The sequence below is a fragment of the Schistosoma haematobium genome, chromosome 6 (assembly GCF_000699445.3).
Source record: "Schistosoma haematobium chromosome 6, whole genome shotgun sequence".
NCBI classification, from domain to species: domain Eukaryota; kingdom Metazoa; phylum Platyhelminthes; class Trematoda; order Strigeidida; family Schistosomatidae; genus Schistosoma; species Schistosoma haematobium.
This window is the reverse complement of record NC_067201.1, coordinates 22,018,137-22,090,225: the sequence shown is the minus strand read 5'-3', so window position 1 is coordinate 22,090,225 and position 72,089 is coordinate 22,018,137. Positions and strand designations below refer to the sequence as shown.

At 37.6% G+C, this 72,089-nt stretch overlaps 3 protein-coding genes across 3 annotated transcripts in view; 1 reads left to right on the top strand and 2 right to left on the bottom strand.

Moving 5' to 3' along the window:
* The window catches only part of MS3_00008794 (uncharacterized protein), a gene marked incomplete at its 5' end in the record, with an annotated part of 21,020 nt that extends 12,509 nt beyond the window's left edge, over positions 1–8,511 (bottom strand). The window contains one exon of the mRNA XM_035733036.2: positions 8,217–8,511. Coding sequence (XP_035589854.1) covers positions 8,217–8,511 — 295 coding nt within the window. The remainder of the gene's footprint in view (positions 1–8,216) is intronic.
* Positions 8,512–14,744: 6,233 nt separating this feature from the next.
* MRPL1 (mitochondrial 54S ribosomal protein mrpl1) lies at positions 14,745–27,129 on the bottom strand (the record flags this gene model as incomplete). The annotated part of the gene is made up of 6 exons (XM_012937658.3): positions 14,745–15,528; positions 17,580–17,664; positions 18,606–18,724; positions 22,338–22,530; positions 23,689–23,808; positions 26,746–27,129. 6 exons carry the CDS (start codon positions 27,127–27,129, stop codon positions 15,305–15,307), a joined length of 1,125 nt encoding a protein of 374 aa, XP_012793112.1. The 3' UTR covers positions 14,745–15,304.
* Positions 27,130–34,626: 7,497 nt separating this feature from the next.
* INTS4 (Integrator complex subunit 4) lies at positions 34,627–69,831 on the top strand. The gene is made up of 12 exons (XM_051217141.1): positions 34,627–35,679; positions 35,734–36,081; positions 37,657–37,896; positions 39,790–40,039; positions 41,946–42,103; positions 44,336–44,526; positions 46,544–46,748; positions 48,358–48,450; positions 49,847–50,040; positions 52,960–53,350; positions 55,527–56,185; positions 60,538–69,831. The coding sequence occupies exons 3-12, from the start codon at positions 37,879–37,881 to the stop codon at positions 61,001–61,003; spliced, it is 2,625 nt and encodes an 874-aa protein (XP_051065775.1). The 5' UTR covers positions 34,627–35,679; positions 35,734–36,081; positions 37,657–37,878; the 3' UTR covers positions 61,004–69,831.
* The last annotated feature ends 2,258 nt before the right edge of the window (positions 69,832–72,089 follow it).

Sequence of the window (72,089 nt, the reverse complement as noted above, 5' to 3'; positions counted from 1 at the left end):
CCGGATAAAGGAGGAGGGTTGGGCATGGGGGTTAGCGACCTCATCCCATAGAAAACTAACTCGCCAGAAAAAAAAACGCCAACCAGAACTACACAAAACACATGAATGTATGTAAGGTAAACAAAACCCTCAACATTTATTCAATATTGTTATTATTATTATTTGTGTACTAGATAACTGACAAAGACAGTTATTTTCAATACCATACATACATACACACATATATACCTTATATTACTGTCCTCTATTTATACTACTTAATATTTCGATTAAATATCCATTTAGTACACATTTCAATAGAAACCAATCATTGTTAATATTTTCAAATCACCTTTGAAAATATGAATTCAGAAACAAATTACCTGTTTATGTTTATAAATTATTGATTTTAAGCAAAATCACTAGTCCATCACTATACCAACCTCAGTTCCCATTGTATGGTTCGAATATATGATTCATAATAATGCTTAATTGAAAGAATTAATTCATATTGTTTCTGAAAATCCCTGGCCCCCAAATGCCCTGGTACGGCCGAGAGTGGGGAGAGTTCGCTCTCCCTCTCGAAATGCTCTCACATGGCCACGCGTATATAGCCTCTGTCAGGGAAGTCCTACTCACTGCCTTCTCTCACCGGGGGTGTTGTTCATGAAAATGAGAGGACGAAAAGCGAATGTCCGGCGCTTTAACCGTATCCCTAACCAATGGTGCATATGGGCTCCAATATCCTGCGGGGACAAATGGCGTATGAACCAATCGTTGGTCACCGGCTTCCATGGGACTGCATCTCCTCACAATGCTCCACTGCCTTGTGGATCAGACCTTCAGGTCGGAGGCTCGGGGAGTGGCCCCTAAGCAAACCACCTGCTTCGGTTTGGGCACCCGGGTAGTATCACAGCCCTCACACTATCGAATGAGATTTGTGTGGCGCATATGTATTTGGTGCCTCCTTGTACCAATACTTGTGTTAAGGTAATAAATAAGAAAATCCCTGTGTTCGAATCCCGCAAGGTGAGATCGTGGATGCTCACTGCTGAAGAGTCCCACAATACGACAAAACGGCCGTACAACACTCCCATGTTTTCCATCTTGGTCTAGCTTCAATTGACTCATCAATTCAACTATAAAATTATTAAAATCTCCACTAAACCACCTTCTGATAATAAATGAATCATTTATTTGCCTATATTATTCATATATACAATAATGAATTTATGAAAAATCATCAGTCGACTATTACATCAACCTTACTTCTCATTGTATCGTTCACATAAACGATTCATAATAAAGCTTAATTGAGAGAATCAGTAGTTCGTGTTGATTGTGTAAATCAATACAAATTATGTTGTGGAAACACAGTTACAATGAAAAATATAAATGTGATATATTGAATATTAAGAATTTCGTCAGTCAAATGAAGGAATATTTGGAGTGATTTGAATTGTGATATAATTGAAATATTTTCCTCTCTCCGTGGTATACTACGCTAATACAATAATATGATAAGACTAGTCTGAGTGATAAAGTTTATAGTACCGCTAAATTGAATACTCGAAAGATCCGCTAAATAAAGACCAGATTTACGACCAGGAATACGAAATATCGTATAGCAAAGTGTAAGTTGCGTTGTCACACGGAGTATTAGGTTATTACATAACAACTGACGGAACACAATTATATGATCAACAGAATAAAAATTCAAACAGATTCATCAATAGAAGCGACTCATCAGATCCTGGCTTTTGTATCTGTGGTTTTTTTTATATATAATGTCAGCTCAAGTTCCATCTGTGGTTCGAATAAAACAGATAAGTCGACTCGTACGACGTAACCGTTAGATGCCCTTGATAAATTTCAGTTCACTGGATGCAATAAATCTATCGTCTGGATACAAAACGAATATGAGACAAGTGAACATCCTTCTACATGATATTGGAGTGGATGACAAACGATTTCTGACCTTGTTAGGTAGTTATAGGCAGTCGGCAGGAAATGTCAGACCTAGGTTCCGTGTTATATGTCACTCGTCAACAAGGTGTACCAGTAATCCTGAGACTAATGCTTCGTGGGGGATCCGATCCCGCACCATCCAGCTTCACAGTATGGAATATCACCATTGAGCTATTCGGCTCACGACTGATCTTCAGTTGGACTGAGGTATTTAAAACTAATTGATGATACGATGTGATGATATTTGATAAATCAAAACATAAGTGACATTACTTGATTACATTTTTTAAATTGACTTCACTGATCTATACTACTTATAAACGTAAAACCACTATTATATGTAGATTAATTGAGAATTTTGAGCGATTCCATAATGTAGGATCATTAAAAACGAGTAAGTTTAGATTAGTTCATTACATGAATTACTATCAGTGTTTTTGTGGATATTATAGTAATTTCAATGGTTGAGATCATGAAACAATTGAAGCTAGACCAGCATGAAAAACCTGGAAGCATTGAACGGCCGTTTCTTCCTAGTATGGAACTCCCCAGAAGTGCGCATCCACGATCCCGCCTCAAGAGATTCCAACCCAGAACCTATCAGTCTCGCGTGAAAGCGCTTAACCTCTAAACCACTGAGCTGGCCGGCATATAACGGTGTTAATGTTTAACTTCAATCAATCCACGAAATTGACAGATACATCCACCATTGTCTCCAGAGAGTTACTATCTCACAACAATAGAGTCCCACAATAAAACGAAACGGCAATCCAGTGTTTCCAGGTTTTCCATTGAAACTGTAGAACGACATAGATTTAAGAATTGAATAAAAATGTTCTTGTCAACAGTAGTCAAAATAAATACATAGTCTTCTTCTTCCCTATAAAATATCACAATTCAAATCACTCCAAATATTCCTTCATTTGACTGACGAAATTCTTAATATTCAATATATCACCATTATCATCAGTGAGTTACTATCTCACAACACACCCGGTTGAACTCCACTGATCACTGCTTCTCACTAGAACTCCAAGAAATATCTCTTGAAATCAATCACTAGTGAGCATATGATGATTATAACCAGAAAGGGGTTTTATGTATATGGAAACGATCAATATTAATTAGTCACTTCCATACATGTAAAATAACCTGTAAATTGAGGATAATGGTGACTAATTCAACTATCATAATATGAATTTAACATTTGGTAAATTTTTCAACTTGTATAAACATGTTTCATAAAAGTTCAAAAGAATGACATTTAATGAAAGTACTTATTTCCTCTAAAGGTAGATGGTAATATTAAGATATTAATTCTTAAATGATGAAACTACTTTATTACTAATAAAAGAAGTCGAATTGTTCCATGTCAATATCTCAATTACCATATTAACGTTGGAAGTGGATAGGACATACATTACGGAAATCACCAAACTGAATCACGAGACAAACACTAACTTGGAATCCTGAAGGGAAGAGGGAAAGAGGAAGACCAAAGAACACATTACGTTGAGAAATAGAAGCAGATATGAAAAGGATGAATAACAACTGTAAAGAGCTGGAAACGATTGCCCAGGACAGGGTTGGATGGCGAGTGCTTGTAGGCGGCCTATGATCCTCCACAAGGAGTAACTTCCCTAGGGGAGTTGGAAAACCCTCATTCCAAACCAATAGTGCACATGGGCTCCAGTATCCTGCGGGAACAAATGGCGTATGAACCAATCGTTGGTCACCGGCTACCATGGGACTGCATCTCCTTACGATGCTCCACTGCTTTGTGGATCAGACCTTCAGGTCGAAGGCTCCGGGTGTGGCCCCCTAAGGAAACCACCTGCTTCGGTTTGGGCAGCCGGGCAGTATCACAACCCTCACACATATCAAATGAGATTTGTGTGACGCATATGTATATGGTGCTTCCGTGTACCAATATCTATGTATTAAAATAATAACAAGGAGTAACAGGCGTAAGTAAGTAAGTACGCAATATCAACATAAATACATTTGGGATAACTATGGAAATTTATTGATTAAAGTCAATATTTAACAATTCCCAATCGTACAAAAGGCGATTAAATGATATTTAAACTATATTTAAACTTCAACCCATTGCACAAGCAAGTGGCTATCAGGACTCAGTAGCTAAGTGGATCACACGATGGTGTTTGAAGCGAACGGTACTGAGTTCGAGTCCCAGAGTGAACATCAACTCTGAGATGCAGGTACATCCAGCTGACGAGTCCCAAACAGGACGAAACGCGCGTCCTGGATTCCACTGCTAGCCACTATCCATATTTGCTTATAATGCTTGTAAATTAAGGCAATATCGAGGCATACGCACAGTATGCACATATGCCAATAAGAGACTGATCAATTTCAGTCCAAAAACATCAATGGGAAGATTCAAGTAAAGCAATATCAAGTGAATTTCATTTTCACCCCATTGGACAAGCAGGTGGCTATCACGACTCATTAGTTAAGTGTATAACACGAGAGCGTTTGAAGCGTACAGTACTGTACTGGGTTCGAGTCCCAGAGTGAGCATCAACTTTGGGATATAAGTACATCCAGTGGACGAGTTCCAAATAGGACGAAGTGCGCATCCTGAATTCCACTGCTAGTCATAATCCATCATATTCACTAATTGTAATTTTAAAATGATGATTATATCTTCATTTGGATTGATTAATGAGGTCATCGTAAAGAAGCCTACCACAAATTTAATCTTGATAACTATTTTACAGCTGAATCTTAATTAAGAAGTAGATAATATCACTACTCCATACTTGGGTTCAACACATAATCAGTTTCAATAGTTCTGAAGAAGTTTACTATGAAATATTAAGCATTAGCTACGATTAATGAAGATGAATTTGTATATGTATCCGTAAATCTAAAATGATTTGAAAGCTGGTGAACACATTATCATATACATGTGACTCAATAATCATTTGTTGCTAACTTATATTATGTTTTATAATACATGGGAAAAAATTCTTAGGTTGTTCATTACATATTAACAGCTAGTTATCAACAATAAAATATTGAAGAAAATAGCTTTCAACAAGGATTATCAAAAATTTGAGGTTAACACAAAGGTAAGATGACTGATGACTTCCGGTGTTGATGAAAACATCGAATGTATGCGGTCTTTGATTTATTGTTTTGTAATGATAGGTAAACAACCGAATTTGAAACATAACAAATGATAATTCAGCTGAAGAATCTGGATTTCAATTACTTTCATGAATAGTTTAAACATTGTAAATGATAAGACAAATACCTTTCCAAAAAACGGATTTTAAAAAGTATACTACTGATGTACTGCAAATTTTATAAAACAACATTTTTATAACCACCGTTTGCGTTTTTATTAAACTGATTATGTATATTGCCATCTTAAGCAATTGTGTTTAAGTGAGCTTTCGATTTGCAAGTTAAGATGAGCATCAGAACCGACAAACGCTGCAAGAGAACGAAACATGAGACAATTGTATGATACAACAAAGAAACTCTATGGAAATTATCGTAAACCAGAATGTCCAGTGAAAAGCAAGGAAAGCAAAGTAATTACCAACATTGAAGAACAACGAAACAGGTGGGTAGAACACTTCAAAGAACTTTTGAATAGACCAGCCCCACTGAACCTACCCATCATCGAAGCAACACCCACGGACCTCCCAGTCGATGTTGGCCCACCAACAATTGAAGAAATAAGCATGGCCATCAGACAAATCAAGAGTGGAAAAGCAGCAGGACCAGACAACATTCCAGCAGAGGCACTGAAGGCAAACGTAGCGGTAACTGCAAAGATACTCCACATTCTCTTCAATAAGATTTGGGATGAAGAACAAGTACCAACAAACTGGAAAGAAGGACACCTCATCAAAATAACAAAGAAAGGCGATCTTAGCAAGTGTGAGAACTACAGGGGCATCACTCTTCTCAAAATACCAGGAAAAGTATTCAACAACGTATTGTTAAACAGAATGAAGGACTCCGTAGACGCCCAACTTCGAGAACAACAGGCTGGATTCCGTAAAGATCAGTCGTGTACAGACCAAATCGTAACACTACGGATCACTGTGGAACAATCAAATGAATGGAATTCATCACTTTACATCGACTGCATTGACTACGAAAAAGCATTTGATAGCGTGGACAGGACAACACTATGGAGGCTTCTTCGGCACTACGGCGTGCCTGAGAAAATAGTCAATATCATACAGAATTCCTATGATGGATTAAACCGCAAAACTGTTTATGGAGGACAGTTCATAGACTTGTTCAAAACAGAGTCAGGCAAGGTTGCTTACTCTCAACCTCACCCTTTCTCTTTCTCCTGGTGATCGACTGGGTTATGGAGACGTCAACATCTGGGGAGAAGCATGGGATACAGTGGACATCTAGGATGCAGCTGAACGATCTAGACTTCGCAGATGATCTGGCTCCTATGTCGCACACGCAACAACACATGCAGGAGAAGACGATCAGTGTAGCTACAGCCTCAGCAGCAGTAGGTCTCAAGATACACAAAGAGAAATCCTAGATTCTCCGATACCACACAGCATGCACCAATCGAATCACAATTGACGGAGAAGATTTGGAAGATGTAAAAACCTGTACATAACTGGGCAACATCATTGATGGACAAGGTGGATCTGATGCAGATGTGAAGGCGCGGATCGGCAAAGCAAGAGCAGAATATCTACAATTGCAGAATATCTGGGACTAAAAACAACTGTCAACCAACACCAAGGTCAGGATTTTCAATACAAATTTCATGACAGTTCTACTGTATGGGGTAGAAACTTGAACAACTACAAAAGGCATCATCCAAAAGATACAAGTATTTATTGACAGTTGTCTACGCAAAATACTTCGGATTCGTTGGCCAGACACTATCAGCAGCAACCGACTGTGGGAGAGAACAAACCAGATTCCAGTAGAGGAAGAAATCAGGAAGAAGTGCTGGAAGTGGATAGGACACAGATTGAGGAAATCACCCAACTGCAACACAAGGCAAGCCCTCACACTTAGTCCTGAAGGTCAAATGAGGGGAGGAAGACCAAAGAACATATTACGCCGAGAAATGGAAACAGATATGAGAAGAATGAACAACAGCTGGATAGAACAAGAAAGGAATGCCCAGTACAGAGTGGGTTTGAGAATGCTGGTCGGCGGCCTATGCTCCATTGAGAGTAACAGAAGTAAGACCTTTCAATTTGACTCTTCGTTATCAATATTCAGAATGTATATGACTTCTTGTTCCGGAATCTACTCAAGCACTACAAAATTCAAAAGTCTGATAGCAATAGAAGATACTTTGGAATATACAAAATATTCCAAAGTAATTCTTCAGTTCACGTCATGGTTACTATTTTACAAACTAGTCAATTAGTTTATTGCAAGGTAGTGAATTCAAACTAATCATTGCTAGTAAAATGATTGAGTGAATGAATTCTCAGTCAACCCAATTAGTTAACCACAGTCAGTCATAATCAACGTAAAACCTGTCACAAAATATACGTTAGCCTGAATTACTACACCACTTTAATACGACGACATGAAATTACTAATTTATTTGTTTAAACACATAAACGTTGGTACATGGAGGCACCGAATACATATGCGCCACATAAATCATTTGATTTATGTGAGGGCTGACGTACTGTCCGAGTGCCCATCTGATTGATTCACTTGGTATTGTTTTACTTGGATCTTCCCATTGATGTTCTAGGACTGAAATTGATCAGTCTCTTATTGGCATATGTGCATACTGTGCGTATGCCTCGATATTGCCTTAATTTACAAGCATTATAAGCAAATATGGATAGTGGCTAGCAGTGGAATCCAGGACGCGCGTTTCGTCCTGTTTGGGACTCGTCAGCTGGATGTACCTGCATCTCAGAGTTGATGTTCACTCTGGGACTCGAACTCAGTACCGTTCGCTTCAAACACCATCGTGTGATCCACTTAGCTACTGAGTCCTGATAGCCACTTGCTTGTGCAATAAGTTGAAGTTTAATTCACTTGATATTGCTTTACTTGAATCTTCCCATTGATGTTCTAGGACTGAAATTGATCAGTCTCTTATTGGCATATGTGCATACTGTGCGCATGCTTCGATATTGCCTGACGAATCCCAAACAGGACGAAACGCGCATCCTGGATTCCACTGCTAGCCACTATCCATCTTTACTTATATCTGATTGGTTCATCCATAAATGATAGAATAATCTCACCAAAAAAAAAATAAATAAACTTACCATTTATTTCAAGATTTTCAGATAAAATTGATTTTTCCATTGATAACCATGTAATATGTGTACTCATTGAAAATAAACCAATTGGTATATGTAAATGATGAAATTTCGCTGGATTACGATGATCATAAATATAAATATGAAATAATCTTTGTGTTGTTAATCCAATAATTGTAAGAATAATTCCAATCAATATTAATCCTAAACTAATATGATATATAATTAAAGTACATCGTTTAGGATGTTTCCTTCGAGAATTCGAATGATTATGATGTAGGCCCGACTTATGCTTCATCATAAGGACTAATCCTAGAAACTGTGCTTAGTTTACCCGTCCATTTCAATTTATTCATTCTTTTAATTCTCTTTCACCACATGTGATTGGTGAATTGATAAGTAACCAATAAGGGATTAATAAACAAACATTTTGATTACTGTGACCTTGAAAGATCAATGATTTGTAACCAATAGGATGTTTTGTTTTGAAGGTCATAAGAAACCTATTAAAATATGAATATATATGTTATTGAATAGTACAAATCAACTATGGCTATTAAAATTGACAAGAATAAGTTAGTTAATCAGTCAGCTACAATGTAGGTTCAAGTTGCCATGCCTCATTAGCACAACAAGATCAATAGCGAATTCATAGACAAGGCTACTTCAGTGGTGGTAATACATAAAAAAAAGATTGTATATAAGGATATTGTTATAACTTGTGGGTTTCCAACTTTTCACACGTATGGGATGTTAATTTACATTAGACAAATATCTACGCTAGATTCCCTCCCCGTGTCTATTCTGTAGGACTTTAACACAACTCAGATGATCAAGAACACATGATTAGCCTGACCACAATGTAAATACATTTCCATACCAAAAAAACCCGACACAATCCAACAACAATGAACAATCAATAATAAGTGAGTAATAATAATAATAAGGATAGGGGAATATATAACTCATCTGACACTTGTCAGACTATCTACATGTCTGACTAAGCAGACAACCAATTAGTATCATTCTCGCCCACACATCAGACATAGTACAAGAAGAAAGAATTAGTTGATAGAAAGAAAGATATGTAGCGATATTAATCTCATAGTTTAAGAGAAGACAAAGAGTGTATACACCTACGCTATTGTGATCGATTCTGAGCCATGTCACCCAGAGTCTTCACGTGGACCCCAACCAGGTAGTCTATATCTACCAACATGGCTCAGACTAGAAGTTAGTGACTTTGTGGACTGATGCCACGTTTTGGTTTGGCCGTCCCTAACTTTCTTCCAACCGTCCCTAACACTGGTCAGCATTGCATGTCTTAGTAATCGGTGTTCAGGAATACGTAACACCGTCGTCTAACCATCTCAGTCTATGAAGATGTACAACCTCATCAACTGACTGACCATCATTCCTTAATACCTTGTGTCAAACCTTACTATTACCCGGTGATCCCATCAGATGCGAGCAATATTTCTAAGACATCTGTCATCAAATAGGAGTAGCTTACGAGTATCTTCTACTCTTAATGGTCACGTTTCGCAGCCATAAAGTAGAACAGAATGAACTGCTACACAATAGATTCGTCCTTTAATTGATAGATGGATATTTCACCTTCGCCATAGGTGACGTAAATTAGCAAAAACCAAACAAGATTTTTGAATCCGTGCACAGATTTCGTCAGACACCAACCCATTGGGGTTGATCAGACTTTCAAAATAAGTGAATTTATCGATGTGTTCAACTACTTCATTTTCTATCCTTAGTTCAGATGTTGACACAAGCCTGTCCTACAGCAACAACTTGCATTTTAAATGGAAAGAAACACAATAATAAAATGACATTAAAAGTTTAATTGTATAAAACGTCTTGTAAATCGTGCATATATATTCTAAGTAAACAAATGAGATAAAGTAAAACTATCACAAATGAACGGAACAGATGACTTTCTTATATTAAATTCAGTTATTGATGAGTCTTGATGATAAAAGTTGTTCAAGATTGTATTTTTCGATAATGTAACTATGTATGTAACTGTTATGCTTAAAATGTGGTAAACATTCAATAACAGTTTAAGGGGTATTTTTTGTGAAATAGCACTGATTATCTACCAGTGATCACCCTGAAAGACAAGTTACTATGGTGTATGAACATAATTTTATGAACGATCTTTGAGCAGTGTTTAAGTAATCTTGAGGATGTCCAGCTGTTTATTATAACTAAATGAGGGTTATAAATTAGTGTCGACAATTAAGATTAGGACTTACAATTGAACATTAGGGTTAAGCATTAGAGTTAGAGTTTTCATCACAAATTGATACCAGCAATAGTGCCAAAATGTTATTTAGTCATATGGATAGGTGAATTTTGCTCTAAAATCAAAATTCGGATATCTTAAACCTGATTGCCTTGTTCACAAACTATAATCTCATAGTATTTAGCCTCAGAAAAACATGTAGATTTCAACAACTTCCAATGAATACATGTAGTATTTGTACGAACTAATGATTACTTTGTACATGATTACTCGCTGATTACGAATTCCAAATATAATACGTCCGTTTGTGCTTATGTAGTTCCACTAGTCATACTTACTTACTTACGCATGTTACTCCTTTTCGAGGATCATAGGCCGCTCACCAGTACTCACCATCCAACCCTGTTCTGGGCAATCCTTTCCAGTTCTTTGCAGTTGTTATTCATCCTTTCCATATCTGCTTCTATTTCCCAATGTAACGTGTTCTTTGGTCTTCGTCTTCTCTGTTTCTATTCAAGATTCCAAGTTAGTGTTTGTCTCGTGATGCAGTTTGGTGATTTCCGTAATGTATGTCTTATCCATTTTCATCGTCTTTTCCTAATTTCTTCTTCAGCTGGAAGCTGGTTTGTTCTCTTCCACAGTAGGCTGTTGCTGATGGTATCCGGCCGATGGATCTTGCGTAGACAACAATTCTGCTCTTCTAGAGGTACTGCCGGTCCCAAGCCCGGGTAAAGGAACAGGGTTGAGCGTGGGGAAAACTAACTCGCTAAAAAAACGCTAACCAGAAAAAATAATTCAAACCATTTCACTTGTTGCATTATATCGGGAATTCTTAGCTGTCGGATTAATTCAAATACTTCTAATTATCATAATTTATTACAATAAAAACTTGAAAGTAGTCTTCTGAAAATATCTGATAGGATTATTAGTAACTAATGTGAAGAAAAGTGAGCTGACTAAACCAAAGTCCCATCGATTGCATCCAATAATTGCATATTGATTGATGAAATTCGATAATCGCTAAGAACTAGATAAGAATACCGTTGGCTATTAAACGGTGATCAATTGGTGTAAACACCTTAGTCTTACAACAGGTCTGTCGTGACCTGAATAGTTTAGTTGCAATATGTCTGACTGTTGTATTAGGTGACATAAGTTTGGATCCGACAAGGAGTATCGATTTTTTCAAGCCTTTAGAAACACCTTTCTGCCGAATCCTAACTAGTACGGAAGATAGTTTCAGAGATTCCAGTCGATTGTCTCTAATTACATAAGATCCGTATCAATCCTCAAAACTGTAAAACATTGGTTTGGAATGCAAGAAGATTAACTTAAAAGCTGAGTTGGAAACTCAAATTTTAGTACTTCAGAATATTTTGTATGGTGTGGTTAAAGGTAATAGGCAGAACATTCGACTTCTTACAACCAATTAACGTCAAAATATGGTGCTCAAGACATTCAGTCACTTAGACTAGTGGTTAGGTTACAAATTAATCGATAAGATTCAGTCAGAACCAAGGACTCAACTACTTAGTAATCAATGAACATAAACATTGAAATTTCTATTATAAGTAAACTTACTGAAAGCTACAAAGCTACACAAAATTGGAATACATCAGTTTCGAAAAGCTGACAGAGTTGATAAGAAAGTAACCGTCAGAAAACTGGTTTACTTAGGACAATCAGTTAATTATAGATGGGTTACTCAATTTCCTAATGAAATCTATCCTATTTTTAAGCTTGTGAATATTCCCATTGTTGCTATTAAGGTCTACAGTTAATCAGTCTATTTTAGCATATCGAAAGGGGTTTTGTGGAGATTTTAGTAATTTTAATAGTTGAGATCATGAGTGAGTTGAAGCTAGACCACCGTGGAAAACTCGAAGCCAGTACCTTTCGGTTCAAACACCTATCACATCATTCACTGATCTATTGAGTTCAGATAACCACTGTTTTGTGCAACAGATATGTATTTTATTTGTAACTGTATGAATCTTGAAACAAAAGGTACTATGTTCAAATCGCCGAGTGTACATAAAAACGGGAATATGGGTACATTCCATTCAAGACTCCCGACTAAGATGAAGCGCATATTCTGTTGGATGCTAACCAATCTTGACAAAAAAACACTCACTTATAAATGTATTTACTAAGATTTGTGAAATATAATACGTTGTGAAAGATGGATAGCGGCTAGCAGTGGAATCCAGGACGCGTGTTTCGTCCTATTTAAGGCTCGTCAGTTGGAGGTGCCTGCGCATATGCCAACATGAGGCTGATCAATTTCAGTCTTAAATAACAATGGAAAGATACAAGTAAAAAAACACCAAGTGAATATAATACGTTGTTGTTTGGTATTTTAATAATATAATCACGAGAGTAATTATCTGGTCTTCTGTTGTTCAAATTGAAGGTTTGGAAATTTCTATAACCTAATGATCGTACGACAAGTCATGATAGAAGTATAGAGCATATAACACTCAAAATACTAACGATCGTGAATGTATATTCAGATTAAGTATCAAGTAAAATCATCATTCAAGCCTATCTTTCTCTGAAATCTAGTTAAGAAAGAATAATGTAGAACATGAATGTACTAATCCATTTATTTCATCACAATTGAAATCAAAGCACATACTGTAAAATCTGTGATATGACAAAATCAAACAAGAGGGATTAGTTAGTCACTATGCATAGTCGATCAGTAAATATGCATTCAAATGGTAAGTTATTGATTAACTAATGTTAAATACCATTCAATTTATATGATACAGAAATCTAAATGCTAATCTGATCGCAAAACTAATTAATCATATAAATTTTGATGTATCCATGTTGTCACAATTGATTGGTCACTGGGTGGTGATCAATATCATGTGTGTCAAGTTCTTATTTAGTGCAGATCGAATGCTATCGACCAACACGGGATCGAATCCGCCAAGGAACACCAGTTCCCTCAAGATTACAGGTACATCTTGCTGACGAGTGCCAAGTAGCACGAAACCCGGGTATAGGGTTTCCTGTCGACTACCACCAACCACCATCGTATCCATGTAGTGTTTTGATTTATTTTCTAAGTCAAATAAATTCATAACAGTAGTTTTTTGTGTTTTCACTAAGCACGACAGATATAACAACAGGTTACTAAGATATATATGGAAACCAGTCACAAAACTAGTGTTCCCCCACCCCGTTTATAATTTAGTTCTATTTTATAGGTAGTAACTGTTGGGATATTCAAGGAAATATCCCAAGAAATTATTCTGTTAAGTTTAATGCTATTCTTGGACTTGAGATGGTATCATTTTCCTATTGGTCAATATTTGTTTCACGTGTCATTTTCCTACTGGTCAATACTTATTTCACGTGTCAAATGTTGTTTTCTGTTTTATGGTACGATGTGGTCTGCTTGATTGGTATATAAACAGAGTATGCTTGAAATACAATGATTCATATCTTAGAGGCTGAGACTTGCGTTCTGGACTCAACTGGTTGGGCTAGACAGGGAAGCGGGATCAATCAGGACTCTAGATCGTTCGTACGTGTCATTGATCCGATCGATAATACGCTGCACTCTAATCTGCAGTCCACAAGTCACAACAGTAACTGGAGTTGAAACATCAATCCAAACTTCTAAATCCTTTCATAAAATCTTCTTACTTCAAATATACCATTTTATCGCATTATTGAGCAGTAGCTTAGTGTATGTAACACATGAATTAGCTTGCTTTATTTTCCAATTAACTTAGATTGTTTGCCTTGTACTTAACAACTCATCTTAATAGTTCCTCTTTTGATAATGATACTAAAATAAAAATGTTTTGGTTTGAAACGATCTTTAGTTGTATGCTCTAAGCATAAAGACTGTTGATTATGATCTCAAATTTCTATATGATAATGAAGAATGATAAGACTGATAAGCAAAATATATAATTTTCAATTAGTGAACTAACAGTTTACACCTGTATACACTTACTTTGAACAATTGGATAATACTACCAGTATTCATATAGACAATTATGATTGAAACAACCGAATACATAAATCATTATTATACACTGGATTATTCTTTGGTACATTCTATGATTTCCGCTTTTGATATTTCCCACTTGCCCCTAAATGCCATGGTACGGCCGAGAGTGGGGAGAGTCAGCTCTTTCTCTTTCTCTCTCTCTCTCTCTCTCTCTCTCTCTCTCTCTCTCGAAATGCTCTGACATGGCCACGTGCATACAACCACTGACAGGCAAGTCCTACTCACTGCCTTCTCACGGTGAGCGTGTTGTTTACGAAATTGAGAGGACGAAAAGCGAATGTCCGGCGCTTTAACCAGCTTGGTGGATATGAAGGATTCACCTAGGAGGACTGGAAAACACTTATTCTAAACTAATGGTTCACATGGGCTTCATGATCCTGATGGAACGAATAGTGTATGAACCAAGTGTTGGTCACCAGCTACCATGAGAATGCATCATCTGACGTTGCTCCACTATCTTGTGGATCAGACCTTCAGGTTGAAGGCTCCGGATGTGACCCCTAAAAGAAAACCACCTGCTTCAGTTTGGGAGTTCGAGCAGTATCACACCTTACACACTTGTGTGGTTCATATGTATCCGATGCCCCTTTGTATCAATATTTATGTGTTCAAATAAATAAATAAATAAATAAAATAACCATCTGTAGAAAATTTCCAGATGATGAAATAAACTTGATAACATCATATTGGTTCTTTAAATAGTCTTTAAGATAAAGAAACCGAATAGAATTGGGAAATCAGTGTATTTTAATAATAATATGTACATGTACATTAGGTGTTAATTAGTTAATAACAAGAGGTTCAAATATCAAGTTCATTTGTATTTTGTTGTTTTTCTATTTGTATACTCATCATATCAATTATATCATCATGATCATGATCATCATCTTCTTCTTCTTCTTCACCTTCATCAACAAGTTGATTTGCTTTAGATTTGTTACCAAGAGAACAATATTGTGAAATATCTAAAATAAAACGTTCACCAGTTGGTGGACAATGAATTTCACCGGATTGAATGAACTCATCTGTAGAAGGATTTTTTTCGCAACAAAAAAAAAAGAAGAAAGAAACACATACAGTAATGATATGAATGTTTTACAGAAACACAAGTGAAGTATATATATATATATATATATATATATATATATATATATATATATATACATATTTACAAAATTAGGATAGTGTTATGTTGTTATATTTAGTCGTCGCTGATTGCTGTGCCGGAAAAAAACGCTGATCACTTATACTCGGAAGGACGGACCTCGGCAATTCCCACGATGTGAAAGTAAGAACACAAGACTGGTATAAGTGGAGATTTATTAGCACCAAAACACTATGACGACGACGACGAATCCTAATAGTTTAAAATACACTGGTTTATATATTGATTGTACATCTATTTTGATTAATAATTAGGATTAGATCACATACTCACATACTCGATCACTATGCACACACAATTTTACTACCAAGACTGCATCGGAGATTTTAACACTTACAAAGCGGAATAATAGCACTCATAATTCATGTAAGAGATTAGAGGTTGTTGTATTTCATAACTTTAATGCATCATTCAACTCGATTAACCAAGAGGTTTGTAATTGAAAAGAGTATTAAAGAAATACATAAACACATTATAGACTCTCCTATTTGAAAATTACTAATTGGGTTGGAGTTAATACTGAATTGTCACTGGGATGACCCCAAATGCCCTGGTACGGCCGAGAGTGGGGAGAGTTCGCTCTCCCTCTCGAAATGCTCTCACATGGCCACGCGTATATAGCCTCTGTCAGGGAAGTCCTACTCACTGCCTTCTCTCACCGGGGGTGTTGTTCATGAAAATGAGAGGACGAAAAGCGAATGTCCGGCGCTTTAACCGTATCCCTAACCAATGGTGCATATGGGCTCCAGTATCCTGCGGGAACAAATGGCGTATGAACCAATCGTTGGTCACCGGCTACCATGGGACTGCATCTCCTCACAATGCTCCACTGCCTTGTGGATCAGACCTTCAGGTCGGAGGCTCGGGGTGTGGCCCCCTAAGAAAACCACCTGCTTCGGTTTGGGCACCCGGGTAGTATCACAGCCCTCACACATATCGAATGATATTTGTGTGGCGCATATGTATTTGGTGCCTCCTTGTACCAATATCTATGTGTTAAAATAAATAAATAATAAATGTCACTGGGATCGTTCACAAGAGCGCAGAGTTCAACCAGATAGTTTAAGCCTATCAACACAACTCTGTTCAATGATCAACGACTTCATGAACTTCATACCACATTTTACTTTACTCGCCATTAGCTTTCCTTTAATCTACTTTTACACCAGTAAACATAGCATGTCGAAGTAGGCAGTGGTTGACGATACTTCAGTTGATGAAGGTTCATTATTTACTTCATCAGCCGAACAAATCTTGAACTAGGCCAAAATAGATGTTTATTATTTACCAACATTCATTGTCTTTAATAAGTAGTAATATTATGAAATCTATTAAATGACTCATGAAACTAGACATTTGGATATGAGAAATATGCACAATACAGATAAATCTCTTGGTGATGAATCCCACTCTTTGTGATCTCCAAAATTTTAATCTCCTGAATTCTTCATATTTTCTATTTATTTATTTAAACACATAAACATTGGTACAAGGAGGCACCAAATAGATATGCGCCACATAAATCATTCAATTTGTGTGGGGGCTGGGATACTGCCCGGGTGTCTAGACCGAAGCAGGTGGTTTCCTTAGGGGCCACTCCCCGAGCCTTCGACCTGAAGGTCTAACCCACAAGGCAGTGGAGCATTGTGAGGAGATGCAGTCCCATGGTAGCCGGTGACCAACGATTGGTTCATACGCCATTTGTTCCCGCAGGATACTGGAGCCCATATGCACCATTGGTTAGGGATACGGTTAAAGCGCCGGACATTCGCTTTTCGTCCTCTCAATTTCGTGAACAACACCCCCGCCACGAGAAGGCAGTGATCAAGCAAGACTTTAAACAATTAAATTTATCTTTTTACATCGAATACAAAACGTAAGGTAAAACAATATAATCTATTCATCTCTTACTTATGATTCTAGATGACTTTTGTGATTCAATACATTCCAAATAACTACGTAAATTCTCTTCTAGTCGATTAAAATCCCATGAGAGCTGGAAGAATTAATACAAGATTTAAAGAAGTAGACTATTGATATTCAAAGAAATGAAACATATAAAGTAATGAAATCCAGTACTCAGAATGTCAGTCAGTCAGTAACAACGTAGAACTTTGTACGTATGTACATCAGTTCGAGTTGCCATATCACATTAGCACAGTCAGAATGTGTAAATCATCAATAACAAAAATACATAAACCTCTTTGTAAACTCTACAAGAATGTATACAAGATTTGTCCAATAATTACAGAGACTAACCTTTAACAGTTGTTAATGGATGTTAGAAAAATACTCAAGAAATTCTCTAAACCTAAAGATCCTCATTTTGATTTCAGATAAGGTCGTAGGTGCCCAATGCCTAGGAGCCTCGCAATACGACAAAACACCTGAGTAGTGCTTTCTGGATTTCAATAGTACTTTATAGTACATTCTCGTGAAATAAAAAGTGTGGAGTAATATTGAAACTCTTGATGGATAGACAAAAAGAGACAAATTACCTGTTACATAACACGCTACAACCAACTGTGAACCACATCGCCTAAGGGTTTCTAACTATTTTTTTTCCAATAGATCAGAACTCACATGGTTTCATATCAGGAGTCAATAAAATTCATAGGCTGATCACATTAACTTCGTTTGGCCGCTCCTGGCTTTTTTCAACGTATTCATTACAGTACAGTTGACATTATGTGTAGACATAGGCTGACATTAGATAAATGCAACACATATTTTAGCTACATCCGTTAATGAAGATTCATAACTTGATGAAAATTAATATCCATGCAATAGCGCACATCCTCGGTTGGTGTTGATCTCACATAACTATAGAATGAATGATATGACATCATAGGGGACTGTTATGTGAGTTTGAAAAAATGATTTTTTTAATAATGATAATAGTAATAATAATAATAATATAATGAAATAGGTTAATACCTGACCCAAAATTATATCCAGTAATCCAATTTCAGGAACACCATCAATGGAGGTTGATTCCAGTTGAATACTATTCGAATGGATTGACATCAGTTTCATCATATCTTCACCAAATCTACCTAAATACATACATATACATGAATAAAGATTTTTCTTTAATAAGACAGTCAACTTATTGAACGCTTGACAACAAGCAAAAACTTTCCTTGATTGAAAATGGTAACTGCCTAAATCAAAGTAGAGTGGGGTTGGAAATTTAAGAGTAGTGGCTGAAAGTCAAATATCATAACCACTGGATAACCGATGTTAAAATTTATTGTGCCAAAGAGGCAGGTGTAGTGATCAGTCAGTGATCTCGAGTGTTGTTAAGGATATGAGGGCGAATGTTACTACCCGGTCGCCAAAATCGCGGAGGAATACATCCTCTTGAGTTACCTTGAGAGGGAAACTGAATTAGTTGTGGTCTTGATGATTTAAGAGAGTAACTGTTAAGCCAAAGAGACAACTGCTTAATGCAGATCACATATGGAATCTTGAGAGAGGTTCATGATGCGTTAGTTCCACATTTCAAAAGCCTTAAAACACGCGAAGGATATCTGTGACGCAAGGTGAGATATGACAACGCTGACCTCTCCTAACCCATTCATGCCATTGTGTTAAGGTGGCGTTGTTATGGATGCTAATTATATGAAGGAAACACCATACTGTTGTCACATCCTTGTACGGTCAGCAATAAGACTTCGTCTCCGGACCTAATGTTTGGTGTTTTTAGCCTTGCCGCTATTCAATCGACCTGTCAGTTATGGTTGGGCCCAAACAAACAAATATTTCAGCCAATAAAACTTGATATGTTCATCATGATAAGTAAGCCCCACTACTTCGTAAGTCAAGGTGGCAGCTACGGTTGAGATACAACGATGCAGGATACCTCAACAAGGTAAATTTATGTCGGAATCTTTTCACCAAATATTCACTTATTTATCATCATCATCCAGCAGTAAAGTTAATGTTCACTCAACAAGCAAGTTTCACGTACTACAGTTAAGAATACAAGTTAGTGCAATCATCGGTATTTCAGTTTAAATCTAATCAATAAACCGATACACCATTTTCAGGGGACATTCATTCCTTTTCTAAAATATCCATGCAAAATCAACATATCACTGGTGATAGTGATTCGTAGTATGTATGATAAACTTGTTGGCCATAATAAAATGGATATATGACAGCTTCCAGCTGATCGACCAATTCAATACTTTATGCACGCTATGAGTGAGAAGATAGTCATCGTAAAGTGAAGAGATAAGCAGGATGTGACGAGTATGTGGAACGATTGGGCGAGTGTTTGATAAAATGTGGTAAAACTGAAGTGGAATTGATGCGGACTGATTGGATGACTGGATGGAAGGACAGATGGAAATGGAAATAATTGATGTGTGTATTATATTGGGATAATGACTGGATTGAGTGTAATAAAGTTAAAGACAATGTGAATAAGTGTATTGTGTGTGCAAGGGAGGATATAGAGAATGAGAGAGCAATGAAGAGGGAGCCGCTATCTGCCAAATTGGTGCCGAGCCAATGTGGTCGCAGTCGGCTGGACAAGGCTTGGGAGTTTTCCTCTACCCAGTCGACGTGGGCGGGCCCAGTCCACCAGCCAGCTATTAACATCCTCACCCCTGGTGGCCGAATGCGCTACCTACTGCGCCGAATACTATGTTGGCCTGGCTCCATATATATACTAACATATACTGCACATCACCAACTCATATCTCGTATACATCCAACACAGGCAATAAGACACAACCGGGATTCGAAATCACTTTGAGCTATCTGATGTTACCGAGCTGCTTAGAAATTTCATTGCTGAGGGATTTCCTTCTTCTTAAGTAAGGACTTGGTAGAATACTACGCTAGGCTTTACTTTCGACCCTACCAAACCAATTACCTTGGTAAATACACATAAACTTATACAAGCAATTGGAAGTAATTTCATTGAAACCATGAACCGATCAATGTTAGACCACCACTATACTGGGGTGAAACGGCCGTCCAGTGTTTTCAGGTTCTCAATGGTGGTCTAGCATTGATTGATTCTTGATTCCAATGAAATTCAATAATCTCATCATCATCATCATCATCATCATCATCATCATGAAAACTGGAAGTAAGATAAGAAAGATACTTAACGATATTCGAGTGCTCAAAGGAACATATTGTTATTCACACTACGACTACATTGGCTGAAAGATATGCTCTTGTTAACGATGCCTATGTTTAGCCTTCTTTTAACATTCAATGGAGAATAATACCCCGGTTAACTTGTCATTCATGTTCTTTTCAGGAAAACAACTGTGGTTTAACTAAACTCACAGATTGAGTAAAGTCGATCAATAAGTTTGTTCCCCAATAGTTATCCACTTTTAATTGATAAAATATAATTAATAATAGATTGCAATGTTGGTAATAGCTCTTCATTTTGTTTGCAAATATATCACCCTCAATCCTTTTCCATCTTCATTCCTTTTGTGCATTAATTATACTACTTACTAATATTCAGTAACTCAGGCAATTGTTATTCATTTTCGAACACAGAACCTATCTCACTGTTGTTGGGTAAAAGTAAACTAGATACTGACAATCTTGAAGTGAGTTATCAGACAATCAGGAAACAGTGTTTATTTATAAAACATCGGTGAAAAGCGATAAAATCACAGTGGGATAATACTTTTGACCTAATTAATCGGATTATTATTTACAGCAAAGGAAAAAACGTTCTCATTTCAATTTGTTAGTTCATATTGTTGGATTGACAAAGCTACCTAATTTGTCGTACGTTTATTTCAGAAATAATTATTACGTAATCAATGTAGGAAGTACCTTTTCTCTGATTGAATCTTGACACATATGAGTACCTCACAGACCTCATGAATTGAGGTTTGTAAAATACATTTACTTATATTGCCAAAAGTAATAGTATCTTATTGCGTTTTGAATTCAGGATTTTAAGAGCTACTCAGTTGTTTGGTGAGACGATAATTTATGGGCGAACAAATCAGATTTGAGACAGGTGCTTAATTTTGGCGAGAAATTTACCCATCCATATGGTTAAGTAGCATTTTGGAATTATTGCTGATGTCAGTTTGTGACAATGAACCTTAACGTCCAACTACAAATCCTAATCTTAATTCTTCACACTAATTTAAAACCCTCATTTAACATTAGTAAGTAACTGGACATTCTTAAGGTCGCCAGGAAATTATAGTGTCACCTATTATTCCAAAAAATATTATTCAAACAATACTGCTATATATTACTTGTTCAACCTACACAAATCCGTGTCGGGTAGAGACAAGTATATACCTCAATAAAATGGAAAATGGTCGCGCGATTTCGCGAACTGGTTGAGGTTAGACATTAACACCGTTGGATGCCGGCCACCTCAGTGGTCTAGAGGTTGAGCGTTTGCACGCGAAACCGACAAGTCTCAGGTTCCAATCCCACGAACGGGATCGTGGATGCGCACTGCTGAGGAGTCCCACAGTAGGACGAAACGGCCGTCCAGTGCTTCCAGGTTTCCATTGGTGGTCTAACATCAATCGGTTCATGATCTCAATTAAAACTACATAGATCCATCAAGAAGCTTGATAATACAATACAACAAACAGTGAAAACTGTTTAAAAACAACATCATATTTGAAATTATGTCACAAGAAAGATGAAAATTCTTACCATTTTTTATTGTCGGTAATCTTTCTTTTAAAATATGTCGTAATTTTGTCACCTGACTTTCCCAACTTTGATGAGCGACAACAGTATCATATTCACCCCAATGGTAGTGACCTTGACTTATACGTTGGATAAGTGCTGATCCACCAGCATCATAAGCACCAGCAGTTAAATATGCCTCACGATCATCTGAATTCTGATAATAGTAGTAACAGTAGTAGTAATAATAATAATTGTGTACAATTAAAAATCATGTATTTAGTCAAGAAGCAAACCGACAATGTCAACTTATAAATGATGTTTCATAACAATTTGAGATTTTTTGGGTAATCATTGAAAAAGAATAGGATAAACAGCATTAAACTCCTGTTTCTTTCTAATATAGGACATTCATGACTTTGTCAGTTTATGATGTGAACTACAGATATTACAACAATATGATTGGTGAAGTAATCAAACAATGAAATGGAATGATGTAAATAACAAACAAACAAAATAGAAGGGTATTAACCACTAAAATGGATTGGAAAAGATAATCGTGGAACTGACCTACTAACATAATATCCGGTAAAAGAAGTGACAGTAATTATGTAATATAATGATAGTGTATGCAGTGAATGTGATGGTACAAACTCTATTTCATTTATTTATTTAAACACGTAAACATTGGTACAAGAAAGTACCAAATATTTATGCGCCACACTTCGTTATTCGACTTGTGTAAGGGTTGAAATATTGCTCGGGAGCCCAAACCGAAACAGGTGGTTTTCTTAGGGGGTCACACACCCGGAGCCTTTCATCCCGAGGTCTAATCCACAAGTCAGTTGAGCAACGTTAGGAGATGCAGTCCCATGGTAGCCGATCACCAAAAATAAGTTTATACGCCATTTGTTCCCTCAGGATTCTGAAGACCATGTGCAAAATAGGTTCGGAGTCAGTGTTTTCCAACCCCCCTAGGTGAGTCCATCAACCTGGTTAGATCTCCGGATATTCGCTTTTTTTCCTCTCAATTTTGTAAACAACACCCTCACCACGAGAAGGCACTGAGCAGGACTTCCCTAGGAGTGGCTGTATACGAGTGGCCATGTGAGAGGACCTCGAGAGGAAGAGCTGATTCTCCCCACGGTCGGAGGTATCAGGATATTTAGGGGCTCTAGTTGAGATCAAATACAAGATTGTTACTAGCCAAGAGAGTAGATTATTCAACAAATAAACGATTGGAGCACAAAGCAACCATAATTAGTTCAACCTCCAACTAAATTAACACCTAACTAACAAAGTTAGTTCATACCCCCCCCCCGGTTTTTATCAACACAAAAGTTACTTTTATATGTGAGTTTCTCATTTAACTTACTTGACATATGACCAATACTCGACGAGCAGGCATAAAATCTAATATATTTGGTAGAACGAGATTACTTTCAAATTTCGGTATGAACCTTGTCTTCTTCTTTGTACACATATTGAGCGTAACCTGTGTGTGTGAACCCCATGGAATACAGAAAACAATACAACCATAAAATTTACAACTTTAAATGGGTAAACTTATTGGATCGTTACTGTATAATAAGGAAGTAATGTAACTCAGTTACCAAAGGTAGAGATTTCTTAAGGTATAACCAACTTTGAATTATGATATTTACATGTGATCACATCTAGAGTGATATGAACTGGTTGCTTAAACACTGATGTATGTGGAATGTAGATTCGCACCTACCTAATAAAACTGATGTTGAAGGGTGAGTTGACTTAAGCACTTATCTACCATCATACCATGAATAGTGAGAGTAAAAATAGAACTATATTAAAGGTCTACATATATTTTTAAATTGGGTACACAGTTTATGCTCATTCGGGATATTTTAACAACATGCCAACCTATGAAGTTCACAAAAGATGCTGATTATAGAAAGTGAATTCGATTAGGAAAACATAATCCTATTGAGAAAACGATGATATTCCAAAATACAGCTGCCTCTAGTTCCGATGACTATTATTGTGAGAACAATGATAGAACACATAAATGCCCAATAAATAAGCGAACGATTCTTATAAGGTTGTTCATGAAACTAGGAAAAAACGGTCAGGAAATTTTTGAAATGTTTACGATTGTATATGCAGATAACATGCAGAAGAAAACGACTCTCTTCAAGTAAATCTTTGTCAAGGAGACCTAATTGATAAAGTATTCCTCGAATAATAAAGGGGAGAAAACCATGATTATTATAAACATTCTTAGCATGCATTAATTCATTCATTTATTGTGTTTTCATGGTCTGTGATTATTATTACTTCCTACTTATAAATACTAATCCAATTAACAGCTTTTTTGACATCCAAATTTCTAGCTTGTGTAACATTTTTAAATCCTGAGTAGTCTCGTAGGCACTGGGGATTTGGTGTCTAACGAAATATTGCATAGATTTGCCTAGGTGAGACGTCCGTATGTAAACCAAAGAATTGATTTACAACCCACTCCGTTATACTCTATGAATATGAGACATAGCCATTCAAAATGGATGAAAGTAACAGTTCATCGATGCGTGATCACGGGTGCTTTCCAAACATTGCTCGTGTATTTCGGGAACATCGGGTAAGCAATGTCGAGGTTAAGCATAATGTACTAGGCAAATATGGTAAGTCGGTTGATGATGTAGTGAATCTTCACCAACTGGGGTGGTTAGAGCGTTTGTTAAGCATGCCAAACCGGTGTAGGATTACGCTGGAAGAAAGCTTAGGGAGGACAAAACAAGGAGAAGTATCAACCCATAAATTTAGTGACTACTAAACTGAGCCATGTTAACAGGTACAGACTACGTGTCTGGGGTCTGCGCGATTCTCGTTGAGTGGTGTGACTCAGAATCGTTCGCAATGAAACAGCTACATTAACTCTATGTCTACCCTTAGATTCCGAGTTGAGGAATTTTCCCATACTTCTTCTTTCTATAAGTAATATTTTTCACTGTTATTGATATCGGAAGTGTTAATACCACTTCTGATAACCTATTATTTATTTTAATAATTTCCCCTCTGTACTAATGTGGTGTAGCAACTGGAACTAATGCATATATATGCCATATTCTACGTTGTATATGACTGACTGAAGGAATTTCTAAAGCAGTTATTTATTGGTTCTGTAATATAGAATCATTTAGCGTTACCAGTGCAACTTTGAGTAGACAGTAAGTAACTTAACATAGAACTTTGAGAAGTTTTGCTATTGATGTATTGTTTGTTGAAGACTGAAATGGTGACTGGTTTACTAGGAGTGGAAACTTCAAAATAATTTGGAAAATAATCGGCCCCTTATAGAATAAAACGTGAGTACAAAAATACATATACCTCACAGAAAGACAAAAATTGTATGTACATATATCAGGATGAAATAGTTCTAACACCGTACACTGAAGCCATTGAAGTACCTAGTTTTATATGTAATATAATGTATGTGGAAGTTACTAAGGTATAAACCTGATAGTATGATGAGAACTAAAAAAACCCTTGGTATTTCGCAGATTATGCAAGATGTGTTATGAAATAACGTGTAATGAAAAATTAGGACCCTTTAAATGAAATGATAACAATGAATATGTGATCATTGCTCTATAAAAAGACAAAACCACTCCCGCCAAAGTTTGTTTCCGTATAAATTATGCAAAAGATTGTAAGTCAATACTTCAGTGTAATCAAATTAAGTTCATTCAAACCCCAGGTACCTGTGTATGAGCTACACTTTAAGTGCAAGGGCTAATGACTCTACCCGGTTTCCCAGATCGAAGTCGATGGAGGGAAATTTGAACCTATAACTTAGTGACAGACAGTCGAACACCCAAATCACTGAGTCACTATTCGGGATGAACTCAACAACAGACTTCTTATTAAATGTATAGACAGATTCGATTAATATAAAATATACATTCATATATTTATTAGTCAATCAGTTACAAGAAATTTTAAAACTCATTAAGACTTAATGTAAAGAAATCCACATTCTAAATTACACTAACATTTATAAGTGATTAGGTTAAAAAAGCTTCGCCTAACTACAGACTTTACTGATAAAATATGTTATGTGAAGAGAAGTATTTTTTTAATGGTTCAAATGATCTTGAAGGCCGGATGAGAAGTGAATTTAGGTTCAAAATAGCGGGACCTAGATAGTCTAGTTGAAACATTGGATACACAAAACCAGACAGTAAGTCGGTCTCTACGACTACACTAACTAGTTAGCATTGTAGATGAAAATATGGTCTAGATGTTGAAATCCAAGCTATGAAGATAACTTGACATATACCTAGTCCCAAGTTTTAGTTTTGTAACACAATAAGTGGTCTACGCACAATAATATTCATAGCTCTGAAAAGAATTCTGACGTAACTTAGAATATAGAAAGGTTGCAAAAACGTCATACCTTAACTCGAACTGGATTATCCATACAATCATACATATCCGGCTGGGCACTTTCACGCAGTAGCTCAACAGCTTCTGACAAACTGTATTTTTTCGGCTCAAATTCAGATATTAAGTAAGTATCGGAAGTTGGAATTCGACCTTTCAAAATATTTAATTGAGCCATTTCCTGCTCCCACTTCGTCCTATTTGTTTTCATCAATAGTTCACGAGCAGCATCTCGTCTACTCTTCGACTTTTCATTTACAGTTACTTTAGCCTCACGATATCTTTGCTGCTGGTGTTTGAATAATTGTGATGAAGTCGACAGATTGCGAAATGAACTGGAGATTAGAGTCGGTTGAATATGTGCATAACTGTAACAAATTACTTTGCGAAATTGCATTGAACCTTTTCTAGAAAATACACAGCATCAAGGATGATAGTAATTCATAAGAAACTGTTAGCCAAGAGAAAATTTATAATCCAGTGACTTGACAGTAATTTTTATTCAAAGCAGTCTAATGGTGGAGCTTCTCTGTGCTATACATCTTCACCCCTCTATTAAAAACAGTCTAATCTATTGATGTTGTGAATTGTATACATGGATTAAGTGATTGATCAATTTATGCCAAGTATTGTACATTCTAATTTATTCCAGTACTAATATTGACAAAATAAGTAAGGTAGACATAAACTCAGTCTACTTTTCAGATAGTTTCGATTTAATAGTGGTGTATATTGGTCTTTCTTTAATTATAACAAGTAACTAGCCTAGCGCTTTACCCTAGTTACAAAAACCCAGTTCCTTTGATGTGCAAAATGATCGAACACAACTGACAAAACGAATGAACGGAAGCTGAGGATGATGCTCGAGTGAAGTAATGAAATGTTATAAAATTAAGGAAAAATAGATTGAATTCTATTTTCTGAAAGATCAGAGATGCTTTAATCCAGCCGATACAAGTTAGATACAAAAAATTATTCATAGAACACTACTAAGAGCTACAGAACGGTAAAAACAACTAGGAACAGTAGTCTCGAGAAGGCAATACACCGTAACGAGCAGGGCAAATTAGCCGCTTCAAATGGTTCAAATGGTTCAAATGGTTGTGGACGGAATAGAAGAAGCTTTCGCTTAACAGGCTTCCGTGTCTAGTAGCAGGGGATCACGAAATCCTCCAGGCAGGAACCTAGGTATGTTAACAATAAAAGAGGAAAAGAAATTGGTAAATCATAGTGTGATGCTGTCCTTGGTCCTTAAGAATAGGTCAAGTTGCCTCTTGAAGGACTCCTGAGAAGTCGCTTGGACTAGCTCAGCCGGCAGCGAATTCCAGCTTTTGACAACTCTTAAGGAGTAGAAGTTGTGTCTACATTCCGTCTTGCTATGTTGTGTTTCCAGTTTCTGGGTGTTACCCCTTAGGTTATTATTCGAACTAAGCTTAAGTAGGTGTTTAAGAGGATGTCCAGAAGTGTTAAGAATACTATAAGCCATTAATAAATCACCTCTAAGACGCCTATATTCTAGTGGGTAAAGGTCTAGTGAACGGAGGCGTTCTTCGTAAGGCTTAGATTTGAGTCCTCGAACTGATTTCGTGGCTCGCCGTTGGATACGCTCCAAAGTGACCTTGTCCTTTTGGAGTGAGGGGGGAGTACTATATTTCCGTACTCTAAATGGGGACGGATGAAACTATTGAAGATTGTGTGGAAAGTTCTTCCGTCAAACTGGCCAAAAATGCGCTCCAGTTACAAGGATAGTAGGTCGCTGAACCTATATTGTTCCTTGAAGCTTATTTCCCAGTGAAGACCCGACTTGTTCTTAAATATGCTCACTGATGGGGCCGAACTCACTTGTTTGTGTATGCCATTTCAGTTACTGGTCATTCGATGAATCTCACACAGAATTCCATAGTTCAATATCTTTGTCATGAGCTTGTATAAACCAATTGATTTCTTTGCTTTCATTTCTTTTTGTTTTGGTGCGGTTCAAGGTATTTGATTAAGTGCAACTGGGGGCAGTCTAAACACTTTACTGTGCTGATTTTAGTCAGTTCGTATAACTTGTAGTTTCAGTGAATGTTTTCAAATGGTTGTGAACGGAATAAAAGAAGCTTTCGCTCTGTACCTGGTCCAAGAGATCTCTTTGGAAGAGAGGGGGTGGATCGACGTTATTAACTTGAAAGTGGGGGCCATGGGTACGTTTCGAACGGTTTTAGGAACAAATCTATGATGATTGAGCCAAGTTGTTTTCCCATAATATCAAGTGTTGAGTTTGCTTTGGCTTCATCGACTTTCCGAGGTTGTAAGCCCAAAATCACTCTCTGAAGAGACGATCGAAAGCGGATTTCATTGAGGGTGTAATTGATTAGTTAAATAAGGCAGAATTCTCATGACACGACACTTCAGCAGGTTCAATTGTAACCAATTGTTTACTGAATATTCACCGATCGTTTTAGTGTGTGTTTCGAAGCTCAAGTATATCCTCTTTGCCTTGTGTGAATTCTCAGATCTTTACATTGACTCCGTACGTCGTTGTCACCGAGCTAATTTTAAAGATCAAGAACAACAGTGGGTCTAAGTTTGTTCTTCGTGATACTCCTGATGTTGGGACCTTCCGTTTACTCTGACATGAAACATTCCATTTTCTAGGTATTTTGTGAGCCTAAATAAACGCATCTTTGAGACATTTGCTATAAAAATTACATTAGATACTGTTTAAAGGGCCTTTTGCGAAATCGAGGACTATTACATGAATCGGTATCTCAAATTGCTTAGTGATAAATTTGCACCTGAAATGCCCTTATTTTTCTTATCTTCCAAAACAGAGAAGTTACGAGGACACTCCAAAAAAGTTCACAAGCCCAGAACAAATTACTTGTCAGCTGACTATCGACTTTCCCATCGAATCATCGAGTGGAATTCATTACCTCAGCACGTGGTTGAGGCTCCATCCGTCGACTCTTTCGAAAGAAAGCTGGATCAACTGAGAGATCACAATTGCCAGGACTAACACAGGCCATCAAGCCTCCTGTCCTTTCCAAACTTCAGTCTCCACCCCTCAGTAATAAGGATAATAGGTTGGTGAACCTGTGTTAATACTGACAGATTTCCTACCAGTGAAGGTCCAGCTTCTCCTTGAAAATATTCACTGATAGGGCTGATACCACTTGTTCAGGTAAGGCGTTCCAATCACTGACTACCCGATGAGAAAAAAGAGACTCCACTTTAAGTTTCTTAGATCGCGGTTTATGAACCTTCTTGCTATGACCTCGGGGATTATTAGTGCTGTAGCGAACACAAAGATAAGACATATTAACACCTAAATCATAAGTAAAGATACGAGGTCACCTCGCATCCTACGATACGACAAGGGGAAAAGGTTTAAGCATTTTAAACGCTCATCGCAAGGGAGTTTAGAAAGACCCTTCACTAATTTCGTTCCCACACGCTGGACACACTCAAGTAAGTTAGTATCCTTTACCAGACACGGGGTTGCGGCTTGGATACACCACTCTAAATGTGGTCTTGTAACAGCTTAGGTTGGTTGGTTAAGAGTTGACCTCAAACAACCAGGCATATGCCAAAACAGTGTAGATCAAGTATTCATTCACTTCTTTATTTTGTATAGGCGTTATATTTCCTATTATTTTATATTGAATGTTGAGAGGCTTTGTTTGTCTGAACAAATAATCTCACGCTTCACTGTGACTACGCGAAGATCTAAATAAAGACCTATTCACTACTTGTCTGGTTTCTTCTATCAATGACACGAAGGTTACCTATAGGCACGAAAGTCTTACATAGGTGGGATATAAAATTCGAAACATTTCCTCGTCAAAAGAGTCGAACGCTCGGCGAAGTGACCATAACGCACGAAAACCTTTGACAGCGGCTGCGTTGCAACGCGTAGTTGTTTTTAAATCATGACTTATTACTACTCCTAAGTCTTTATGTTCTTGAGCACATGGAAGAGGTTTACCCTCAATAGTATAACGGTAACTATTACCGTGACCGATATGCATTAGCACACTCTTCCTAGAATTGATTTCTAAGCCCCATCCTCGAGCCCATCTAACTAAGTCGCCTAAGTCAGCTTGAAGATCCAGATGATCAGCCTCACTTTCTATTGTTCTCCAGATTTTTACGTCATCCGCAAACAATAATGTCGACGACCTAAGCAACAGCGGTAACTCAGTAACGTAGAGAAGGAAGAGCAGAGGGCCTAGGATGGTGCCATGGGGTGCACCACTTTTGACTGGCCTCTAATCGGATAGCATTCCGTTGACCCTCACTCTCTGTCTGCGGTCACATAAGAAGTTTCCTATCCACTTACGTACATTACCTATTATTCCGAAGCTCTTGAGCTTCTGCATCAGACCTACGTGTGAAACCTTGTCAAATGCTTTGCTAAAATCTATGAATATCATATCGACAGACAGACCGTTATCTAGGGCTGCTGTCCAATCCTCCCTCGCAATAAGTAAGTTAGTCAAGCATGAACGCTTGTGATGAAATCCGCGTTGCTCAGAAGCTAACAGATTGTGCGAATTTATGTGGCTTAACAACCTAACCCGAGTTATCTTTTCAAGTAACCTAACAACTATGCTGGTTAGACTAACAGGTCAGTAGTTAGATACGATCTGTCTCTGATCATCTTCAAATATAAGACTGACTGTAGCATCTTTCCAATCTCTAGAGAATTGAGTGAGGGAAAGTGACATGTTGAAGAGTGTCGCAAGCGGTTTTGAAATAATGTCCGCAAGAGATGACAGCAGCCGCGGATGCAACCCCTCAGAGCCCGGTATCTTACAAGGTTTGAGGTTAGTTATCAACGGAAGGACAGTTTCCTTAGTCACCTGTACAGATTCAATGACTGGTATCTCGGTGTGAGTGGGACAAGTATTTGTTACAATAAACGTAGAGTATACTTCGCTAAAATAGTCTGAAAAAGTCTTAGCTTTTGCCCGATCTGATTCAGCTAGTAAATCTGAGTTTTAGTGTAACAGTAACGGGAGAATACCATAATTACGTTTCATTCGCCGTTAAACATACGAAGACAATCGTTTCGAACAAGTCCGGCCGTCATATACCAACTGTCGTTCGTAAGTAGTACGGGATTTAGCTGTAGTTTTCTTACAGATATTACAGAATTTTCAGAACTCACGCTTAAATTATCCATGACCTGTAAACAAGAATAAGTCCCAGAGGTGTGCCCTACGCTTTAACAGATTCCGGGTTTCCTTAATAATCCATGGAGGGCAATGTGATAGCTTACGTGCTGACCATGGGATAAACGGCGACGTTACGGACTTGAATGTAGCCTCAAACATATTCCATTCATATTTGATCGATCCATCGGCGTCGACCGACCAGTTAGTCGAGATAGCACAGTTTCTGATTGCCGGAATATTAGCTCGCTAGATAGTAGGAGGGGGTGGAGCAGATACGAATCGTATACCATGTGTCCTAAACTTAAGGTGAGGTACAACGTGATCGCTGTTCACTAGTGGGGGGAAGGTGCTGAATATCAAAGACATCCTCTCAGTCGTGGGTCAGGGCGAGGTCCAGCAGTGACTGAACATGTTGCAAATCAATATGTGTCGGTTTTGTGATACATTGTACAAGTGCACACTGAATAACGGTAGATAAAAAATCGCTATCGAAACCACTACCTGGAGCTGTAAGCTCTATCCAGTTGATATGCGGTGCATTGAAGTCCCCAATGATGAGACAACATTCTGCCATACTCCAAGAACAGATGTGTCTTAGGATAAAGTTGTCAGCAAGACAAAACGGACTACGGTATATTCCCCCTATAGTCACCAACCCACTTCTAGATTTAATCTTACAACATGCAACCTCACATGTGCCACTGATATGAGCCTCCGATATTGTTGATTGTATACGAAAGTGATCCCTAACGTATAATATTATACCCCCCCTTTGCGACTTGAAACTCTATCACTTCTAATACAGATAAAGCCTGCAATGATGGGAGAACAGTCTATATCACGGTGAACCAAGTTTCTGTAACAACGATTATACCGGGACAAAATTCTTCCACCATCAGACTTAGCTCGGACGTTGTATTTCTAAGACTACGAGCGTTTGTGTAGCACACACTTAAGGCGTTTTGGTAATCATTCGTTCTACCCATACAGGCCTCGGAAGCATTGACTTCCAAGACCTGACTATCCGAAAACCCTTAATGGTAAGGTTAGTTTCGCCATTTAACTTGCGAGTTCTCAACTCCGTAAGAGCATTCTTCCACTTGATTCGATCCCCAAGCGAATATTTGAATCACGAGTTTTGGGTGCGTTTTTCGATAATATATCTCCTTCTCTAAATTCCCGAGAACCAGTTTCAAGATTCTTCTTGGTTGGGTCTCGCCTCCAACCCATTTGCCGAGTCGTATTACTTTCTTGATATGTACCTCTGGAACCTCGTTAGGTAGTAGATTTCTTACCACGGATTCCACTTACTGCAGATCATGTGCATGTCTCTTAACAGAGTCATTGTCTTTCGGCTCCTCTAGATTCTAAATAATTAAACTAGGAAGGAGTTTAGCTTCTTTTGAAATCGTGTTCACAGCTTTCAATCGTGACGTTAGATCCTGTATATTAACTACAGGTATCTTACGATTAGTTTTTATTGCAACAGAGTCATGGGAGTCGAGCGAGTGACTGACAACAATGTTAGACGAGGCTTTACTTTGGGACTTTGGTGGAGTGGTTTGAGAGTCCACCAAGGACTTATCAAGTAAACGGTCATTAGTTTGGGCTATCTTCTCTACTCTTCTGCGTTTCTTCGTCACCCATATTCCGTCAGTCGTGGCATCTACGTTAGAACTATCCGAGACAGTAATTATTTTATCTGGATCACCGGTTGCTGCTGTAGCAACATGGCCACCAAAATCTAATGAGGTGTCACCCATTGATTGTTTCGGGGTAGGTTTAATTGCTGGTTGCACAGTTAGATGCTTGGCTTGCGCCCTGCCAGCACTTACGACACTAACGCAATCTTCGCCAACATTACCAATCATACCAGCACAGCCCTCATCAACCTTCCTATTAGCCAACACCAGGAGGCTAATTGCTTCCTGGATGAGTAGTGTTTTTCTCGAGCAACAAAAACTACAAAGCCAATGAGAGTTGGGCTTTGAGCACCTTTTATATGCAGTGGGGCTTAACCGAGTGCACATCATATGGAACCACTTATTACACTCATCACATTGCATACCTTCCTCCACGGGGAATAAGCAATATGGTTGTGCAAATTTATGAGCAGAGCTGACCATCTTGAAAATCAACCACAATGGTGACACAAACAGGATATGTGAAAGAATTTTCAAACCTTAACTAAAAAAATCAAGTAAAAGTCGACCAAGTATGCTTCGATGCAACAAATACACAAAAGCAAAGTCGAAACACTCAATACAATAACACTTTAACTGGAGTAGGTTCAATTAAGGTGTAAACAGTAGTTTCGATGAGTAATTTACGATCAAAACAGTTAATTAACTCAACGAGAAACAATACCACTGTCCTTTTAGATAGCGCGCCGTAAAAAACTGAGACTGAAAAAGTTGTGCGAGCTATTATGTTATTCACTTCAGTAGACAGTAGAACTCCTTGACGGAAGCATCAGTGACGGTACCTTATGTTCAAATATTTCGAAACAAGGTTCAACGTCTACATAGGTTTCACTAGTAAAAAAAGATTACTAAAAATACCGCTTCGCAGTTAATTTTCTTGCTATCGATTTGTTCGCCTTTCCTCCTCAGTCTCAAACAGAATATAACATGAATCGCATATTTCTGAATTGAAGGACATCCTGCCACGACCCAGATGAAGACTCTAATCACCCAGCGGTTTCCTGACACTCTTTAGACAGGGAGAGTTGTGACCTCTCCAAGGTCAAGCGGTAGGCGGGTTACAATTAATGTTGATCTCAGAGTGTGAAAAGTTCCTAACGAGGTTACGGGCTCTCCCACCAACTGCTACTCAAGAGCTATCGGTGTTAGGAGTAATTAATGAGGTATTAAAAAGACATTAATAGTCGGGGAATTTAGAGTTTTGATGAGTGTTACTCTAACAATAAAGGATAAATACCATGACTCACAAAAGTTATTTTAGCTTTTTATATCATGTGTGTTCAAAGTACAGTGTACGAAATATATCGCTTCTGCTCAGTCATTATATAGCAAGCTACAAGCATTAATTATTGTAGCTTGTGTTAATGAACGTCCTACTCTCATAATTGCTAAAGACTGAACTCGTGACTTTTATATCTTATCAGCACACTTAATTTTCAATGACAGCCAGTCCTATTGAGAACAACAACAGTCTACCACTCCTAATTCGTGAATCAGTTTTCTAAATTTTACACTGCTTAGAATATCCGTAACATGTGATGGCATAATTTTAGTTTCAGTTTCAATTTGGAAAGGACGGGAGGCTTGATGGCCTGTGTTAGTCCTGGCAATTGTGATCTCTCAGTTGATCCAGCTTTCTTTCGAAAGAGTCGACGGATGGAGCCTCAACCACGTGCTGAGGTAATGAATTCCACTCGATGATTCGATGGGAAAGTCGATAGTCAGCTGACAAGTAATTTGTTCTGGGCTTGTGAACTTTTTTGGAGTGTCCTCGTAACTTCTCTGTTTTGGAAGATAAGAAAAATAAGGGCATTTCAGGTGCAAATTTATCACTAAGCAATTTGAAAACTAATAAAGTCGCCTCTAGTTCTACGATATGACAAGTGCGATATGATAGTGCTTTATGCACACAAGTAGTCTGTTTTTTTGTTGGTAGAGAGTACTTGACTAATATATCCCAGTTGCTTACACAATAGAAGTTAGTATTTCACAGGAGTATCCGTATAGAAATCCTTTTTGATCAACGTCAACATGCAAGGGATATTAAGCGAAGTGCCAGTTTTATGAAAGCTTTCTACTCAGGTAATATTCGTACTGTCACAATATACTGTAAACCTTCTGTCATCTTTTGAATAGGCATTCGCGTGTCCATCTGCCCACGTACGCTCTGGGTGTCTTGACCTTCTAGCTGGATGGAACAGTCCACAAATTTGTCTTAGTGCAGGTTCAGCTGGTGAAGTTGTGCTGTGGCATACTGCTGATGGTGATCCCAGAGTACGTGATCGTTCTTTCCATTGTCTCTTAACGTGGCTATGTTCACTCAACGCCGTCCTGAAATCTAGTGAGTTTAGTCGTCCAGGGAAAGCAAAGTATTTCAACAACCATAAAGAGTCTGCAAAAAAGGAGTTGACTGGGTGGTTTGAAGCGAATCTGGAGTCTGTTTATTCAGCTGCTTGTCAAGGGCTACTAGATAATGAAGAGTTGGTAAGATTTTGTGATTATACCTCCATTATTTTAGTAAATACACGTTGTTTTAGCTCATTTTGTTAAGAAATGAGCTTATCTGTAACTTCTTACTCGAGGTAGTTAGTATAGTGTAGTACATTATCTATATTTTGTTTGCTAAGTAATCATAAACTAAACTACTAATATTTTCGTAAAGAATCCAACTGAAAATTTCAAAATATTTCTTGGTAGCTCCGAAAATTAAGTCCTTTTCAATATATTTCTCGAGTCTGGAATAAATTAATCTCAAGACTTAGTGTATTTCTCAGGTTAATGTTTAATAACCGTTCATTGGATTTATAAGCGGAATCAATTATAGTTATAATGTATTATGAGGGAAAGTTTGTTGAATTGAATTTGTGGCAATTGAGCATTTCTCAATTAGGACTTGTGCATCAGTTGTAGGTTTCGGTTGTAGACATTTGAGTGACATGGCATGATATCATGTCCAGTAGGATTAATTTGCGATGCCCCTCTAAATTCGAAGTATCATTCCAAGATTTTCATTTTTCCATCTTATTTATTCCTTTTGTACTATATTTGTTACGAATTAGCTCTTAATGATTTATAATGATGACAAGACATTTACGATTGTTTAGTTAATGTATAAAATGTGCCGATCAACTAATAATATGCACTAATACAGTGCGATCGATTGTTAGCTGCTCATGAGATTGGATAATTGACGTAAGCCCTTAGATGGTTTAACATCAAAGGATAATCAGTAATTTAACAAGTAAACGTTCGGAGGATATCACGACCATAAGTCATCTACTCTCCAGTTAACTGAATGCCTAAATATTACGTTTAATTTCTATCCTTTCATTTCGGTATTCCCAGTGTTCGGATTTTCATTGAGATTGATATAATTTCCATCCCTTTGCTCCTCATCTTGTAAACTTCTGTTGATGTGACGATATGAGGTTAGTCAACTTGGAATAATAAGTATTCTATTTAGGTCTTATGTTGAAGTGAACGCTTATGGAATCGGTTCTTCACCAGGACAAAATGATCTCAATAGGCGAACTAGAGAATGATGTTTTACTGAATTCATTTGCTCTAGAGGGTTAAAATGTACTTTGTTGGGTTATTAGGGTCTCTTCAGGAGCGTTAACGTTGTAAGAGTGCTCTGAGTTATTTGAACTGGGATAAAGTAAGTAATATCAAGTTAAATGACAAGCATCAATATAGCAGTCTCACTGCCTGGTATTATTTCGTGATTTTGTATTCTGTTAGCGAATTAAATATGATTTACATCTAACAATACATCGTAATCCATTTGGTAAAAAATTAATGACTCATGATGTCTAATATATCTATAAAATTCGAGATCACTAACAATCATAGTACTTCCTTGGATGTATTTTGTTTGGTTGTTTATTATGGCTCAAATTTTTCTACTGAGTCCACATGGTAGCATCAATTTGTTTTCGGATGCTTTAGTGATATATATATATATATATATATATATATATATATAGTATTTGAAAGTCTTATTCAGATTAAGATCATTTGATTTTTATATTAAAAATTTATTATAATTTCATCCTACAGGTCCGTCGAACTAGTTTACATGTTCTTGGGAAGTTGAGTACTATTTGGCCGCATCGTAGTTTGACAGATGTTCCTGTCTTCAGTTTGAATTCGTTAGTATCATCAAAAATATTTCTGGACTCTGATTTGGAAGAAACTCAATTAGTTGATGATGCTTTTATTCGTGTGTGTTGTCGACTTCAAGATCCTAGTCGAAGTGTTAGACAGTTGGCTGCTCACATAATGGCTGATCTGGCTAAAGTAAGTTGTTAGTAATATGTAGAGAGTTACGTGTTTGGTTGCCAATTAGGTAGTGAATCTTCACCAACTGAGGTGGTTAGGGCATTTATTAAGTATGCTCAACCACTGTCTACCCCGACCAGCGGTTTACTGGTGGAGAAATAAGTTGAAAGAAAACTTATGAGAGCCAAGCCTTAATGGGGCCGTTGACTGTTGATCTGAGGCATGTAGATAGGTACAAAATAGCTGGTTAGGGTCCGCGCTATAACCACAATCGGTGACTAGAGACTGTAACATAACTCAGAATAGTTCATAGTGGCACAGGTCCACTCTTTATCGTCCTACGAATGTTGAATCCCATTATTCCTTCATACATATCTTTCAAGCATGACAGCGATGCTGCCTTCCCACAAAGAAAGGGTGGGATTACAAAACGTCGACCCTAAAAATACACATCTCGCCTAATCCCATGGATTCCCGTCTCCGGCGGTAAGGTCTCAACAAATACAGAGCTAACACAAGTTCGTGTGTGACTTGCTTCGAATAGTTGTCCCTTGGGCACCGCAGTCACGCACTGAGGTCAATAAAACCAACTCTAACACAATCTCCTTTTCAGGTACCTCTAGAAGAACCCTTTCATGTTGTGGGCAACCGGGAAGTGAAAACCGCCCTCATACCTCTAACATCACTCAAAACCACTGTATTTATAACCCATTTCCCTCTTCGATTCTTATTATTCCTCATACCTCGACTACCAATTATAAACTTCCTTCTCAAGTGCCACCATGGTCAACAACTCCAGTGCGCGAAATACTGTCCTAGGTCTACTGAAACCTCTCTCCAAATTGCACATTAGAACCTTCAATGTACGTACCCTATGTCAAATCGGCCAGCAGGCCTCCTTGGCTAAGGCTATAAAATCTCGTATCATTGATGCACACTGCGTCTCCGAAACACGCATACAAGATTCTAATGTGGTCATTCACTTGACCCCCTAGCCGAAACAGGGAACTGATAAGATACACTCTCCGTTTATCTGGTGACTCGATGGCTAGTTCTCGTGGACTAGCATAGTACAAAGTATGAGGGCAGAACAAGAACTATTAGAATGGATCCCTGTTAACAACCACCTATGTGCTGTTTGGCCAAACGGTTCTGTAAGAACTCGAGAGGATAGGGTCGCCTAAACTTATCCATTTGTTTTCCTGATTTGACCAACCTACCATTTTATATTTTCCTGCTAGAATATTGTAAATCTATTAACCATGAAATATGTTATTTGTTCGGCTTTTTTTCACGATGCTTAGATATTTCATATTTGATCCCGAAAATGGAGCTGAAAGTTTATACTTCTAAATTTGTAATTATTAAAAAGCGGTGACATTTCATCGTGACAGTAGAAACCTAACAACGCTTTCCTTCTGAGTGTACAGTTCAAGCTGCACTCATTTGACAATGATAACTCTAATAAATTTATATTTTCTGTAATACATATTTATTGCTTATGAATAAAATTCACTGAAGCACAAACGTTCTGAAACATATACTCAGCAATTCTCGTGAACACCATCGTCCACATTTTCCTAACATTATTTCGTCCTCATTATACATTTAAATTGATGAATGAATTTTATAAGTGGACGTCTTACCTAACTCTAAGCGAGGCTACTTTATGAAGAACACCTGTGTTGTTCTGTATCTAGTTTTAATACTGATATACAAGTTTCCTATATACAAGTCCTACCGGCTACTTAAGTGAGAAGATCGAGATTAAGAGAGAAGCTATACTGGATAAGCCTTATACATATATATAACCCACTGTACCAGACATTGTTAGGAAAATATTCAAATTTAACCTTTATCCTACCATCGTCATGTTATTCTGCTTGTACCCTTCGTCTTGTTTTTGAAAAGTTTGTTACAGAAAATTGTTTATTACAAACATTGGAGAAAACAGTCATGTCCGACCGGCAAGTACGTCGATCTATGATGGAAGGTGATAATAAGTCGAAGGACAGAAAGAACAAAAGTAACAACAACAACAGTCTACGCTCCACAGTGGACAACCGTTTACAAACTAAAAATCTTACTTCAGATTCTATTAATTTAATATCGACTGGCTGTAATGGAGCTATCATTAGCGGACTGGAAGATGATTATTTTGGTAAATTGTTTTTTATATACATATATATGTGCGCGATATCGTAAAATATCTGATTAAATACACTTAACCCCCGAATCCCCTGGTATGGCCGACGCTGGGGTGGGTGCACTTCTCCCCTCAAAATGCTCTCATTTGGCCACGCCTATGTAGCCACTCCTAAGGAAGTTCCATTGATTATCTTCTCTCTACAAAAGTGTTCCTTGAGAAACTGTGATAACGAAAGTGAATATCCAGTTCTTAAACCGGATCGGTGGGTACAGAACATTCACTTAGGGGGGTTGGAGAATCCCGAGTCTGAACCAATAGTACACATAGGCCCCAGTATCCTGAGGGAACAAATGGCGTACGAACGTATTCTTAGCCTCTTAACCACCGAATACTTTGAGACGGCATCTCCTGACGTTGCTTCACTGCCTTGTGGATTGTACTTCTAGGTAAAAGTCTCGGATAGTGGCCCCTCGAGGAGCATCCCCAGCCCACACACAAGTTCGATGATATTTCGAAGGGTGCACATATATTTTGGTGCTCCTCTTTACTAATGTTAATGTGTTTAACTAGATAAATAAACATTATTAAAATGTCAATAATCATGGTTTTGCTTCCAAACAAAACAGTAAGAAAAATGCCAGTGTATTTATAATTTTTACGCGAGAAGATTCTAGAGTCTTCTCTTGCCTACTAGTCCTGGTTGGTTAAAAATAGGTCAATCATCGTGCTTCTGTCTGGAATATGATTTAATCGAATCACCGTCTCGCTAACAAAGTTAAATATCTGTTCGGACTGTTTTATTATTTCTAAAATCTAAACTGATAAATAGGTGTCTTTTAGACAGATTGAGGTTAGCGATCGAATCCAGGACCCTCAGTTCGTCCTGTTTTGGACTCGTCGGCTGAATATGCCTGCATCCTAGTGTTTATGTCCGTATTGAGACTCCATCTGTCTCAGAAGTCTTGTGGCAAAATGGCTGTATCCAGGCAATCTATCGCGGCAACACGAGTTCCAGAAATGCCTGACCTGAAATCTTTTCCTGAATATCAGCAATTGGGTATTTCGAACTTATATTAATAGTGTTAAATAAGTGGTCTTACTTATTTATTTAAACACATAAACATTGGTACAAGAAGGCACCAAATATATATGCGCCACACAAATGAATCAGTTTGTATGAGGGCTGATATACTGTCCAGGAGCCCAAACCGAAGCAGGTGGTTTTCTTAAGGAGTCACTCCCCTGCCTCTCACCCAGAAGTTCAATCTACAATGCAGTGGAGCAACATTAGGAGATACGGTTTCATGGTTTATTTATTTAATTGAACACAAATACTGATACAAAGGGGAAAAGGATACATATGCGCCACACAAGTCACTTGATTTGTGTGTGGACTGTGTTACTGTCTGGGTACCCAGACCGAAGTAGGTGGCCCTCGACCCAAAGATCTGATCCACAGTGCAGTGGAGCAATGTTAGGAGATGCTGTCGCATGGTAGCCAGTGACCAATACTTGGTTCATACGCCATTTCTTCCTTCAGGACCCTGGGACCCATGTGCACCATTGGTTTAGAATCAGGGTTTTTCAACTCCCCTAGATGGACTCTCCGTGTCCGCTAACTCCGTTAAAGCGCCTGATGTTCGCTTTTCGTCTTCTCAGCTTCATAAACAGCAGTGATGTCGCGAGAAGGTAGTAAGTAGGACTTCCCTGACAGCTGTATACTCATGGTAATGTGAGAGCGTTTCGAGAGGGAGAGCTAACTCTCCCACGGTCGGCCGTACCAGGGCATTTGTGGGACAATTAGCTTCCAGTTCTTCAAGCTTGTTTTACATCCCTGTTGAAAATTGTTTTTTTAAGATAAAGTAATACGTAATCATATTCATCGTTTCTATTTAATTTTCCTTATTTTGCCGAACAGAAATACGATGTACTACGTTAGCTACAGTTACGCATATTGCATCCCTCAATACTCGATTCGCATTAAATTGTCAAGATCTCTTAGTTGACATGTTAACTGATGATATACAAGATGTACGATTGGCAGCTGTTCGAGCTTTAAGTGTCGTTGGTGATAAGGTTAGTTTGAACAAGATAATTTCTTTATTACGTCTTTCTACTTAAACTATCACTATTACTACTTATATAGGACCTTTTTGGAAATACCCACTAGCGGCCCAACCAGTCGTAGAACCTTGGACCTTCATGCATCGTGACGAACGCTTAACCATTAGGACCATTGGGTCGGTATTAAATGGTTCAGTGTGCATTGTAACCCAACGATTGCCATCCTTTCATCTAAATTGTAATAGTCAGCCAGCTAGTGACTTACCTCAAGTTACTCCTAAAGCTCTAGTGAGGAGGCCTGACTGCTGGTGTTTGGACGTGGGAGAATGAAACAGTTGATATGAATGGGAATAACTATAACACAAATTGATTTAAGCTAACATTATGCTGTTGAATGTCAACCCAATCATTAAGTAATCGCTGGCAGGCTGGGAGGTCCTGCGTTAGTTCCCTTGTGAGGTCGTAACCAGGTCTTTCTGAGGAGTCTCGCATTAGGATGAAACAGCTATCCAATGCTCCTTTGTTTTCGATGGTACCCTAATGGAGATCAATCTGTAATCGTAAATACAACCTACTAATTAAGTCGATCTCCATGAAACCCCTCAACTACACTACTACTACTACCATTTAAGTTACATGTGTATAAAGTGTGTCAGTTAAATAAATACTAAATGTAATGTGTTTGATTTAAAGTTGTATAGAAATTAGGTTATAATTGAATTTCATCATTTCTTGACTAGGAGTGGACTGTTGTTTGCCAGATGAATATCTCTCCTATGACACAAGTGACGCAGGTTGACAAAAGCCAGTTATTTCTTTAGAGTAAACTTGACCGTAACGACCAGTTGATTAATTAATTATTTTGAAAGTATGAAATCACAGCTGAAAAGTCGTTGAAAAAAACCAAGGGGCACTAGGCGACTGCCTTTTCCATTTTTCAGCGGTACGGTGAATCAACAAAATCCTACACAAAATGATTTTACTCAAGACATTCAGATATGTTAGTTTTGACTCGAACTTCAAGAAATCCATGCCAACATTAGAAATGTCATTAAATTTGAATTTAAGGCTATACGTTAATCACATCCATTATTTTTAGTCATGTTGTCGCCGGTTTCTTACCGTTATTGTAGTCGCCACAAGTCTATCATTCTAGAACTCTGGACGAGAATCGAAAGGTGGAATTTATAGAAAAACTCCACTTTCAAGGTTGGTTGATATATGGAAAAGGGGTACGTTAATAGGCTGGTGATTACCTTGGAATTTTGGACGCTTCGAGAAAAGAAGCTAAATTCTGCAATTCTTCAGTCAGAATACGGAAAGCGTAACCATTCGTTCTCTTGGATTAGTCGGAATATTCCCAGAGCTATGACTTTCGGGAAAATTCTAAATAAAATCAGAGTATCGTGCTCAATCCTGACTATACGTCTTGAAGTTTCAGTTCTGTATGATTTGGCAGTAGATGGAAATTGGCTCATGCTAGAAAGAAACATATTTACTGTTCCTTCATTCTCTGTTTGTGGTCAAATCTATCTTTACACTCAATAAATCTCTATAAACAGCAGAGTAGTTGAGTGCACTGATCACTTCACTCATCTAGAAAGTTTCATCAGTCGTAATGGCTGACAAACTATTGCTTTGCTCTTGGAAGTTTGCACCATTTGTGGCGTGAGCAAGATGTCTCCCGATCAGAGCACGAGTATATTGTGCAACATTACACTTCGTGACCGTGAAACATGACCCTTGAGAGCAGAGAACATGCTTCATGTTCTTCAGGACATTGCTGGCGTACCATGGAACAACGGAGTATGAAATGAAGTTAATTGCAGAATACTAATTAGAAATGGCTAATTAATTGATGAGGCTTTGAATCTCTAACGATTGAGTAAGGGTTTGGCGATTTTGTTGAATTTCATTGGAATCACGAAGCTGAACCGTGTCAAATGTTAGAAAGCTTCTGACTGGAGACAATGTACGACGACCACGTAGTATCTTGGATTGATTTAAGTCATACTTGCGCACCACTGGTTACCAGCTCATTGGTCTAGAGATTAAGTGTTCGTACACAAGACCGAAGGTTCTCAGTCCAATTTTAGGTTGCCGAGTTGTGGATTCGCCCCGTTAAGAGGTCTCATACTAGGACGAAACAACCGTCCAGTGCTTCCCGGTTTTCTATGGTTGTCTAACTTAGATCGCTTCGTGATTTCAGTGCGATATTTTAGCGATATTATTTGCATTTTATAGGTGCCTGTAAAAAGTGAACAAGTATCCATTATTACATCAGCTCTTGCTGAAGGATCTGGTCGTATTCGACGAAGGCTGCATCATTTATTATCACAGTGTCGTTTAGCTTCGGCTCCTTGTCTAATTAGTTTACTGGATGGACTTTTACAAAATTTAAGACGATATCCAGAAGATAGAGATAATTTATGGAGGTAAGCGAAGTTTAGTATATTCTATATTTAGTAAAATTATTTAGTTTCCTTCACATATCTAGTATAATAACGGGTTGCTTGCTTCTGCATTATCATCAGGATAATTGTTTAGCGTATTTTCTGTGGTTCATCTCACGGTAGTTCTTTCATATTTGTTGACTTTGGCAGTGGCTTGATGACTGACGCACTTGACTTCCAACTTGTAGTGCGTAGGTTCGTACCTCGCACCATGTACCTCAGTTTACACAGCCGTATTTCGCTACTATCTCCTGGGTTAGGAAATGTATTATGAATGCCAAACACCCGCTTGTCCTGACACTCATTGTTGGATGGGGTAGAAATGTGTTGGGCGAGGGCTAGAAGCAGTCAAGGTGCGATGTGACATCTCTTTACGAAGTCAACTATTGAATTGAGCCTTGTGGGTAGCTCCGCACTACGTGGTTGGAGTTTACACAATTGTTGCAACTGAAGGTTAGAGACCTTTAATGATAGCTCGAAATTGTATGCGATGATGCAAATGTATTTACTTTTTATTTCCCCTTAAAATCCTAAACTTCAATATTATTTTGTATGTTTTGTTCCTCAAGCTCTCCTGTCTCTTCGGACAGTATTTTCTAATGTTTAATCTTCCTCACTATCACTGATGCTAATACTATTTCGATTTGTTTGCCACTCGTTTTGTTGATTTCATCTCTTTTTCGTAATGTGACATGACAATTTATGCCAACATACATTTGTTCGAGACTGACTAACCCTAACTGAAGTGTCGCTTCAACCACATAAAATGTGTATTCAGTAAATGACATCAACTTAGCCATTCACTTAAGCTGTATATTCGTATTTATAGTTGCTTGATAAATATATAAATCTAGGGAAATGTAGAAGAGATTGCATCATAAAGTGATCTGAAGTTGCAAATATCGAAAGGGGTTGTCTCCTCAAGCCGGCCTACCATTTACGGATGTATTAAAGGTAAGATTTCGCTTTGTGCATCAATAAATTTATCTGCTCTTATGGGGTAGATTACATTGGCCTCACAAAGGGATCACTTTTCAAATACTCTTCAGGACTTTACCTAGTGTGGCTTTTAAAAGGGGAATGCAAAATTATCACTAGCTCAATACAGTAGCACCTAATCAATTTTGGGCACATTACTCCAAAAGAGTCGTGCTTTAAAGTAATCTATTAAATCAAAAGGTCGAATCGAAAACTTATGCACTGCTGAGGTTTTGACGATCCATCAATTCAAGGCTGGACTCTATGTACAAAACAATACTTACAACCTCATATCCTCCCATGACCTTAATGTCCATTTCCAGTAGGTTTTGGTCTTTGTGTTTGTTTGTTTGTTTCTGTCATTACTTTGTACTCCTTTTAAACCGTAACCAGTTTTTGTTATCATTTAACAATTTTTCATTACTATTCAATTGTAATTATAGTCTTGTTGTTGTTTATTTCTTCTTTATATCTGTCAAGTAAACAATTATCTGTTATATTTCCAACCTGTAAATAATTTTCATCCCCCTATTCATCTCTAACCATTTGACTATTACGTAACCTTCTTTTGATATTTGCAATCTCGGGTCATTTTATGATGTATTCTCTTTTGAGTCTTCTATACTTACACCCGTTACCCCTCGTGAAGGAGAATAGGCCACCCATCGATTTTCCCCATTCAACTCTGTCCTGGTCAATCCTTTTGTGTAAGAAATTGTTTATAAGTACTTAGACATTTTTGATGATAGTTATTGTAGTTCTCCAAGTTTCAGCTCCATACGATAGAATTGTCTTGACGTTTGTATTGAAAATTCTAACTCTGACGTTGGTTGACAATTGTCTTGGGTTCCATATGTTCCTCAATTGTAAAAATGCTTCCCTTGTATGCTATACAATTGTCGAATTTATAGTTGAAGTAAATGATTTTACCGAAGAGGAAATTCTCTTTACTATTTTTACTCAATCACACAATGGTTTACTTTAATTAACTTGATCATTAAAATTTGTCCTATTTTTACAGATGTGCTGCTTCTGTGGGTAGAAACCATCCAATATTTGTTGAAACTTGTTTATCCAGTCTATTACGAACACATTCATGGTTGAATGGTCCGGAACCAGTGAAAGAAGATCCAGCTTATCTTACAGTATTATTGCTTGTTTTAAATGCTGAACCTAGTATACCTGGTATGCTGGCTAAATTCCCTAGACATGTAGCATCAACTAAGGTAATTTACAGCTTTGAGTAGGGGTGATATGATATATTTATTTTTACATTGTTACTGACATGAAACCTTTTAAACAGATTTATCTGTTCATGATTTCAATGAGATTCAACAATCTCTATAACCACTAGACTGAAAATTATCATGTACACACTAGTGACTAGCTTTAAGAGGGAATTTAAGGAGTTCTAGTGAAAAGCCGTGACCAGTGGAACTAATCTGTGTCGAATGTCAGGCAGTTACCCACCGAAGACAATGGAGTATGGTCGTGCAATATTATGGATTGATGGAAGTTAGATATGAACACCGTTAGATTTCGTCCCAGTGATCTAGAGGTTGAGTGTTCGCTCACGAAACTGGAGATTCTGGTTTCGACTCCCACATTTCCAAATGTGGGTACTCGCTGGTGAGGAGTCTCATACTTTGACGAAATAGCCATTCAGTGCTTGCACGTTTTCAATGGTGGTCTAACTTAGATCGGTTCGTGATTTCAGTGAGACTTATTAACAGTATAAACGTGTCGAGAGATTGCTAGGTTCTCATGGGTTAAATCACATACTGGTCTTCGTTATACTACCACTGAAAACCAGGAACCATTGGACAACTGTTTTGTTCTGGTATGGGACGTACCTGCAGTACCTATCCGACTCGTGGCTAGTAGGGCTCAACTATGTCAGATATGAGACGGTTATGGACGGCAATAAAAGAGGGTTGCGCAATATCGTGAGTTGATTAGTGTTAGACATATACGCCATTGGATTCTGGTTCAGTGGTCTATAGGCAAAGCATTCGATTCCAGGTGGTGTGGTCGTGGATGCCTGCTGCTGTTGAGTCCCATATCAGTTCAAAACAATTGTTCAGTGCTTCCTGGTTTTCACTGATGATCTGGCTGTGTTCAATTCATGATTTAATGTATGAAGATTTATTAATGTCAAATGATTATAGGTTGAATATCAACTCGACAAACGTAGTGTTTCAGTATGTAAAACGTCACAGCTACAATTGGATGTTGATCATTTAGTAAAAATATATTTTGATCATCAAAAGAACATCACATCAGGGATTACGCAATTCTGTTTTATATTTCTTGAAAATTCTCGGTTAGAATAGATCAGTAACCTAACAATATCTGCATTTCATACTAATCTGTCTTATAGAAAAAGCATTTCTTGTTATTGAAAAGCATTCAGGAAATGTGATCAGTTTTTCCTAGGAACTTATCTGTAGTCACACTAGTAGGACAGTGACAAGTTTCTGGTTTTAAATGTTTGATAAATTACTTACACTAGTAGAATATCAGCAGGCGAATGATCTTATTTACAGTTACAACTATTCCATAGATTGAAATGGTGGCTTAGTAGTTATGGCATTCAACTTTCCATCACTTAGTTTCAGGTTTCATCTCTTCTCTGTTTAATGTGGTTTGATCAACTGACTAGTATTATTAACCCCTCACATTTGGAATGCAGCTCACAGTCAACTGTATGAATGATTTAAGAGAAGTATACAGTTATTGTGTAAGGAAGGGTGTTTTCAAATAAATTATTGACTATTAAAATCATTGTTGCTAAAAATATTTTGTATACTACTTACTCCTTATTAATCCTTTCAGATTTATCTACAAGAATTGTTACCTTCTTTATTGCCAAAAACTGTTGTAAATGACGAGTTTCAAAATGTTTCTCCATTGGATGTACCGAATAAGGTAACTATGTTTTTTTCGGTCGGCTACTGCCAATTTCCTCATATCTCAAAATGGTGTATTCTATGTCGTCAGTTAAATTAGTGGCTACATTGCAACCTGATAGGTAAAATTAAACCACCACTGACGATTAGACAAGCATGACATTGTTTGATCAATCAATAGTAAATACTTCAACCCCCCCTCAAGATATCAGTTGTGACCCTAATATTTAAATGGTGACATCTCGCTCTGGGAAACTGGGCAATCTGGGTTTGAATCACACAGGGAGCATCAGTTCCCTCATGATTACAGGTACACATTGTTGAGAGGTGCTATGTAACATAAAACTGAGGTTTGGGGTAGGAAGGTATTTCCCTTGGACAACCAGCATCTGGAGTGATTTCCTGCCTTCTCACAACGAAAGGAAAGGGTTAAGAAGATTGAATCTAATAATGTCACACCTTATCCTACCTCAGAGATGTCCATCTTCGATGGTAAGGCCTCCTGAAGTAAGGAGCTAACACATCAAGAATGTCCCATAAAAAAGCCGTACTTGGCCAGCATCAAGTACTTCTTCTGCGGTCACCCTCTCAGATCATTACGAACACTGCCAATCCAGTTTCTTTCTCAGGTCTCTCCAGAAGAAATATCCTTCTACTGCGTGAGTGGTTAGGATGTGACAACCTTCCGCATACTTCTAACAATATACGAGATCATCTTGTTCAACGTTAAATCCCTCCTTCACCGAATAGTTCATAAGTGTCACAAAAAACAAACAGGTTTTAACCAGTATTCACTACTGAAATTAACTTTATTTCTAAATGGCCCCCAAATGCCCTAGTACGGCCGATAGTGGGAACAGTCAGCTCTCACACTCCGAATGTTCTCAAACGGCCACGTGCATACAGCCACTGCCACGGAAATCCTACTTACTGCCTTCTTGCGGCATCACTGTTGTTTACGAAGTTGCGAGGACGAAAAGCGAATGTCCGGCGCTATAACCGGGTTAGTGGACACGGAGAGTCCACCTAGGTGAGATGAGTTTGAAAGCCCTGATTCCAAACCAATGGTGCATATAGGCTTCAGTATCCTGAAGGAACAAATGGAGTATGAACACGTTGTTGGTCACCGGCTACCATAAGACTCCATCTCCTGACGTTGCTCCACTACCTTGTGAATCAGACCTTTATGTCGAAGGCTCTGGTTGTGGCCTTCTAAGAAAGCCACTTGTTTCGCTCTGGGCACCCAGACAGTATCTCAACCCTCATGCAAGTCGAATGATTTATGTGGCGCATATGTATTGGGTGCTTCCTTGTATCAATGTTTATGTAAATAAAAATTATTTCTAAATAGTTGAAAAATCACTTGAATCTATTCCATTTCTTCATAATGTATATAATCTACTTTAACATTTCAGAAATTATGTTTATCTACTGATGGTACATTGAATGCATCAACTATTATGGAACATTGTAGTTTATATAAATTTATTGCTTCAACTATATGTCGTATTTGTAAATTGTTCATCATGATTCATAATGAATTATCTAGTTATTATTTATCATTTAAACAAAATAATTTAGAAGAAAAATGTAATAATCAACATTTTAAGTAAGTTCATAATTTTCTAATTTGAAATAAAGAAATTTTTTCATCAGTATAGGGTTGTGGAGGACGACAGTTTTGTCCCATTATAGGACTCCTCCTTGGTAGTGCGCATTCACGATCCCGCCTTCCCGAGATTCGAACCTAAGACCTTTAGTCCCGTCCGCGAACGCTTATGTTATATCCTATATAGCGCTGTTAATTATCACGAGACAAGATTAACAATCAGAATACCAAGTTATATGATTTTGTCACTGTGTTGAACCAATGACTTGTTGTTAACCAGCACGACGAGTCTTGAGCTAACTTTGAATCTTTATTAGTTTTTTTCTTCTAGTCCTGCCCACTTAAGTGCAGAATATAATCTCAGCTTCCACTATATGAATCTTGTATTCCAGACATACGGTTGGTTATCATCTATATAAAATCTGGAATAAAACGTGTGCAGTCGCCTGGTTCATCATAGTACACATCACATCGTAATAAGATGAAATTATTAAACTGAATAATAAAAGAACCAAAATAATTGTAGGTATCAATTATTGTGAGAAAGATTAAATATTCTCACAGTTGGATTCATAAGTCGATCTAAGCTAGACCATTATTGGAAACCTGCAAAAATCTGACGGCCAAATCTGTTCTTGTATAAGACTCCTCAGCAGTGCTATCCACGATCGTGCACATAGGACTCGAACCCAGGACCGTCGGTCTCTCGCGCGAACACTTAACTTCTAGACTATTGATCCAGCTTACTAGTGATTAGTTTTAAGATGAATTTCCTGGAGTTTTAGTGAGAAGATGTGGCCAGTGGAGTCCAATCCGTGTCGAGTTTGAGACAGTTATCCACCTCAAGCAATAAATGAAGGGTTGCGCAAGATTATAGATCGGTTAAAGTCAGACATTAACATCGTTGAATGCCGTCTCAGTGGTGTAAAGGTTAAGTGTTCGTACGTAAAACCGAAGGTTCTGCGTCCCAGTACCATCGTGAATGCACACTTCTGAGGAGTCCTGTACTAGAATGAAACGGCCGTCCAATGTTTCCAGGTTTTCAATGGCAGTCTAGCAGACAAATACATTTTCGCTACTCTTATAGACTTTTAACCATGTTACCCAATGTCTCCAACCACTAATCACGATTATTGCGTGGACCTTAACCAGGTAGTCTGCATCGACCATTGATCAGTAACTGTACGATTTTATGCTACATTTTTGGTTTGCCATCCCCCCTCAATATTATCCAGTTCAGTAGTTCATGATTTTATGAAATGTTACCACTTGTTGTTTCGATCAGTACTAGTTTCCAATCTATTTCTACCCCAGATAATATGACGCATTTAGTTAGACTAGTTGAGTATAGGTACCGCATGCTACCCGGCCACCTTAGTTGATAAAGTTTTACGGTCCTATAAACCTGATACCTTAAACTTAACCTCAGGATTGCTTATTTGTTTTTGTCGCCAAACACCACCAGTGCTTTGTAGACATCTATGATCAAATACTAGTAATTTACAAATCTCCTTCGCGTCCATAGACTATATTTCACAACCGTAGAGTAAAGTTACAACGCGAACAGTCACCTAATATACTCATCCCTTGTTTATCAGACGGACACTTCACCTACTCTACAAATGACGCAAGTTGCCAAAACTTAGACGAGATTTCGTCAGGACCAACCTAACAAGGTTGATTAGACTTCTGAGATAAGTAATGCAGTCAATGAGATCAACCACTTCAATGTTTCTAATAAACTTTTGTATAAATTTTTAGCATTACTATTAACTCGTTTACTAGGTACATATTCATATAGTTGGCTTTGAAGTACTCTCAAAATTTATGAATAATGAGTCACTGAGTAGTAGTCAATGTCTTCTTAGTCCCGATAGAATTCCGTCAATAAAGTTACACTGTGGTCACTAGTTTGAGTGATTAGACTCGACATTGCATACACTGTGTTGAGATGTAAGGTGGTGGTTGCAAGTAGTCTATAAGAAACTCTGTTTGACCTAGGTTTCATGCTATTTGGTACTCATCAGTAATGTGTACCTGTAATCTTGAGGGAACTGGTGGATTAGTATGATTGTTCACTACTCAGTGGTTAATCAGTTTTAATTGCATCTCAGTCTTACAGAAGATCAGTCATTACCCGAATAACTCAGTGGTAACGTTTGTGACTGTGAAGTTGATTGACACGAAGTCAAATCCATAAGGGAGCATCAGTTCCCTCTAAATTATACACACACTTCGCTGATGAGTATTACATAATATAAAACCTACATAAAACAGAGTTTCATATAAACTACCTCCAACCACCACCTCATGTTCCAAGTGTTAGAACTAATGATATCATTCGGTTGCCTTAACCAAAGGCAATTGGAAAGCGAGGTTCGAATTTGTGACTTATTAGTTAAAAGTCGAAAACTTTAACCATCGCTTTGCCCCCAAATGCACTAGTACAGTCGAGAGTGGGTAGAGTGAGCTCTCCTTCTCGAAATGCTCTCATATAGCCACACGTATACAACCACTTTCATATAAGTCTTACTCCAGGCGGGGGTGTTGTTTACGAAATTGAAAGGAACACAAGCAAATATCCGGCGCTTTAACCGGGTTAGCGTATATGGAGGATTCATCTTGAGAAGTTGGAAAACCCTGATTTCAAATCAATGGTACACATGGGCTCTAGAATCCTGATGGAACAAAAGATGTATCAATCTATTGTTGGTCATCAGCTACTATAAGACTACGTCTCCTTACGTTGTTCCACTGTCTTGTGGATTATACCCTTAGATGAAAGACTTGGAATGTGACCCAGATAGTACTTAAACTCTTACACCAGTTGAATGATTTCTGTGCCTCTTTATACCATTATTCATATATCATTATTATTAAATTAACTTATAGTTTATTTCTTTGTTATTTATTTATTAGAATACCATGTTATAAATATCAATCACGTCGTAATGCTTTACTATCTCATCTTATATTTAATGATTTAATAAATTGTATTAAGAAATTAAATCATAATGGTAAATTAAAAAATTTATTATATTGGTTAATATTAATTACAACAATTGGTTGGTTATTAGTATCAGCTAATTCATTATCATCTTCATCCACATCCTCCTCCTCCTCCTCCTCATCATCATCATCATCATCAACATCATTGTCACCATCCTTAACAACAACAACAACAACAACAACTTCATTATCTATGGATAAGAGTTTACAATTGAATTATAATTTTAAAGAGAAATTAATTCATCCAATTTATGAACGTATTATGAAATTATTAAATAAAGCAATACGTAATTCACTTAAGGTTAGTAGTTAATTTCTATCTCTATATATATAAATGTTTCATAGTTTTTTCAATCCTATAATAATAATAATCCTTTGGCATGCCCCCAAATGCCCTGGTATGGCCGAGAGTGGGGTGCGACCACCCTCCCTCTCGAAATGCTCTTATACGGCCACACGTATACAGCCTCTGCCAGGGAAGTTTTACTCACTGCCTTCTCGTAGCGGGGGTGTTGTTTACGGAAAGGAGAGGACAAAAAGCGAATGTCCGGAGCTTTAACCGGATCCCAAACCAAATCATTGGTGCACATGGGCTCCAGTATATTGAGGGAACAAACGGTGCATGAACTAAGCGTTGGTCACCGGCTACCATGGGACTGCATCTCCTTACGATGCTCCACTGCCTCGTGGATCAGACCTTTATGTCGAAGGCTCCGGTCGTAGCCCCCTAAGTAAACCTGTTTCGGTTTGTGCACCTGGGCAGTATCACAGCCCTCACACATATCGAATGAGATTTGTGTGGCGCAAATGTATTGGGTGCTTCCTTGTACCAATGTTTATGTGTTTAAATAAATTATAATAATAATACAATGTTAATATTTTTTGATTTAAATCATAAATCGATTGATGTTAGACCACTATTGAAAACCTGGAAGCACTGGACATCTGTTTCTCCCTAGTACGGGACTTCTCAGCAGTACAAATCGACGAGTTCACACGCGGGACTCGAACCCAGGGCCTTCCGTCTCGCTCATTTTCCAATCACTTAAGCCAGTGGTCACATTACAACTGTATTGATGGGATTCGATCATCCCTAATGACTTGACAAATATAACGTTGATTACGACTCATTGAACAGTTGGTATAAATATATCAGTTCTATAGATTTGTGGGTCTGTATATCTCAACGATAATGTCCTAAACAGGAAAAGTTACAGATTCAAACCTTGAATCATCTGCTTATAGTTTGGACTCCAAATGACTTTGTACAATCGGGAATCTTAAAATTTTGTTCCCTCTACCTAAATGCTCTTACATCACACGTTTTTAACTTCGTTGACATTTCCAAGTCTCTTAGTGAACATCAGCTCTGGGATCCATGGACATTCATCTGACGAGTCCTGGATTATACTGCTAGCTACCATCTATCTCTATTTATAATGTTTATGATTTGAGTCAATATCCAGACAATCCACACTGGATTTACATACGCCAATAAGAGAGTTAGTCAGTCAGCTAGAACGTAGGACTAGACACATATATACATCGGTCCAAGTTGCCATACCTCATTAGCACAACAAGATGAACACAGAATTCATAGAAGTAGTTAATTCACTAGTGGTAATATATAAAAGAAAGATTGCATATAATGACATAGTACAGGAAGAAAGAATTAGTTCGTGGAAAGAAAGATATAAAGCAATTTAAATTTCATTGTTTAGGGGAAGACAAAGAGTTTATACACCTACACCATTGTGATGGATTCTGAGCCATGTCACCCACGGTTTCCAACTATTGGTTACTATAGTCACGCGGATCTCAACCAAGTAGTCTGTATCTACCAACATGGCTCAGACTAGAAGTTGGTGATTTCAAGCACTGATGCCACGTTTTGGTTTGGCCGTCCCTAAATTTCTTCCAACCGTCCCCAACACTGGTCAGCATTGCAAGTCGTGTTCAGGCATACGTAACACGTGGCCCAACCATCTTAGTCGATGAAGATTTACAACCTCATCAACTGATTGACCATCATTCCCCAATACGTTGCGTCTAACCTCACTATTACTTACCCGGTGATCCCAGCAGACGCCAGCAATATTTCTAAGGCATCTGTGGTCAAATACTAGTAGCTGGCTAGTGTCTTTTACTCTTAATGGTCATGTTTCGCTGCCGTAAACTAAAACAGAATGGACTGCCGCGCAGTATACTCGTCCTTTAATTGATAGATGGATATCTCGCCTTCGCCACAGGTGACATAAGTTGGCAAAAGCCAAGCGAGCTTTTCGAATCCGTGCTGAGATTTCATCAGACACCAACCCATTATGACTGATCAGACTTCCAAGACAAATGAAGTTGTAGACACTTTCGACTACTTCACTTCATATTCACAGTTGAGGTGTTGACACAGACCAGTCCTGAAGCAACAACTTGCATTTAGAGAGCTAATCATATTGTTTATTCAATGTTTTCTTTCTTAGATAAATCATTTATTCTCTGGTAAAACAAAATATGAATCTATTTATGTATCTCGATTATGTTCGAATACATTTGAATTGCTTCAATCATTCACAAATGATCATCATCAAATCAATATCAATTATTTATTGGATTCATTAAATTCAATTATCAATTTATTATCTAATTCATCAATACAACAAAATGATGTTACTTCATCATTACCAATTATTGATCTATCTAAACCATTGTCAAGTAACACTAGAAAACGTTCTTTTCCAATGGAATTCAATCTAGAACAATTCAATGATGATTATGTCATATTAATTGATTATTTAATAGATTTATCCAATAGATTAATACCAGTCTATGCGATACTACTACAACCATCTAGTAATAGTAGTAGTTTAATGAATTTAGAAAATAATTATAATATTGATACAAGATCAATAATTTCATTGAATCAATATCAACCAGATAATAATATTATGATCATGATGAATATGTTAAATGAAAATGATCTATTAAGTATGAATACTAATCGAATTGATTTGCCAACATCATCATTTAGTCATGTTAGTGGAAATGTTAGTATACCAGAGATTCGTTTCACTGCAATTATTGCATCAGCTATGATAAGAATTAGAGCGATCATTATTGGTTTGAATATTGAGATGGCACGGTAAGTTGTTATTGTGTTTGTATATATATATATATATATATATATATATATATATATATATATATATATATATATTATGTACAGAAGGCTCGACTAGCTTTTACCAACTTGCGTCATTTATGGCGTAGGCGAGATATCCGTCTATCAACCAAAGGACGGGTTTACTGCGCAGCAGTTCGTTCCGTTCTACTTTATGGCAGTGAAGCATGGGCAGTAAGAGTAGATGCTATTCATAGGTTACTAGTATTCGATCATAGATGTCTTCGAAACATTGCTCGTATATCGTGGGACCATCGAGTAAGTAATGCAGTTGTTAGGAAACGGGTACTAGGTAAGGATGGCAAATCAATTGATGAATTAGTGAAACTTCATCAGTTGAGATGACTGGGACACGTGTTACGTATGCCCAACCACCGACTGCCTCGACGTGCGATGTTCAGTGGTATAGGAGTAGGTTGGAAGAAAGCTAGGAGCAGCCAGACCAAAACATGGCACAAGTCCATGAAGTCACTGACAAGTGGTCTGAGTCATGTCGGTAGGTGTAGACTACCTGGTTGGGATCCGCGTGATAATAGCAACCGATGGTTAGAGACCCTGAATGACATGGCTCAAAATCGTTTGCAATGGCGCAGGTGCATACACTCTTTGTGTTCTCCCAAATTTTGATCTTCTTATTCCTCCTTGTCTCTTTTTTTCCCTTCCCAAATTTATTTCACTGTATTATACTCTTTAAGTAACATCTCCAAACACTAATCTTCCCGATAACTGCTTATACTCTTATTACCTCTACCACTACGGGATTTGAATCGACCACTGCATCTCTGTGTTAATGTGGTGTGGCAACTCGAAGTGATGTACGTACGTATGAAGTTCTACGTTGTTACTGACTGACTGACTGATATTATGTATCCTTTTTGTTATCACTGTGTTAGTATGTTATTGTATTTGAAGCGGTATTCCAAAGATTGTTTTGATGTATAGACAGTATTCACGACACATTGATCACACTTTTAGTATCATATGGTGACTATATTAATACAATAATCAGTACATTCGCGATGAGTAGAAATTCTTTGAGGCTTCCAGGATTTTCTCATGTGGATTCGAATCTAATCCTCATCCTCACTGAAACCCTCAAATGCCCCGGTACGACTGAGGGTAGGGAGAGTCACCTCTCCCTCTCGAAATTTATTTATTTATTTGAACACATAAATATTGGTACAAGGGGGCACCAGATACATATGTGCCACACAATAATAATGAGAATAGGAAGAGATAAAGAATGTAAGGTGCGTGTAAAAGAAAAAATAGAACACTAACGACCACGAATTAGTGTATGGTAGTGAAATAATAATAATAATAATAATAATAATAATAATAATAATAATAATAATAATAATGGGGGAAACAAAGAGGTACAACCAGAAAGAATTCTTTCAGTTAAAGAAGTTACGGTCATTTTTTATGAAGAAAGTAAACGAAGGTTACATGACGATCACCATTGGCTTCTATTCTGATCCATATCTAATAACGTCTCTAGCCACTGTGTTGCAGCATCTCTAGGACCCCGGCCAGGGAGTCGTGAAGAAGCTCGTCCTATGCAATTTTCTTTCATACCACGACACCATGTCATACACTGACCACCTCTCCGCTTTTTCCAACCAGTCCCAGAGTCGGCAAATAATGCACGACGTGGAATTCTCTGGGACGACATTCGTAGAATATGTCCAAGCCACCGAAGTCTATGTCTCAAGATAGTGACACCAATTGCATTGTCGTCTCTGCGCCCGAATACACGATGCTGAACCTCTTCATTACTAAAAGTGTTGCTGCTGGATGTCAGGAATCCGTCGGAGACAACGGTGATCAAGCAGAGAGAGTCGTCCAACGCCCCCTAAGAAAACCACCGCTCCGGTTTGGGCACCCGGGCAGTATCACATCCTTCACACAAATTTGATAAGATGACAATTAATTCACAAAGTACTATGATCGCTCCCTCTCGAAATACTCTCACATAGACGCATGGATACAGCCAGCACCAAGAAAGTCCTACTCTAGGCGGGGGTGTTGCTTACGAAGTTAAGAGGACCAAAACCAACGCCCGACGCTTTAACTGGGTCGATGAACACGGAGAGTCCGCCTAGGGAAGTTGGAAAACCGTGATTCTAAAACAATCATGTACATAGTATCCAGGATGCTGAAGGAGCAAATGGTGTATGAACCAATCGTTGGTCACTGGCTACCATGAGACAGCATCTCCTGACGTTGCTCCACTGCATTGTGGATCAGACCTTTAGGTCGGAGGATCTGGTTATGGCCCCCTAAGAAAACCACTTGTTTCGGTTTGTACACCCTGGCAGTATCACAGTACACACATGAAACAAGTGACTTATGTGGCGCATATGTATTCGATGCCCCTGTTATAACCATGTTGACTCTTCTCAGCTCTATTTCATACGCGATCCTTCTATTTATACTTGAAAACGGGAACCACTACAATTCATATGACGCTAAGACACTGATATAAATGGAGACATATCGACTCTTTAAAAACACTCATTTAAATAATCATTAAACTAAATACACTCATTTCTATATTGATTCTACACTTGTTTCATGAATGGTTAGTACATAACATGTAAATGAAAAGATATACAGAGTTGCCACAAAGTACACACGAAGTTCACACAAAATAATACAAAGAATATAATTATCTCCTTGGACGAGATTTTACACTTAACTTAATTACTGACGACTGTTATCCTTCATCAAGAAGCATAGGCCACCCACCAGCATTCTCCATTGAACTCTACCCTGGTCAGTCCTTTCCAGTTGCTATTCATTCCTTTGATGTCTGCTTCTAATTCCCGGAGCAATACGTTCCTTAGTTTTCCTCTTTTCCTTTAAGTTTAAGTATCCCAGGTTAGGGCTTGCCTTGTGATGCAGTTTGATGATTTCCTCAATATACGTCCTATCCGAAGTATCTTGCCTAGACAATTGTTTATAAATACTTGTACCTTTTTGATGATGGTTGTGGTAGTTCTTCAAGTTTCATCTCCGTATAGTAGAACTGTCTTGACGTTCATATTGAAAATTCTTCGATGTTGAAGAACAGTTGTTTTGAGTTCCATAATTTCTTCAACTGTAGGAATGCTGTCCTTGCTTCGCTAATCCCTGCCTTTACTTTTGCATCAAATCCTCCTCCTTGTTCATCGATGATGATGCCTTCTAGGGTTACTATTGGTTCCAAGCTCGGGTGAATAAGGAAAGTTGGTCATTGGGTCAGCAATCCCATGCAGTAGAAAACAGCCTTGCTAAAAAAGCACTAACTAGAAGAAACAATTTACACTTAACCAATACAAATATATTAAGCTAAGGTAATAATACTATATTGAGAAATATAAAATCAATATTGCACAGAACAAAATGTCACACGATATGTAAAATTAGACGAAACATGTATTCCCCTTCTAGGCTTGTCACTACAAAAGTATCAGCTGTTGTGAAACTTCTACTCAAAATAGACTTTGATAATGTTGTCTTCAAAATGACAGTCAATAATCTATACAATTAAACTATCTTGAGTTCAGTGAACACAAACATCATTGACAGTATTGTGTAATATGTTCAAAAACTTCAAGGGAACACTTTGATTTAATGCCAAGTTATTGGAGTTAGTCGTCATGCTAATTACCACTTGTCAACAAGGTGTACTTACAAATTTTATTTATTTGAACACATAAATATTGGTACAAGAGGGCACCAAATATATATGGGCCACACAAAACAATGAGAATTTAAAGACAAGGAAAAAGAAGGTAAGGAGCGTGAAAGAAAAGGGGAACAATAACGAACAGATTGGTGTAAGGTAGTATAATAATAATAGTTCCCGCAGGATACTGGAGCCCATGTGCACCATGGATTTGGAATCCGGTTAAAGCGCCGGACATTCGCTTTTCGTCCTCTCATTTTCGTAAACAACACCCCCGCTACGAGAAGGCAGTGAGTAGGACTTCCTTGGTAGAGGCTGTATACACGTGACCGTGTGAGAGTATTTCAAGAGGAAGGGCGAACCCACCCCACTCTCGGCCATACCAGGTCATTTGGGGGACTCGTACAATTTTGATTAGAATTACGTTTCTTTTAAATTTCACACTGATGTCAATCAGTTTCACAATATATAATGTTATCACTAAGCTGTCCAAGCTTCAACTAATCTCTATTAACCAGCATTATTGACCCTGATCATTATTTATTGATTGATCAATATGAGATTTTGATCTCATCTATGATCTGTGATATTTTTATATTTCCTCTCTTGTAAATAATTTATATTTCTAAATTTATTTAAGCAAACATATATGTATCATATTTCGACGTCCTGATTTATCGGGATCACATAATCATCAATTCACAAAATCTATTACACATAATACAAATATTCAATCTAAATTATATCATTGGTGGCCACCATCAAATTCTTGGCATCAATTAGATGAAGATACTACTACTAATAATAATACATCTTCAACATCAACAATAAATCAAGATCATTTAGAAATTCGTACACATATTGAATTAACCGCTGGACGTTGGTCAGATTCTGGTACAATTGATTTAGGTATTGGTTATTGTTTACAACCAACAGATTGTTCATTTATGAATAATATCTACTATCATGATAATAATGATCTATCTAAACAAAATAATACAACAAATCATTGTTTATTAGATTCATCATTTATTATACCACTTACACCAATTCCATTATTATCAAAAGTGAAACTTGTTCCATGTGCACCTATACATCAATGGTAAACCCTATTTATACCAGTTACACCAATTCCATTATTATCAAAAGTGAAACTTGTTCCATGTGCACCTATAGATCAATGGTAAACCCTATTTATTATTATCTTTTCCTTTATTTGCAGTGTATATATATAATGTGAATGTTTTGAATTCAGGTCAATTTCATGTTTCTTCGAATCATGTACATAAAGCAATTTCTTTTTTTTTTGTTTAATTTTTGGCACGAAAATGAAAAAAAAGAAAGAATATACAGTATAGATTCTTTCTATATCATTGATTTCTTCTATTGGTACGTGTTCGTCTACAAAAGTGATACCTGCTAAAGTTGTATCTGATAAGGACGTGAAGAAAGCCTCGAAGGTTAAGCTGCCGATGGTTGATAAGAAGAAGAAGAAGAGGACTACTTACTATTACTTACGCCTGTTACTCCTAATGGAGCATAGGCCACCGACCAGCATTCTCCAACCCACTCTGTCCCGGGCCTTCTTTTCTAGTCCTATCCAATTCCTGTTCTTTTTTCTCATGTCTATCTCCATTTCTCGGCGTAATGTGTTCTTTGGTCTCCCTCTTTTCCTTTGACCTTGAGGATTCCATATGAGGGCTTGCCTTGTGACGCAGTTGGGTGCTTTCCTCATTGTGTGTCCTATCCACTTCTAGCGCTTCTTCCTGATTTCTTCCTCCGCTGGGATCTGGTTTGTTCTTTCCCACAGTAGGTTGTTGCTAATAGTGTCCGGCCAACGGATCCGAAGTATTTTGCGTAGACAACTGTTAATAAACACCTGTATTTTCTGGATGATGGCTTTCGTAGTTCTCCAGGTTTCCGTCCCATACAGTAGAACTGTCTTGACATTTGTATTGGAAATCCTGACCTTGGTGTTGGTTGACAGACAGTTGTTTTGAGTTCCAGATGTCCTTCAGTTGTAAATATGCTGCTCTTGCTTTACCGATCCGCGCTTTCATATCTGCATCAGATCCACCATGTTCATCAATGATGCTGCCCAGATATGTACAGGTTTTTACATCTTCCAAATCTTCTCCGTCAAGTATAATTCGATTGGTTCATGCTGTGTTGTATTGGAGAATCTTGCTTTTCCAGTTGTGTATATTGAGACCCACTGCTGCTGATGCTGCTGCTACACTGGTCGTCTTCTCCTGCATGTGTTGTTGCGTTTGCGATAGGAGGGCCAGATCATCTGCGAAGTCTAGATCGTTCAACTGCATCCTAGATGTCCGCTGTATCTCGTGTTTCCCTTCAGATGTTGACGTCTTCATGATCCATTCGATCACCAGGAGCAAGAGAAAGGGTGGTAGTAAGCAACCTTGCCTAACACCGGTCTTTACTTCGAACGAGTCTATCAATTGTCCTCCATGCACGATTTTACAGTTTAATCCATCATAAGAATTCTGTATGATATTGACTATCTTCTGAGGCACGCCGTAATGTCGAGGACGCTCCCATAATGTTGTCCTGTCCACGCTATCAAATGCTTTTTCGTGGTCAATGAAGTTGATGTAGAGTGATGAATTCCATTCAATTGATTGTTCCACAATGATCCGTAGAATTGTGACTTGGTCTGTACACGATCTATCCTTACAGAATCCTGCCTGTTGGTCTCGAAGTTGAGCTCCTAAAGAGGAGGAGGAGGAAAGAGAGTTATGTTATCTACATCTATAAAATTCCTCCATTAAACAAACTAAAAACATCAGAAGGGGGGGTATTGTAGATATTATAGTAGTTTTTTAATAGTACAAATTCATAAGTCAGTTAAAGCTAGACTATCGTGGAAAATCTGAATACACTAAATGGTCGTTTCGTCCTATTATGGGACTCACCAACATTGCGCATCTATGATCCCACCTCGCGAAACCTGATAGGTCTTGGGTTCGAATCTCACGAGGTGGGATCATTGGTAGATAATCCATGAAATCATGAGTCAATTGAAGCTAGATCACCATGGAAAACCTGGAAGCACTGAATGGATGACCGTTTATCCTATTGTGGGAATCCTCAGTTGAAAATAGCTCAACAAAGAGAATTCCCTTTTTGATCATGTGATCTACTAAAACTGTATATTAATACACATAGTCCAATAGAAGAGTGTTGTGTTGTTTAACAAATTTGTCAAAAATTTTTAAGGATTAACTACTGTTATAGCCCAAAGCCACCAATCAGAAGCAGCAAATTATCGATTGGATTAAGGACGCGTAAAACACGTGCGAGCAGCCTAGAGTCCCGATTGGTCCTGCTTCCCGCTTAACCCAGCCAGTTAAGTCCAGTACACCAGTCTCAGACTCTGTAATACGAATCATTACATTTCAAACATACTGAGTTTATATACCAATGAAACAGACCACAACGTACCAATAAAATATGAACAACATTTGTATAAGAATTAGCTAGATGTGGCTGTGAATGTTTGAGGCAGTGGCTAATAGACAGGGAACAATTCAAGAATTGAAAATCGTATAATAACAGTTCATAGGTTAAAGTAAAGCTTATGATAAGAGAGATAATATGATCATTGCCAGTCAATGTCGAACTTGATACATATGTACATCGGCTCAAGTTGTTATATATGGAACGAAGATTGATGAAGATAACCAATTTATTATTTATTGTAAAATTACAGAGTTCTTTCGTAAATGTGACAAACTACAAATTAAATACTTTATTCGCAAATATTTCAAACTTCATCGCTATCACAATTACCCTCAGTTTACATTCCTGTTCCCTTCAATTCGATCTTCTTAACCTTCTGCTGTTAAGTATTCCACTTCCTATTGGTGATACATACTAATTACGTCGACAGACATAAGCAGCATACATCACAGTCATACTGTGATGCTGTTCTGCTGACGTCGTTACAGGTCTGGGGCGCTCTGCTGCGAGGAGGTGACGTCGAGGGGTGTTCTGGTGGGGAGGCGTTGACTGTAGCGGGTACTGTCGACGGAGAGGAGCAGCGAGATGTGCGGTTTCCGGCTGGACATCGGATGTAGATGGCTCGGCAGGTTGCTAGAGTGCATGCGTTGAAAGTCCCGGGCTCTGGGCGTACGTCGGATTTTGATGATTCGACAGGTTGACCGAGCTATGAAGGTCAGCGCGCTATAGACTCAACATTTTGACAGAGTGTGGCACAGAATGCAGAAAAGAAAAGGGGGGATGAGTGTGGTGTGCACTACTGATGCTGACATATATAACTAGTTTGTATCACCAATCGAAAGTGAAATGTCTGGCAGCAAAAGATCAAAGGAAAGAGAACGAAAACGGAGAATAATTGGTGTGGAAATGAAAGAACAATAAAGTCTGAGACGATTGATTGATATTTTGCAAATGAAGTGTTTACTATATGGTTCTCAGATTTTACTAAGATATTCTGTTCAAATTCATTGGTTGTCCCCACTGTGTTCTCGCTCACTACAATACCACATTAGCACAAGATGAAATTATTTCAACACAAGTTTCTAGAGTAGTACAACTAACAACAGCATCAGTAGAAGTAGAAAATGTTGGGTATAGAGATGGAAAAAATATATAAAGAGACTTCGGGACTTATGTTATAATGAAAGAACAAGGAGCGAATGCACCTACATCACTGTGAATGATTCTGAGTCATGTCACCAAAAGTCTCCAACCAATGGTTGTTATAATCACACGAAATCCAATCAGGTTGTATATATCTACTAACATAGTTCATCATTCTAGTCGGTGATGATTTATTGGCCTGGTACAAATTCTTGATTTAATCGGTCCTATTTTTTCGTACAACATACCTAGGACCATGTTAAAATAAAGGATTGAATGACTTTTGTACACAGATGAGGCTCGAATTCTCGTGAACTATTATGACTTCGATCTTATAGAAAGTTCTGGTTCGAAACCGGCTTTCAGCCACCTAGACGTACAATTATCAGTTTACTTGATCGTTGTAGAGCAAGTTTGATTGACTGTAAAGAGCATTATTTATTTATTTGAACACATAAATATTGGTACTAGAGAGCGCCAATATATATGCGCCACACAAAACGATGAGAATTCGAAGAGAAAAAAAAGGTAAGGAGCGTAAAAAAAAGAGAACAATAACGAAGAGATTGGTGTAAGGTAGTGTAGTAATAATGAGGGAACGGAAAGGTACAATCAAAAGAAATCTTTCAGTTAAGGGAGACACAACCACTTTTTATGTAGAAAGTAAAAGAAGGTTACAGCAGGATCGCCACTGGCTTCTATTCTGAGCCATATCTAATAACGTCTCTAGCCACTGTGTAGCACCATCTCTCGGACCTCAACCAGGGAGTCGTGAAGGACCGACAGAAGCCAGTCCTTTGCAGCTTTCTGTCATACCACGACACCATGTCATGCACTGACCACCTCTCCGCTTCTTCCAACCGGTCGCAGAGTCGGCAAATAATGCACGACGTGGAATTCTTTGGGACGACATTCGGAGAATATGTCCAAGCCACCGAAGTCGGTGTTTCGAGATGGTGACATCGATTGCATTATCATCTCTGTGCCCGAACACACGATGCCGAACCTCTGCATCACTAACATGGTGTTGCCACTGGATGTCAGCAATCCTTCGGAGACAGCGATCATCGAACACAGAAAGTCGTCTAACGTCCTCAACTTGGAGAGGCGAGGTTTCCAAATATATATCGGAGCACTACTAGTTTACACAAACTTCTCGTCATATAATTAATGATAGACATATTCTCACTTGTGATCATTTTGCAGAATAATTTCCAGTTTCATGGTGAAAAGTTATGACTCATGAGTAAAATCCAACATTTATCAGTTACAAGACAGATGTATCACCAATCCTAGTGAATCTGGTAACTGTGTATAATACCCTGAGGCGCATAGATTCTTTGACATACGATCTAGAAAACTTATTCGTTTGCTTTCCTGTTCTTTCAGTATACTTGCTTTTGCATACATAGAAGTGGATTTATCTACATATTGAAAGTAATTTTGCTGCAAGAAATTCTTTCAAGCTTTCATCTGTCTTTGATTTATATCTTTTACGATTTGGTCAATTCGGTTAATAAGTACATGTTTCTTCCCAGCTTTATCAAATTCAATCTTTAGGTCTCGTCCACTGTTGGATTTCTTTATATATGTTCGACCATAACTAATTACCTTCAGGAAAGTTATCTGTTGTCACATGAAGATTTGAAATCCTCTATCAGGCTGAACTTTTTAGCTTCATGATTGGTAATGAAGTCGCCTAATCACATCAGACAAATGTTTATGAGCAAAGATTTATATTGGCTAACAGTGAAATCCAGGTTGAGCGTTTCGTCCTGTTTCGAACTTGTCACCTGGATGTACTCAACACCCTAGAGTTGTTGTTCACTCAAGGACTCGGATATGGTACTGGTCGCTTCTAACTCACCTCCGTTATTCACAAAAGCCATGAAAGTTTACATAATATAATAATGACAATAGTGATCCACTTCAAAATCGTTCTCGCCATAAACACATCCTCTACAAGTTTCATCGTTTCTAGTTCAAGGAATGATGCCTAATCATTCCGTATTTTCAGGTTTCCATGAATATCATAGGAAATGTTGTAAATTCTTGCCAAAAAGTTGTAAATTAACAACAGACAAGTATCGTAGTGTATTACCGAAATTAAGTTGTTAAAAACCACCGCAAAACCTTTTAAATATTGTTTTTGACTACTTTAATAATAGTTAGTAGCTTGTCGTTTATGATCTGTTTTAACTTCTAATATACATTGCCCATTTTTAAGTTGAAACTGGTAATCTATGAATGGGATTGTCACTGATCTAGTTATTTCTTCCTAGTAAGTATTTCCTCGGGATTGCATTCTGAAGCCGATCCCCGATTAATACTACTCTAAAATTACATACACATAATTCCCTTTATTATCTTAAAGAGAGCAAGAACGAATAATATGGATTCATTTTATTTTGTTAGATTCTCATCAGCTGCTTACAACCTATAATATTTTTACAAATCAACGTTATTACAGATATTGGCATCCTTACACATACAAGGGTGAGGAGAGATGAATATATGTGTATCATGATGTAGCCAAGATTTTAACAGGGTTGAATAAGATCATAAAAATTGTTCATTTCTGAGAAATAAAGTGTGGGAGGGGAAAGTTCCAAAACATTGAAATAGTGATTAGAATTCATAGAGTTAACAAATATTAGATGATTATGTAATGAAGTAACTGAAAACAGATTAATGGTAATAAAGAAAGATATTAATTGAAGAAAAATGACAATGATGTAATTTAAACTTCAGAAAATGTTGAAATAATTAATGACGTAAGGGGGTTTAATGTTACCAGGGCAAAGAAAGGTTTATTACTGCCTGTTTTTGGGTACATAGATCTGTATTTAGACGTTTGATTGCTATTGATTCAGCAAATTTTAAAAGGTTGGAGTCTGATTGTTTGTTAATCACCTTGAAAGACTTCAGTGTATCGACTTCATGTCCTGTGTCAAGGAGATTTCTTGCGATGGCACTGCTGAATTCTTTTAAACCACTTGACTTTGAAAAGTTTTGAATCGCACTTGAGCTCTCCTTTCTGCTCTACCAATGTAACTGATTTGGTAGGTACATGTAAATTTGTATACACAGTTGGTGGTAACATGAAAAGGATACCTCGGATAATGCACCATTTCACTAAACGGCTCTTTGAGCTTGGTTCTTTCGAAGTTAGAAATTAAAATGTCTGCTAGGACCGAACTCGACGGGCTTCTCGTTGCTACACTATCGATTTGTCGGTATATGACATTGTTGAATTGGAACTGAACATCTTTTGTACACATGATTAACAGTCGTTTGAATTCTGATGCTGGTAGATGTAGGATGTCAGAATGCTGGCAAATTATGTCTACGGTTTCAAAAAGTGGTGTTTTCGTAAACAACGATGTCACATCAAAGGAAACCATAAACTTACCATCAATATTTATGTCGTTCATACTGTCATCAAATACAAATGGATCCATTAGTGTATAGGTAGCTAATCGTTGACGAAATGGTTTTAACTTATCTGCCAACCATCGTGCAACTTTGTGGTAGGGTGAATTTACCATTGACAGAATAGGTCTATGAGGAATACCTTGTTTATGTATTTTTGATAAACCATACATGTGGGGCAAACGAGACCCACAAGGTCGTAGGTTATTGTAAGTGGAATTATCGATCATCATCTCCTTCAAGAGATCCCTGAGTTCTTTTGTGATTCTTTTCTCAGTCGAATCAGTTAAGTACTTGTTACTTTTATCTAACTCGAACCTTATGTATTCACTTAAAAATGGACTTTATCTGACCGTAATATCGTTATACCATCGTGTCACTATAGGGGTTTGTGAGAATTGTTTCACGTTATCGATATCAGCAATCTATCTAAGTTAGAAAGCCATTGAAAAGTAGGATTCATTCTACAGTTGTTTCATCTCAGTATACGAATCGTCAGTGCACATCTACAACCTGCCGTAGCAGAGTGAACCTAGAAACCCCAGATTCTGTATTAACCTCTACACCACTGAGTCCCCACGGACAATATAACTGAACTTTATTTGTCATAGTTTAATCACTAGTGAACGCATCATCATAGATCAGTACATATTGTTAAATGCCATTGATATCAAGAACCAATATTGATTTATGTTTATAATGATTTTAAAAGTTCCCATTACATTCAATGAATAAATATAAACAGCATCAGTAATATCTACTCTTTGCATTTACATACTTACCCGTCATGGAGGAGCATAAGCTATCCATCAAGTTTCTCCATCCAACTCTATCCTAGTCCATCCTTCCAAGTTGCTACTCATTCTTTTGATGCTTGTTTTTTCTATTCTAGTCGTAGTAAAATGTTAAATTCACGTATACATTAAAGCTAGATTTCTCATTCTTATATTATTAATCTGTTGTTGTTTGTTCTTTTAACAGTTAAAAATATGAACGTGTTACTTTACTTGCTGAAAATTCAGTTTATTATTATTTATCATTATTAGTACAAAGGGGCACCGAATACATAGGCGCCATACAAGTTCCTTGATTTGTGTGTAGGCTGTGATACTTTTCGGGTGCTTAAAGCGAAACAGGTGGTGTTCTTATGAGGCCAAACTCTGAGCCTTCGATTTAAAGGTCTAATCCATAAGGTAGTGGAACAATGTTAGGAGATGCAGTCCCATAGTAGACATTGACCAACAAAAGGTTCATATACCTATTTTTTCTTCAGGATTATAGAGCCCATGTGCACTACTGGTTTTGAATCAGAGTTTTCCAACTGTTCTAGAAGGATCCTACATAACCACCAACCGGGTTAAAGCGCCAGACATTCCTTTTCCATCCTCTTAATTTCGTAAACAACAGTGATTCCGCGAAAAAGCAGTGAGTAGGACTTCCCTGACAGTAGTTGTATGCGTTTGTCCGTGTGAGAGTATTTTGAGAGGAAGAGCTGACTCAGTCTCATGGTAGCTGGTGACCAATAATTGGTTCATACATCATTTGTTCTCTCAGAGTCTTGGAGCCCATGTCCTCCATTGGTTTGAAATCAATGATTTCCAACTCCCCTAGATGGATCCCCCATATCCACCAATCTGGTTAAATCACCGGACATTCACTTTTTGTTCTTTCAATTTCGTAAACAACACCTCCGGCACAAGAAGGTAATGAATATACATATGTCCATGTGAGAGCATTTCTAGAAGGAGAGCTCACTCTCTCCACAGTCGGCCGTACCAAGGCATAATAATAATAATAATATACTACTTACAAACTACTATTATTTTTGTAAATAAAAATAAAACTATAATCCACATTATTTGTCATTTCCGTTCCCAACCTATAACTATTATTATTATTAATTATATTTATCTTAATGTTACGGTTATTAATTATAATAATGAAACTAGAATTAATGTACCGTGATAAGAAGCGCTAAAAAGAAAACAAATTTGTATGTTTTTTCTCTTTTCTTTTTTTTTTCTTTTCGTTGTTGTTGTTTTCTTTCAACAATGTGTAATTCATTCCCCAACAACTTGGTTAAATTAAGATGATTTTCATGGAAATTTCCTTGGGAGAGAGAGTGCGTGTGTGTGTGTGTGTGTGTGTGAGTGTTTGTGATTCTTTTATGATTTCATTGGATTTCTTAATTCTATTATCATTAATCAACTAATTTTTCTTGTACATTGAATGAATGTAATGACCTTACTTTATTTATTTGTTTAAACGAAATGACTTTCAATTAATTAAAACAAAGTTGAAATTGATGAGAGCGCGGGAAAAACGGAGAAAGAGAGGCGGGGGGTGGAGGCGAGAAAAACAATGGGTACATATCTGTAAAATAAACAATAGACCACTAATCAAATAAATAATTATTATTATAATACAATATACTACTTATACTACTTATAAAAGTAATTAAATCATAAAGTTTATCACCCATATATATATATACTCGTTCACATATAAAGTTAATTGTAATAATATACTTGTATTAGACTATCATGTTATACATAAACCATTCACTTGTGTTTATACAAGTTCAATAGAATATAATAAACGTATCACCCTATCCCTTTCTCTCTCTCGCGCGCGCTCAGATTCACACACACACACACTTGAATTCTCATGCATACAAATTGTTAGTAATATTAATATCAGTAGTATTGACAATAATAATAAGTAGTATCAAACTGTATTCTTTTCAATTCATAATTCTTTCCTGTTCTATTAATCTCTTTGTTAATTGTATATATAGATATAACAATTACAGTTGAAATTGTAAAGCAAACTATAATTAAGGTGGATATATCGCCTTTTATTGTTGTTGTTAGAAAGCAAAGAATATGTATTATACACCTTTAAGCATTATCTATATTAGGATATAGTCGTTGATGAATTGTTCTTCTCTTTCATACACCCCCCCCCTTTGTACCCCCTTTTTTCTATAAGAAAAGAGATCTGAAATAAATTACGTTGATTCTTTCTTCTTTGAGTTATTATTATTGTTGAGATTGGGGCTTTTTTTATGATAAAAATTTATGTATTTTAAAAGAAAGGAAACAAGTATCCTTTGCTATGATTACATACTATCTCTATCTCCCCTCTCCCTCCTCTTTCTCTCTATATACACCCGCTTTTATTTCTTAAATAATATATATATCTGTGAAATTCTAATTCTATGACAATTTAGATTGTATACCTACCGCAAATAAGTTAATCAAATTTGCTTATCTATATGTAATCAGAGTTGAATATGTATATCTTGTTGGTAGAACTTAAAGTAATTCTGGTTGAAATCATCAGTCAATTGAAGCTAGACCACCATGGAAAGCCTGGAAGCACTGGACAGCCGTTTCGTTCTATTGTGAAACTCCTCAGCAGTGCGTATTCACGATTCCGCCTCTCGCGAGATTCGAACTCAGGACCTGTCGGTCTCGCACCAGGCGCTTAACCAACTAGACCCTTTTGATAATAATCATCTGTTCACTAGTGACTGACTTCAATAGATAATCCTGGAGTCCTAGTGAGAAGCCGTTACCAGTGGAGTTCAACCAGGTCTGTTGTGAGATATCAACTCACTGAAGACAATGGTATACGGTGGCACAACTTCGTGGATTAGTTGAAGTTAGACATTAACACCCTTGGATGCTGGCTCAGTGGTCTAGTTGGTTAAGCGACTGGCGCGAGACTGATAGGTCCTGGGTTCGAATCTCGCGGGGTGCGGGATCGTGGATGCGCACTCTAAGTATGCTGAACACAATCCTAAATATATCAACATTTGGATAATACAAATCCTTACAAATGATAATAATTAGAAGTATGATGTGCGCTGAACATGTTGGTACATATCATCTGTTAGTCAATAGAACAACATGAATTAGCGTTTGAGGCCAGGCATATTGGGTTAAGGTTTAAGTACCCAGCACTCTGGTGGATCATTCGCACTATTCATATACACATTTACATCACATGTATAATTATTCCGATCACTGATCTCATAAATCAATCATGCATAACATGAACAGGTCAAAGTTGACATATTCCGCTAACACGACAGTCAAACTTATTGGTGACATGCCTTACAATGTCCCGATG

What these genes read in the sequence shown, in the direction of transcription:
- INTS4 (XM_051217141.1), top strand. An exon ending in GACATGTAGCATCAACTAAG is followed by an intron (nt 46,749 to 48,357) that starts GTAATTTACAGC and finishes TAATCCTTTCAG; the next exon opens with ATTTATCTACAAGAATTGTT. An exon ending in CAATACGTAATTCACTTAAG is followed by an intron (nt 53,351 to 55,526) that starts GTTAGTAGTTAA and finishes TTTCTTTCTTAG; the next exon opens with ATAAATCATTTATTCTCTGG.